Raw genomic sequence first — 72,089 nt, 5'->3', positions numbered from 1 at the left:
CAAAACTTTTCCCTGATGGGGGCGTAGAGTCCATCCCTACCGTGGAGAATGCCAACGGATTTATAATAGGATGCTTGTCTGAAGACTCTGACTCATTTTCTTGCTCCCATGAGCGGGAAAGGGCATCGGCCTTGCGATTCTGAGAGCCCGGACAGAACTGGAGTTTAAAGTCGAACCTGGAAAAGAAAAGTGCCCATCTGGCCTGACGAGGGTTGAGACATTGTGCGCCTTTTAGATATAGAAGGTTCTTGTGGTCTGTAAGGATGGTGATTGAATGAGAAGCTCCCTCCAACAGATATCTCCACTCCTCTAGAGCGAGCTTGATGGCTAGCAACTCCTGGTCGCCAATGGCATAGTTGCGCTCCGCTGGGGAGAACTTCCGTGAGAAGAAACTGCAAGGATGTAAATGACCATCTTTAGCCCTCTGAGATAACACCGCTCCTACTCCAACGGAGGAGGCATCCACCTCTAAGATGAAAGGAGAGTCGATGTCAGGCTGTTTCAGGACAGGTGCAGAGATGAACCTCTGTTTTAAAAGATGAAAAGCTTGCATGGCTTCTTCAGACCACTTGGACGGGTTAGCACCCTTCTTGGTGAAAGCAGTAATAGGCGCCACAATGGTGGAAAAGTCTCGTATAAACTTTCGGTAATAATTGGCGAACCCTAAGAACCTCTGGACCCCTTTGAGGGTTAAGGGTACCGGCCAATTCTGGATTGCTTGTAGTTTCTCAGGATCCATCTCTAGTCCGGAACCGGACACAATGTACCCTAGAAACGGAATGGACTTGACTTCAAAGACGCATTTCTCTAATTTGCAGTAGAGATGATTGACACGGAGACGGGACAGAACCTCCTTTACCCAGAAACGATGTTCCTCTAAATCGTTGGCAAAAATGAGGATATCATCTAGATAGACCACGACATGACGGTATAGAATGTCTCTGAAGATCTCATTGACGAAATGCTGGAAGACAGCTGGAGCATTGCTCAATCCGAAGGGCATGACGAGGTACTCATAATGTCCGTCACGGGTGTTAAATGCGGTCTTCCACTCGTCACCCTCACGGATCCGGATGAGATTGTATGCACCTCTCAGGTCCAGCTTTGTAAAGATGGTAGCTCCGCTAACTCTGTCAAAGAGCTCAGTAATCAGGGGTAAAGGATAGCGGTTCTTGATGGTAATGTCGTTCAAACCTCTGTAGTCGATGCACGGCCGCAGACCACCATCTTTCTTCTTTACAAAAAAGAAGCCTGCGCCGGCTGGAGAAGAAGAAGGTCGAATGAACCCCTTTGCTAGGTTCTCTTTAATGTATTCCTCCATAGAATGTGTCTCGGGGAGAGACAACGGATAAGTTCGGCCTCGAGGTGGAACCTTCCCTGGAACGAGATCAATCGGGCAGTCCCATTCTCTATGAGGAGGAAGGATATCAGCAGAAGCTTTACTGAACACATCCGTGAAATCTTGATATGGAGGAGGTGGAACATCAGACGACCTGGGGGAGGAAGAACAGACAGGCAACACTTTAAACAAACATGTCTTAGTACAGGAGGAACCCCATGCCAGGATTTGCGTAGTCGTCCAATCAATTGTAGGATTGTGAAGACGGAGCCATGGAAGGCCCAGGACCACAGGATGTGTGGCTCTTGGAATCACTAAAAATGAAATAAGTTCGGAATGAAGAACTCCCACTCTCAGACGAACTGGTAGAGTCCTTAGAGAAATAACTGTATCAAAAATTTTACTGCCATCCACAGCAGTTAAGGAAAAGGACGAAGGAAGTCTCTCGGTGGGTAGAGACCACCGTTTAACATAGGCTTCAGTAATAAAGTTCCCAGCTGCTCCGGAATCCAGGAGGGCAATGACGTTCTGATAACGTTGAGCAACTTGAAGCGAGACTGGGAGGTTACAATCTTGAGGAGATGGAGAGGAGATCATTACTCCTAGCCGGCCCTCTCCTTGGCGAGCTAGGATTTGGAGTTTCCCGGACGTTTGGGACAGGCATTAATGGTGTGAGACGGAGCTGCACAATACAGACAGAGAAACTCGGAGAGACGTCTTCGGCGCTCAGCAGGAGTTAAACGGGAACGGCCAATTTGCATGGGTTCATCTGTAGTTGGTGACAGTTGGCGAGGAGGAGGAGTAGAAGATTTTGGAGCAGATGATCTTCCACGCTCAGTTGCTCTCTCTCTGAAACGTAAGTCAACTTTCGTACAAAGTGAGATTAGCTCATCTAACTTGGAGGGTAAGTCTCTGGTAGCTAACTCATCTTTAATACGCTCGGATAAACCATGCCAGAATGCAGCATACAGGGCCTCGTCGTTCCATGCCAGTTCAGATGCCAGGATCTGGAACTGTATAAGATATTGTCCTACAGTACGTGATTCCTGGCGTAAACGGAGAATCTCAGACGAAGCTGAAGTTACCCTGCCTGGCTCGTCGAAGATGCGCCTGAATGTTGACACAAATGCAGTGTAAGAAGATAGCAGGGTGTCGGACCTCTCCCATAACAGTGATGCCCAATCAAGGGCTGAGCCACTGAGAAGAGAAATAATGTAGGCAATTTTTGTACGGTCACTGGGAAAATTGCCAGGTTGTAGCTCAAACTGAATCTCACACTGGTTGAGAAATCCCCTGCAGAATCTTGGAGATCCGTCAAATTTTGCTGGCGTTGGAAGATGAAGACGTGGAGCAGAAATGGGTAAGGTGGGTGGGGTTATAGCTGGAGTCACTGTGGTTGACGCACCAGACGCGCCTGATCCACGGAGAGTTGTCTGAATCCCATCCAGCCGAGTAGAGAGATCCTGGAGACAGCGGATGATGTGGCCCTGTGCAGCCTCCTGATGTTCTAGTCGGGCTGCCAGTTCTTGCATCGGCCTGGCCGCTTGATCCTGGTCTCCGGCTGGATTCATTAGGTCAGTGCTTACTGTCACAACTGAGGGCCTGAGCTGACGGGAGGCAGCCTCAGTTGTAGGGGCTGAGATGTACCGGAACCTGGGAGGTTGTATCAGACCCCTGGACATGTAAGTAACATGAACAATAACTGCCCGAAGGCGTGACCACGACAACTTAGATAAAAGTCAATGATGTTTATTATGACAACTCCGCATCACAGCAGCAATAAAAGAAAACGTAAAAGTCAGCAAAGAATAAATACAGTTCCTGAGTACTACAGCATGGCAGGAGCCACAGGGCACTGGTAGTGTGAGATAGTTCTTATGATCTTCTAGATGGAAAGTCCTTACCAGGCCCGGCTGTAGCAATGGAGATAACCCAGGATTGTACCAGCTGGTGTTCCAGGAAGAGCTGGGTTGCTGAAGGTAAAACAGCTGCTGTGGATACTGGCTGGAACCAGACTGTTGTTAGCACGGAGTGGATACTGGCTGGAACCAGTTAAATAATAAATGAACTTTGGGAGCGATGAAATGTGAACTGAAATGTAGAACTTGAGAGCGGAGAAATAATAATTCCGGTGGAGAGTGGTAAAGTGTAGAAAGAACACCGGCCCTTTAAGGGAAGCTGTACTCTGCTGGAAGCTGAGGCTGGAAGCAGGTAGTGTTGTAGCTGGAAACAGATGAATCCACAATGGATTGGAGAGTCAGGCTACACCGCAGGTGGAATGCTGGTGCGGGTCTCTATGGTGGAAGTCTTGAGACAGGAGCTGGAACCTGGAAGACAATCATAGAAGAGAGACAAACAGGAACTAGGTTTGACAACCAAAGCACTGACGTCTTCCTTGCTCAGGTACAGCTTACTTATACCTGCAGCAAGGAAGGGGTTGGCTAGGCAATTATGCAAATCAACAACACAGACAGCAGATTGGTGGAAATGATCAGATGACAGAATCCAAGATGGCTGCGCCCATGCAGACACTTGGAGGGAAGTTTGGTTTGTAATCCATGTGGTCTGGGAAACAGTAATGGCGGCGCCGGCCACCGGAGACAGGAGACGCCAGGCTGATAGATGCACATTTAACCACGCGGGCACAGCGGAGGCCGCGGCTGATGAAAAGACCACTCTGCATGTGGAAACTTAGGAACAGCGGAATCCGGTCCTGGAACGCTGAGCCCGCCTTAGGAGGCATCTGAAGGGTAAGTAATGGCGTCCAGATACCCGGATCGTGACACACATCACCATCAGAAGCCTCATCGTCAACTTCCTCCACAGTGCCAGATACACCCATATCCTCCTCATCCTGGTGTACTTCTACAGTGACATCGTCAATCTCAATATAAGCAGCTGGACTGTCGGTGCTCCTCCCAGCACCACGGACAGTGCCAGTACCCCTGTATTTTCACAACACCCCTGTAATTTTACAGCATACAAGACAAGGCCAGTGTTCATTTATTTTCACTGCACGCTTGTATTTTACAGCATACAGGGCAAGTGTACTTTTATTTTAACAACAGTACCCCTGACATTTTACAGCATACAGGGCCAGCGTAATATTTAAACAGCAGCAACCCTGTATTTTTACAGCAAACAGGACCATTGTGCTTTTATTTTAACAACTGCACCCCTGAATTTTTACAGCATACAGGGCCAGTGTAATATTATTTTAACAGCAGCACCCCTGTATCTTAACAGCAAACAGGACCAGTGTGCTTTTATTTAAACAACTGTACCCCTTAAATTTTTACAGCATACAGGACCAGTGTAATATTTGAACAGCAGCACCCCTGTATTTTTGCAGCACACAGGACCAGTGTGCTTTTATTTTAACAACTGCATCCCTGAATTTTTACAGCATACAGGGCCAGTGTAATATTTAAACAGCAGCACCCCTGTATTTTTACAGCATACAGGACCAGCGTGCTTTTATTTTAACAACTGCACCCCTGGATTTTTACAGCATACAGGGCCAGTGTAATATTTAAACAGCAGCACCCCTGTATTTTTACAGCATACAGGACCAGTGTACTTTTATTTTAACAGCAGCACCCCTGTATTTTTACATCATACAGGACCAGTGTACATTGATTTTCACTGCACCCCTGAATTATTACAGTATACAAGACAGGGCCAGTGTACATTGATTTTACTGCACCCCAGAATTTTTGCCTCATACAAGACAGGGCCAGTGTACATTAATTTTACTGCACCACAGAATTATTACAGCATACAAGACAGGGCCAGTGTACATCTATGTTACTGCACCCCAGAATGCTGCAGCATACAAGACAGGGCCAGTGTACACGTATTTTACTGCACTCCAGAATTATTACAGCATACAAGACAAGGCCAGTGTACATTTATTTTAACCACAGCACCCCTGAATTTTTACAGCATACAAGACAGGGCCAGTGTACATGTATTTTAACAACAGCACCCCTACATTTTTGCCGCATACAAGACAGGGCAATGTGTACATTTATTTTAACAACAGCACCCATGAATTTTTGCAGCATACAAGACAGGGCCAGTGTACACGTATTTTACTGCACTCCAGAATTATTACAGCATACAAGACAAGGCCAGTGTACATTTATTTTAACCACAGCACCCCTGAATTTTTACAGCATACAAGACAGGGCCAGTGTACATGTATTTTAACAACAGCACCCCTACATTTTTGCCGCATACAAGACAGGGCAATGTGTACATTTATTTTAACAACAGCACCCATGAATTTTTGCAGCATACAAGACAGGGCCAGTGTACATTTATTTTAACAACAGCACTCCTAAATTTTTACAGTATACAAGACAGGGCCAGTGTACATTTATTTTACTGCACCCCAGAATTTTTACAGCATACAGGGCCAGCACCCCTGTATTTTCACTGCATGCAGGAGGACAGTGCCCCTGCCCCCTGTACAACACAGTGACAGACAGGACAGCAACAACACCCACGTACAGCTACAGCACCAATAACAGCACATGAAACACCAGTGATAGACAGGACAGCACCCCTAACATTACAGTGACAAGACAGCACCCCTAGAGAGCACACGCTTACCCCACCTGACTCCAGCACCCACAGAGAGAGACAGAGGTCTATCTCCCTCACTCTCCAAGTCCGGAGTGAAAATGGCGGTCACATGCGGCTCCTTATATGGAATCCAAAACCCACGAGAACTCGACAGCGGGATGGTGACGTCTTGCCTCGTTCTGGTTTCCGAGTCTGGTGGGAAGTTCCGAGCCGGACTCGGATCTGGGCTCAGAACGGGATGTTCGGGGGAAGGGTTCGGTTTACTGTGAACTGAACCCGCTCATCTCTAAAAATAATGTGCTCTATATTACCTCTTGCTGTTTTTTTTTAAGTAGTTGTGAGAAAATGTCCGTGTGAATGGTTAAACGTTCATGTTACATGTTTAAATAATTGTATAGTCACATAGCTACACACTCAACACTACACAATGGTTACACAATTACAAACTTACACTTTAGCATAGCATACCCTCCAACATTTTTCACGCACAAATCGGGTCAAATTCGAAAAGGGGGCGTGGCCACGTGTAAAGGGGCGTGGTCACATGTAAAGGGGGCTTTCAATGGAAGTTTGAAGAGCCAAAAATCGGTACAGGCCATAAAAAAAGGTACTGTACCTGCCAAAAAGGTACAACTGGTGGGTATGGCATAGTTGTATTTTTATGCTGCAGATCCTAAGTAGTTACCTATTCACTCAGTTACGTAATTACATGACATTATTAATTGTAATTTAGGGTCTAATTCAGACCTGATCACTGCAGCGGCAGTGAGCGCAGGCTGAAGCCTTGTGCTGTGTGCAGTGGCATCTCACTTGTGCGATCGATTGCCTCTGCTTGATTGGGCAGTGACTGGCAGGTGACCTGATGTTCAGATGGAGAAACTGCATGTGCCATAGGGCAAATACAAGTTTCAATGGTGCACCTGCGGTGTTACAGGTTGCAGTGGCGTCAAAGGATCCTGTCGACCTAATGCATGTCGATCATATGGGGTTGACCTAATAACTATCTGTCTAATTACTGTAGATCTTCTCTGCCACACCCTTTCACACCCCTGCCAACAATACCATCTATAGGGTCTGCCAATAATACTGCCGTTTATTTCATTATACATTAATCTCTTGACTTTGCTGGTGTTCCATTCCTTTCACTGAAGTTTTTTTCACTTATGAATTTAATAATCGTACAGTATCTGGTTCACTTTTTCTACAGGCAGACTGGTGTCACCATAGGTGCCGATTTATGATTTTGCTAATGGGTGCTTGGCGGTAGCAGGAATGAACGAGCAGCCGCGACAGTGACTAATGCCCATTACACATTATGCAACACACAGTAATGCCCATTACACATTATGCAACACACAGTAATGCCCATTACACATTATGCAACACACAGTAATGCCCATTACACATTATGCAACACACAGTAATGCCCATTACACATTATGCAACACACAGTAATGCCCATTACACATTATGCAACACACAGTAATGCCCATTACACATTATGCAACACACAGTAATGCCCATTACACATTATGCAACACACAGTAATGCCCATTACACATTATGCAACACACAGTTATGCCCATTACACATTATGCAACACACAGTAATGCTCATTACACATTATGCAACACACAGTAATGCCCATTACACATTATGCAACACACAGTAATGCCCATTACACATTATGCAACACACAGTAATGCCCATTACACATTATGCAACACACAGTAATGCCCGTTACACATTATGCAACAAACAGTAATGCCCGTTACACATTATGCAACACACCGTAATGCCCGTTACACATTATACCACACACCATAATGCCCATTACACATTATGCAACACACAGAAATGCCCGTTACACATTATGCAACACACAGTAATGCCCGTTACACATTATGCAACACACAGTAATGCCCATTACACATTATGCAACACACCGTAATGCCCATTACACATTATGCAACACACAGTAATGCCCATTACACATTATGCAACACACAGTAATGCCCATTACACATTATGCAACACACAGTAATGCCCATTACACATTATGCAACACACAGTAATGCCCATTACACATTATGCAACACACAGTAATGCCCATTACACATTATGCAACACACAGTAATGCCCATTACACATTATGCAACACACAGTAATGCCCATTACACATTATGCAACACACAGTAATGCCCATTACACATTATGCAACACACAGTAATGCCCATTACACATTATGCAACACACAGTAATGCCCATTACACATTATGCAACACACTGTAATGTCAATTACATATTATGCCACACACAGTTATGGCCCTGACACCATTTTATGCCCCACACACAATAATGCCCCTTACAAATGATGCCACACTGTAAGGCTCCTAATTACTTTTAAATTACCTGCCTGTTGTCAGGGGTTTCATACTCTGGGTTTCATGCTCGCTGGGGGCTCCTGCACATTGCCAGTGGTCTCCAGCACGTTGCTAGGGGTTTAATGCGCATTGTCAGGGGTCTCTGGTGCATTGCCAGGGGTTTCATGTGCGTTGCCAGCGGCTTAATGCTTATTTCCAGGGGTCTACTGCACATTGCCAGCAAAGTATGGGAGGGTGGGTGCGGGCGGGCGGGCGGGCATCACTAAGTATACTGTGCTGCTAGTATGCTGCTAGCCCAGGGGCAAACACAGGATTTTCCTGGGGGGGTTTCTGTACATGATTGTTAGGAGTAAATGCAGATTTTGTAGGGGAGTGCCGGTGGCGGAGTTTCATACACGTTACATACATGTACACACTCAAACTCTCACATATATGTACACACACACATACAAACACACACAAAGACACACATATAACACACACATAAACCTCCTACTGGCTGAGGGGTTTCACTCCCTCATGACAATGAACAATTCTAAACAACTTAACAATAGAATAACGACACGGACACATGTATTTTGGCAGAAAGTTGTTAGCTATTTATTATTAATCTAAATAACTAGAGAAAACCTGTAATAAAATGAAATTAATATGAATATTAATAAAAAGAGTATGGTGGCCAGAAAAAAGAACGGCTGAAATCCAAACACAAAAAAACCCAATCTAATTAAATCTAAATCACTCCAAATCCCAAAACATAGGTATCCAGTCAACCTTCATCTTGACTACCCACCCTGAAGGGTGATGACGCTGCCCCCTGAAGGGTGGTCCAGCAGATATAACAGTCAACGAAGGAAAGTGCACCTAAACAGCACCAAACCGACTAAAAAACTGTGACTAACAACTCCAACACGAGAACCTGCCGCTCTTTTCCGCCAACAAATAGCTAACGAGAACATCAACCGCCAACAAACTTAAGCCAAAACACCCAAACCATAGTAAAACTAAAAAAGGGGCGGGAGGGTGGGAAGGCAAATTGAAAGAGATAAGGTACCACACAGAACCAGCCCAATACAACCACTGACACCACCTCTCACTTTCCCTGATTGGCTGTAGACAATCATACCATCCTGATCCACCCCCAGCCCATGAGGTTTAACTCTCTCCATTCCAACAATGTCATTCTGTTCTCCTAAACCTCCTACTGGCTGAGGGGTTTCACTCCCTCATGACAATGATCAATTCATCTTGACTACCCACCCTGAAGGGTGATGACGCTGCCCCCTGAAGGGTGGTCCAGCAGATATAACAGTCATCGAGGAGAGTGCACCTAAACAGCACCAAACCGACTAAAAAACTGTGACTAACAACTCCAACACGAGAACCTGCCTCTCTTTTCCGCCAACAGCGAAAGGCTCTTCTTAAAGAGGCTTCGCACCGCCACCATACCCACAACCCAAATGATCCAAAACAGAAAACAGATCCTCCAGGAAAAACACCAATCCTTCCTGCGACAAGTGCACACCATCGGCCCGAAAAAGGTAATCATAACGATACCTGATCCTATCATGGCGAACCACCGCACCACCGTGAGCCAGGGGAACACAGAGAAAACTCAGCTGGAGGTGAAACTTAAATAGCCTGCCAAGGGACTTTCAATTGGAGTCCAATTAGCCGAATTAGAATAGAATAAACCGAATTCAGTCCGTCAGGTCAGGCAAAAAAGTGAAAAATAACTCCAGACCCCTACTGCCAGCAGCGGCGAGTAGCTAATCCCTGAGTAGGATGGACAGGGGATAACACACGAACATACTTGACGTTAACGTACTTAACAATTGAACAATCAAATCGCAAACAGTTGCAATACCAAAAAACCTATAACACCGGGCGAATATAACGCTTGTAGCTGGAAGACTTCCAACGGCCCAACGATTGGATCTCCCTGACAGACAAAACTGGCTGACCCGGCCGACGTAGCCGCTCCGATCCGAAACGAATGCGTACCGAAAGCTGCGGGTGAAAGGCCGATGCCGGACAAACAGCGACTCAACATCCACCGAAACTGGTATCTCGTCAAAGGCAACCCGTCATAATGCAGCAACCAGGACCCCTTCAATGAGGGCCGAACTGACGCATAGCGGGCCGCCAGAAACACCGGGCAAATGCGATCATCCAAAGACGAGACCAAAGTAACCCATCGCCCTCTACCTAATTGATCCGTCTTAGAGCGACGCAGTCTACACAGCAAGGACCTCTCACCCACAACCACATCCTCCCGAAGCATGGTCGAATCTTTCCACTTCGACGGCGCCACCAACTCTGAAATGCGAAAAGCCCCATGATACGCCATGGAAAAAGCTTATTCGAATAACAAAGCCTCAAAACTTGAAGAAGCAACGTCGGCAACCGCTCCAATAACCGCTGGCAAAAGGGCCGCATCAATCGAGCGTCTCCTATCAGGCGGCGTCGGCGCCAACCGCGCCCAACCTTTCAGAGCCTTCGCAAGGAGGAAACTCTTGGTAACGTCAGGGAGACCCTTGAGCTTAGCGAAAAATGAAATCCCCGCCAGGTACCGTGACACGACCGCTCTAGACCTACCAGTGACGAAGAGTTGCCAAATAAAAGAAAGCATCAGCCGATGCCCACTCTTACCTTCATGCCCACGTCCGCGAGCAAACTCTTCCCATTCACTCCAAGCCTGACTGTAAGCCTTGAGCGTACTCGGTGCTAATGACTGCATCGCTATCCCTCCAGGCCGGACCGATCACCTGCCAAACATAATCGGGACAGCGTATCCCAAGAGCATCAGCCTCAGGTGCCAAAACTCGAAATCTCTCCCACTGCCCCCGTGACAAAGCGTCGACAATTCCATTATCCTCCCCGGGAACATGCAGCGCGCAAAACCAAACATTCCAACGCAAACAAGCCAACACAAGCTGCGCAAGTACCCTCAATACCACGATCAACTTCGCCCTCTGATTGTTAATCGCATGCACCACGCCCAGATTATCGCATCTGAACAAAATGCTGCGATCAGCCAGACGCTCTCCCCACACCTCCAAAGCCACCATAATTGGGAAAAGCTCGAGCAGCAACAGATCCTTAGTGAGACCCTTACTGCTCCATTCTTCAGGCCAAGAAGCCATGCACCAAGACCCGTCGAGGTAGCACCCAAACCCAGAGGAACCTGCCGCGTTGATAAAAAGCTGTACATCAGCATTGCGGAAAACCGGGGTCAACCATATCCGCACCCCATTGAAATCCTCCAAGAAAGCGGCCCAAACAGCCAAATCTCTTTTAATCTCGGAAGACAATCGAATGAAATGATGCGGCCTGGAACACCCCGCCGTTGCCCTTTCCAACTTTCGGCAAAAAACCCTGCCCATCGGGATGACCCGACAAGCAAAGTTCAAAAGGCCCAACAAAGATTGAGCCTGCCGAAGCGTGACCTTTCGCAATGCCAAGAACTGCCCGATAACTTCCCGCAGCTTGGCCACCTTGGCCCGAGGAAGGCGACACGAACCTGCCCCCATATCAATTTCGATACCCAAAAATGATAAGCAAGAAACGGGATCTTCAGTCTTATCTTCAACCACTGGCACTCCGAAATGATAAAAAAGCGATTTGATGCTAAATAACAGCTCACTGCAACGATCGGACTCCGCAGGCCCTACACACAAGAAGTCATCAAGGTAGTGCACCACCCCGTGACCCCCCGTGGAAGACTCCACGCACCAATGCAAAAAGGTGCTGAACTTTTCGAAATATGAGCAAGAGACGGAACATCCCATTGGCAAACACTTGTCAATAAAATACTCCGACCCGATACGAAAACCCATAAAACGAAATGAGTCAGGATGTAAAGGAAGCAACCTACAAGCCGACTCCACATCAATCTTAGCCATCAGGGCACCCGAACCGTAAGCCCGCACAATACCAAGAGCCTCATCGAACGACTGGTAAACCACCGAATATTGCTCAGGAGGTATCCCATCGTTGACGGATGACCCCGATGGGTAAGACAGATGCTTAATGAGCCTAAAGGAACCCGGAGTCTTCTTAGGTACCACCCCCACTGGAGAAATAACCAGATCCTCCAGGGGGGGGCAGCGCAAACGGACCCGCCATTCTGCCCAGACGAACCTCTTTTTCAACTTTCTCACGTAAAACTAACGGAAAAGCGCGAGCTGACTGAAGATTCCTTGAGGCCCGTACTCGCACCTCGCCCGCAACCGGCAAGCGGAAACCAAACTGAAAACCTTTAAACAAAAACTCTGCGGCCTCCTGATCTGGATACCATCTAAGCCACTTAGCCATAGTATCCAACCTGACTGGCGTCGAAGCCCTACTGAGCACCCCCGCCGCCGGCGGGTTTTCCTGCTCCTGCCTTTCCTGACCTTGGTGCCTGTTGATTCCCTCAAACAGTTCGAGGCCGGATGAAATCCACTACAACGCAAGCATAAGTGTCGAAAACGACACTTGCGACCTAACGAGCATGCCGAATTATTGGGGGTAATTCCAAGTTGATCGCAGCAAGATCTTTGTTAGCAGTTGGGCAAAACCATGTGCACTGCAGGGGAGGCAGATATAACATGTGCAGAGAGAGATAGATTTGGATGTGGTGAGTTCAATCTGCAATCTAAAGTGCAGTGTAAAAATAAAGCATCCAGTATTTATCCTGCACAGAAACAAAATAACCCACCCAAATCTAACTCTCTCTGCAAATGTTATATCTGCCCCCCCCTGCAGGGCACATGGTTTTGCCCAATTGCTAAAAAATTTCCTGCTGCGATCAACTTGGAATTACCCCCATTATACGCAAAGCATTTCCCTCTTGCTTGCGACTGGCCAAAACCTCGACCTGCCGCCCCCGACTTCCGCCCAGCCGCAGCCTCCGAACCGGCCCCCTGTGCAGAAGGGCCAGCCTGCTGAACATCATCCCCTGTACCCCGGGGCTCCTTCGAATCTTGCGTAGCCCGAGTGACGTCCAGCCACACTTCAACGTCCTTACACCCGAAATCAATTATCTGCAAACAGTCCTGTGTGCGCCGAAACTTCTCGTCATATATACGCCATTCCGATCTCTTGGACGTTCGCTGCATGTCGTGAATAAGGTGTATGTCCCGAATGATGTTCATATGCTCATCCGGTCTATCCTCTAAATAACAGGCGGCAAACACGCAAAAAACAGCCAGCCAGTTATCATATGACCGAAATGCGTCGGTCCCAACTCCTCCCTTAGCTCTAGCCGCCTTAAATTCCTTTTTTTGCATCCTCCATCAGCACAAAAACATCTACATACTCACCCTTACTGATCTTCCTTCGGCAGCTATCACGCAGGCCCCTCAACACCGCCATATAATCGCAGCGCACTACTCCTGGCAGGTTGCGCCGCTTCTTAGCCCAGCGTTCGCTCTCACTCAGCCGCTTGCGCCTCTTCCAACGCTCGCGCTGTACGGCCGCTTTTTCGCTCTTGTCGCGCTACTGGCGTCTGACGCGCTTAAAGACAAGGATGAAGAAACGGAAGTACTGTCAGAAACAGTATAGCAGGAGGAGGCCGAGGATAAATCCTCCCCCTCACCAATAGAAGGAATCGACACCTCACCTGACGCCTCAGAATGCGCTAACTCATTCGCCAACGTCAAAGTCCTCGTCGTCTTCACCATCTGCGTCACCATGTCCATCTGAAAAAGAAGACACCACATGGGCCGAAGCCGAGGCCCCAGAAGCAAGCGACCTGGCAGGATCAACGGCATCCCGCATCACACGCCTGCGCAAAACACCCGCTTGCTGACCGCCCCACTGCGCCGCGGCCTCCCCAAAATCCTGACAGGCACGCACAATCCGCCCCGCCGACGAACCCGACGGAACGGCCGAAGCTCCACCGCTGCGCAGCGCGGTGGAACTCCCGGCAACATCAGTCAACAGCGCCCCCTTGATCCTCCGAAAGATTCCGGCCCCTGCCCGAACAAGCCCTACACTCCGCATACTGCTCACCCTGCCTCCCACCCTGCTGCCTGAGGGGCAGCGCAGAGGACCCCCCATCAATAACATTAGGGACCCGCGCAGGGGGTCTGCGGCCCCTTTCCCTAATCCTAGCTCCGCCCACTGAACACTCCAATCCCCCTGCAGCATGACCACCGCCGCTCGAATGACCCCACCCCCCGCTAAGGCTCCTGGAAGGGGGGGAGGAGAATTGATGGCGGGAGTTTACAGGTGTCTGCTCCCTGAAGCTCCCCCCAGCAGGAGGTAAAAATTGCCTATTGTGCAGGGAACGTGCGTCCCCGCGCGCTCCTGCACTCAGCGCCCCCCCCGCTGTTCCCGGCCGTGAGCAGTCTCCGGCTCAGTGGGAAGCGGCAGGGGAGAGTTACAGACTGCAGGCGCCGCTGCGCGCTCCCGTGCGCCTGCAGACACTACCCCCAGGCGGCGCGCACCAGCCCGGCGCGAGGGAGCGCGCCCGCGCACTCGCACACCGTGGACAACGGGGGAGGAAGCCGCAGCTCGAGGCTCAGCCGCAGCACCTCCCCGCCCGCTGGCTGCCCGCCGCCCGCCCCGCCGCCCACGCCTGGCAACCAACTCCGGCACCGGCCGCGGCGGCAGGGCAGAAACAGCATCATCACCCATCGCTGCGCGCACTCCGGCCGAAACAGCCCGCGAGTGGGCAGCAGCGACTTCGGGCTCCATGGAAACCCCGCCGCTGCCGTCCTCTGAACGGTAACGGGCGGGGGTCCAGGGGGAACGGTGGGGACGAGAGGCGGTGGCCATCATAGGGCTAATAAATGAGAGCAACTAAAGTAATAACAAGGTGGGAGGGGAGAGGGGGAGTAAGCAGGATGCTATAACCCACAACTAAAAGATGTAAACAGACAACTACACTGCCTGGGAGCACACTAATCTCTTCAACACCCCAAAGACACTCACCGGCCTGAAGGCAAATTGAAAGAGACAAGGTACCACATAGAACCAGCCCAATACAACCACTGACACCACCTCTCACTTCCCCTGATTGGCTGTAGACAATCATACCATCCTGATCCACCCCCAGCCCAGGAGGTTTAACTCTCTCCATTCCAACATTGTCATTCTGTTCTCCCACAGCACAGACACACCTACATATACACACACATGGAGCACATACATACATACATACATACATACATACATACATACACACACACACACATACAGTATAAGCACACTTACATAAGTGATGCGCTGACGGTATGCCCCATGCTGGTGCTGTAGCCAGGTGAGGTGTGCTACCGCAGGGCTTGCCTTGCAGGAGCTCACAACAAACATTTGCACTCCCCTCCCCCCCTGTGTGCACTAAGCCCCTGCAGCCGCCGCAGTGGATTGAGACGAGCTGGGGGCTGCGGAAGGGCTTCCGTATAGTGCAGTGTAAAAAAAATCTTAAAATGCCCACCGCCGGGGAGACAAGCGCTAGAGGTCAAATGTGACCTCTAATGTCAGTCTCCTCCTTGGCGGCGTCCATTTTTGGTGGGTCTTTTTACACTGCACTGTACGGAAGCCCTTCTGCAGCCTCCAGCACATCTCAATCCATCGGCAATATTATAATGTTCAACAAATCAAACCATATACCTGGATATGTGTCGGGTGCACGTTATGAAACTAGCGTCCTGCAAAAGTATTTCTCCTCTACCTGTGCAGGATTTTTGGCAAAGGGTCACTACATGAGCAATTAACGTTAGGCGATGTCACTCCGCAATGGCAAAGGAGAATAGCAGGAATGTTCCTTTTCCGGGAATATGCAAATAAGGAGAAGTGGCAGAATAGCATGAAATAACACGCTGTACAATGGACCCTTGGATAGCAACGTAAATGTTGGTGTACAAATGCACAATGTATATTATTATTATTATTATTATTATCATCCATTATTTATATGGCGCCACAAGGGTTCCGCAGCACCCAATTACAGAGTACATAAACAAATAATCCAGCAGGAAAACAGCAACTTACAGTTGACAATATAGGACAAGTACAGGGTAAATAAACATAGCTACATCAGCAGATGAGACTGGAATAAGTATCAGGTGGCAGAAGACTGCTGGATTTGGTGCAGCTGAAGATGATCATTAAAGTAAGAAAAAGGATAAGTACATGAGGGAAGAGGGCCCTGCTCGTGAGAGCTTACATTCTAAAGGGGAGGGTAGACAGACAGGGGTGAGACAGATGGGGTACATAGAGAGCGTGGAACAGAGGTTTAGGATGAGATTTGGCTGGGTTTGGTGAAGAAGTGGGTCTTGAGAGCCCGTTTGAAGTGTTGTAGAGAGGTGGAGAGTCTGAGGGGGAGAGGTAGGGAATTCCAGAGAAGTGGTGCAGCACGTGAAAAATCTTGGAGGTAGGAGTGGGAGGAAGTAATCCGTAGGCAGGAGAGTCGACGTGCATTAGCAGAGCGAAGAGGACGGGTGGGAGTGTAAAGGGTATCTCCCTTTAGGTCAGAGATGTAGATGGGAGAGGAGTGGGTGAGGGCTTTGTAAGCAAGTGTGAGAAGCTTGAAATGGATTCTGAAAGGGAAGGGGAGCCAGTGAAGGTCTAGTAAGAGAGGAGAGGTGGACGTAATGCGTTTGGTGAGGAAGATGAGCCGGGCAGCAGCATTGAGTATAGATTGGAGTGGAGAGAGGTATTTGTCAGGAATGCCAGTACAATACAGTAATCCAGTCTGGAGATGACTAGTGAGTGGATAAGAGTCTTAGTAGTTTAGCATCCCGGGGCAGAAAGGGTCTGATCCTGGAAATATTTTTTAGATGAAAACGGCAGGTTTGTGAGAGGTGCTGAATGTGTGATTTGAAGGAGAGGGAGGTGTCAAGGATTACTCCAAGACAGCGCACTTGGGGGCTAGAGGAGATAGTAGTGCCATCAATAGATAATGAGATTGTAGGAGGTGAGGTTATGCGGGAGGGAGGGAAGATGATCAGCTCGGTCTTAGACATGTTAAGTTTAAGAAAGCACAGTTGGAGATACGAGTGAAGAGAGCAGGGGAGAGGTCTGTAGAGGAAAGATAGATTTGAGTGTCATCAGCATAGAGATGATATTGGAAACAAAAAGAACTAATGAGCTTACCTAGTGAGGATGTATAGAAAGAGAAGAGGAGAGGACCAAGGAAAGAACCTTGGGGTACCGCCACAGTTAGTGGAAGTGAGGGGGAGGTAGAGTCATAAGAGGAGACAGAGAATGAACGGTCAGAAAGGTAGGAGGACAGCCAAGAAAGGGCAGTGTCACGCAGACCAATGGAGTGAAGGATTTGCAGTAGGAGAGGATGGTCCACAGTGTCAAAAGCAGCAGAGAGATCCAGTAGAATAAGTAGAGAGTAGTGTCCCTTAGATTTAGCAGCATGGAGGTCATTGCATACTTTTGTAAGGGCAGTTTCAGTGGAGTGGAGAGGATGGAAGCCAGACTGGAATGGGTCAAGCAGTGAGTGTGAGGAAAGAAAGGAAGTAAGGCGGTTGTAGACAATACGCTCAAGGAGTTTGGAGGTAAAAGGGAGGAGAGAGATGGGTCGGTAGTTGGAGAGAGTGTTTGGATCAAGGGTAGGTTTTTTAAGAATAGGAGAGATGAGTGCATGCTTGAAGGCAGAGGGGACAGTGCCTGATGAGAGGGAGAGATTGAGAAGGTGGGAAAGATGGGAACAAGCAGAAGGAGAGAGGTAGCGGAGGAGGCGGGAGGGGATAGGGTCAAGTGGGGAGGTGGTGAGGGGACAGGAACGAATGAGAGCCATGACTTCCTCTCCAGATGCATGGGAGAAAGATGTCAGAGTTGGTGCGAGGGATGGGAAGGGTTGGTAAGGGATGGGAGAAGGCTGGTTACTGATGGTCTGGTGTGATGTGATGTCCTGACGTATGGAGTCAATTTTGGATGTGAAGTAAGTGGCAAAGTCAAGAGCAGAGAGTGAGGAAGGGAGACGAGGTGGAGGTGGGCAGAGGAGTGAGTTGAGAGTGGTAAAGAGGCGCCGGGGGTTGGAAGACTGGGAGGAAATGAGGTTCTTGAAGTATGACTGTTTAGCAAGAGAAAGGGCAGCACTGAAGGATGAGAGCATAAGTTTGAAATGGAGAAAGCCTGCCTTAGAGCGTGATTTCCTCCAGTGTCGCTCAGCAGTACGTGAGCAGTTTTGCAGATATCTGGTGCATTTGGTGTGCCAGGATTGAGGTGTTAATTTGCGAGGGTGAATAGTGGTTGGTGGAGCAACAGAGTCAAGAGCAGAAGTAAGGGATGCATTGTATGTGGAAGTGGCTTGTTCAGGGCATGAGAGAGAGAGAATAGGAGAGAGAAGTGAGTCAAACAAGGAGGAAAGGAATGTGGTGTCAATAGCTTCAATGTTATGCTTAGTGATGGTAGCCTTAGGAGGTAGAGATGGGGAAGTCGAGAGAGATAGGTTAAAGGAGAGCAAGTGGTGGTCAGAGAAGGGAAATGGGGAGTTGGAAAAATCAGAAATATCACAGCGGTGAGTTAAGACCAGATCCAGTGAGCTCCCATTCACATGGGAGGGTGAGGAGGTCCACTGGGAGAGACCAAGTGAAGAGGTGAGGTTAAGGAGTTTAGAGGCAGGAGATTGTGTGGGGATGTCAATAGGGATGTTGAAATCACCTAGGATAATGGAGGGAATGTCAGAAGAGAGGAAGTGAGGAAGCCAGGAAGCAAAGTTGTCGATGAATTTGGAAGCAGTGGCAGGGGGGCGGTAAATGACAGCTACTCTAAGATGTACTGGTTGGAAGAGGCGTATAGTATGGACCTCAAATGTAGAGAATGTAAAGGATGGTTCTGGTGGTATGAGTTGGTAGGAGTAACTAGAAGGTAAAAGGACCCCAACACCACCCCCATGGCGACCCCCAGGTCGGGGTGTGTGTGTGAATGTGAGGCCCCCAGCAGAGAGAGCAGCAGGAGAAGTAGTGTCAGAGGGCGTAATCCAAGTTTCAGTAATGGCTAGTAGGTGGAGGGAGTTGGAAATGAAAAGGTCATGAGTGGGGACCAGTTTGTTACAAACAGATCTGGCATTCCAGAGGGCACAGGATAGGGGGTATGAGTTTGTGGGAGAGATGTGAATGAGATTATCAGGGTTGCTGTAGCGATGAGGTGAGATTAACTTTGAGGGCAGGGATGATGAGAGAGTGGTAATGATGCGGGTGCCTGAGCTAGGAGGGGAAACTGCAGGAGGTGGGCAGGGAGGGAGGTCAGTGTGATGTGGATGGGGGTGTGGGGAGGTGACGTGGAAGGGAGAGAGGGAGCAGGGCTGAGTTGTGGGGTAGAAGGAACATGGGGCAGAGGTGAATGAAAGTGAGGTAACAGGAAAGGAGGGGGAAGGAAACAGAGGAATGGAGGGGAGACAGAGGAGGAGGTGTAGCAGACTAGGGTGGAAGGATAAAGATACATTATTAGGTAGACACTGAGTGATGTGGGGAGTATAAGTAAGCCTTGACATAGTGTTAAGTAGGTAAGTAGGTTGAGGGAAAGTGGAAGTAGGAGAGGAGACTGTAAGGGAATCAGAGCAGAAGAATTGCAGAAATGCAGGCGAAAAAAGTAGAGATGAGCGCTAGAGATGAGCGCCGGAAATTTTTCGGGTTTTGTGTTTTGGTTTTGGGTTCGGTTCCGCGGCCGTGTTTTGGGTTCGACCGCGTTTTGGCAAAACCTCACCGAATTTTTTTTGTCGGATTCGGGTGTGTTTTGGATTCGGGTGTTTTTTTAAAAAAACCCTAAAAAACAGCTTAAATCATAGAATTTGGGGGTAATTTTGATCCCAAAGTATTATTAACCTCAAAAAACATAATTTACACTCATTTTCAGCCTATTCTGAACACATCACACCTCACAATATTATTTTTAGTCCTAAAATTTGCACCGAGGTCGCTGTGTGAGTAAGATAAGCGACCCTAGTGGCCGACACAAACACCGGGCCCATCTAGGAGTGGCACTGCAGTGTCACGCAGGATGGCCCTTCCAAAAAACCCTCCCCAAACAGCACATGACGCAAAGAAAAAAAGAGGCGCAATGAGGTAGCTGACTGTGTGAGTAAGATTAGCGACCCTAGTGGCCGACACAAACACCGGGCACATCTAGGAGTGGCACTGCAGTGTCACGCAGGATGTCCCTTCCAAAAAACCCTCCCCAAACAGCACATGACGCAAAGAAAAAAAGAGGCGCAATGAGGTAGCTGTGTGAGTAAGATTAGCGACCCTAGTGGCCGACACAAACACCGGGCCCATCTAGGAGTGGCACTGCAGTGTCACGCAGGATGTCCCTTCCAAAAAACCCTCCCCAATCAGCACATGATGCAAAGAAAAAGAAAAGAAAAAAGAGGTGCAAGATGGAATTATCCTTGGGCCCTCCCACCCACCCTTATGTTGTATAAACAAAACAGGACATGCACACTTTAACCAACCCATCATTTCAGTGACAGGGTCTGCCACACGACTGTGACTGATATGACGGGTTGGTTTGGACCCCCCCCAAAAAAGAAGCAATTAATCTCTCCTTGCACAAACTGGCTCTACAGAGGCAAGATGTCCACCTCATCTTCACCCTCCGATATATCACCGTGTACATCCCCCTCCTCACAGATTATCAATTCGTCCCCACTGGAATCCACCATCTCAGCTCCCTGTGTACTTTGTGGAGGCAATTGCTGCTGGTCAATGTCTCCGCGGAGGAATTGATTATAATTCATTTTAATGAACATCATCTTCTCCACATTTTCTGGATGTAACCTCGTACGCCGATTGCTGACAAGGTGAGCGGCGGCACTAAACACTCTTTCGGAGTACACACTTGTGGGAGGGCAACTTAGGTAGAATAAAGCCAGTTTGTGCAAGGGCCTCCAAATTGCCTCTTTTTCCTGCCAGTATAAGTACGGACTGTGTGACGTGCCTACTTGGATGCGGTCACTCATATAATCCTCCACCATTCTATCAATGTTGAGAGAATCATATGCAGTGACAGTAGACGACATGTCCGTAATCGTTGTCAGGTCCTTCAGTCCGGACCAGATGTCAGCATCAGCAGTCGCTCCAGACTGCCCTGCATCACCGCCAGCGGGTGGGCTCGGAATTCTGAGCCTTTTCCTCGCACCCCCAGTTGCGGGAGAATGTGAAGGAGGAGATGTTGACAGGTCGCGTTCCGCTTGACTTGACAATTTTGTCACCAGCAGGTCTTTCAACCCCAGCAGACCTGTGTCTGCCGGAAAGAGAGATCCAAGGTAGGCTTTAAATCTAGGATCGAGCACGGTGGCCAAAATGTAGTGCTCTGATTTCAACAGATTGACCACCCGTGAATCCTTGTTAAGCGAATTAAGGGCTGCATCCACAAGTCCCACATGCCTAGCGGAATCGCTCCGTGTTAGCTCCTTCTTCAATGCCTCCAGCTTCTTCTGCAAAAGCCTGATGAGGGGAATGACCTGACTCAGGCTGGCAGTGTCTGAACTGACTTCACGTGTGGCAAGTTCAAAGGGCATCAGAACCTTGCACAACGTTGAAATCATTCTCCACTGCACTTGAGACAGGTGCATTCCATCTCCTATATCGTGCTCAATTGTATAGGCTTGAATGGCCTTTTGCTGCTCCTCCAACCTCTGAAGCATATAGAGGGTTGAATTCCACCTCGTTACCACTTCTTGCTTCAGATGATGGCAGGGCAGGTTCAGTAGTTTTTGGTGGTGCTCCAGTCTTCTGTACGTGGTGCCTGTACGCCGAAAGTGTCCCGCAATTTTTCTGGCCACCGACAGCATCTCTTGCACGCCCCTGTCGTTTTTTAAAAAATTCTGCACCACCAAATTCAAGGTATGTGCAAAACATGGGACGTGCTGGAATTTGCCCATATTTAATGCACACACAATATTGCTGGCGTTGTCCGATGCCACAAATCCACAGGAGAGTCCAATTGGGGTAAGCCATTCCGCGATGATCTTCCTCAGTTGCCGTAAGAGGTTTTCAGCTGTGTGCGTATTCTGGAAAGCGGTGATACAAAGCGTAGCCTGCCTAGGAAAGAGTTGGCGTTTGCGAGATGCTGCTACTGGTGCCGCCGCTGCTGTTCTTGCGGCGGGAGTCCATACATCTACCCAGTGGGCTGTCACAGTCATATAGTCCTGACCCTGCCCTGCTCCACTTGTCCACATGTCCGTGGTTAAGTGGACATTGGGTACAACTGCATTTTTTAGGACACTGGTGAGTCTTTTTCTGACGTCCGTGTACATTCTCGGTATCGCCTGCCTAGAGAAGTGGAACCTAGATGGTATTTGGTAACGGGGGCACACTGCCTCAATAAATTGTCTAGTTCCCTGTGAACTAACGGCGGATACCGGACGCACGTCTAACACCAACATAGTTGTCAAGGACTCAGTTATCCGCTTTGCAGTAGGATGACTGCTGTGATATTTCATCTTCCTCGCAAAGGACTGTTGAACAGTCAATTGCTTACTGGAAGTAGTACAAGTGGGCTTACGACTTCCCCTCTGGGATGACCATCGACTCCCAGCGGCAACAACAGCAGCGCCAGCAGCAGTAGGCGTTACACGCAAGGATGCATCGGAGGAATCCCAGGCAGGAGAGGACTCGTCAGACTTGCCAGTGACATGGCCTGCAGGACTATTGGCATTCCTGGGGAAGGAGGAAATTGACACTGAGGGAGTTGGTGGGGTGGTTTGCGTGAGCTTGGTTACAAGAGGAAGGGATTTACTGGTCAGTGGACTGCTTCCGCTGTCACCCAAAGTTTTTGAACTTGTCACTGACTTATTATGAATGCGCTGCAGGTGACGTATAAGGGAGGATGTTCCGAGGTGGTTAACGTCCTTACCCCTACTTATTACAGCTTGACAAAGGGAACACACGGCTTGACACCTGTTGTCCGCATTTCTGGTGAAATACCTCCACACCGAAGAGCTGATTTTTTTGGTATTTTCACCTGGCATGTCAACGGCCATATTCCTCCCACGGACAACAGGTGTCTCCCCGGGTGCCTGACTTAAACAAACCACCTCACCATCAGAATCCTCCTGGTCAATTTCCTCCCCAGCGCCAGCAACACCCATATCCTCCTCATCCTGGTGTACTTCAACACTGACATCTTCAATCTGACTATCAGGAACTGGACTGCGGGTGCTCCTTCCAGCACTTGCAGGGGGCATGCAAATAGTGGAAGGCGCATGCTCTTCACGTCCAGTGTTGGGAAGGTCAGGCATCGCAAACGACACAATTGGACTCTCCTTGTGGATTTGGGATTTCAAAGAACGCACAGTTCTTTGCGGTGCTTTTGCCAGCTTGAGTCTTTTCAGTTTTCTAGCGAGAGGCTGAGTGCTTCCATCCTCATGTGAAGCTGAACCACTAGCCATGAACATAGGCCAGGGCCTCAGCCGTTCCTTGCCACTCCGTGTGGTAAATGGCATATTGGCAAGTTTACGCTTCTCCTCCGACAATTTTATTTTAGGTTTTGGAGTCCTTTTTTTTCTGATATTTGGTGTTTTGGATTTGACATGCTCTGTACTATGACATTGGGCATCGGCCTTGGCAGACGACGTTGCTGGCATTTCATCGTCTCGGCCATGACTAGTGGCAGCAGCTTCAGCACGAGGTGGAAGTGGATCTTGATCTTTCCCTAATTTTGGAACCTCAACTTTTTTGTTCTCCATATTTTATAGGCAGAACTAAAAGGCACCTCAGGTAAACAATGGAGATGGATGGATTGGATACTAGTATACAATTATGGACGGACTGCCACGGTTAGGTGGTATAAAAAAACCACGGTTAGGTGGTATATATTATAATAATAATACAATTATGGATGGACGGACTGCCTGCCGACTGCCGACACAGAGGTAGCCACAGCCGTGAACTACCGCACTGTACACTGGTTGATAAAGAGATAGTAGTATACTCGTAACAACTAGTATGACACTATGACGACGGTATAAAGAATGAAAAAAAAACCACGGTTAGGTGGTATATATTATAATAATAATACAATTATGGATGGACGGACTGCCTGCCGACTGCCGACACAGAGGTAGCCACAGCCGTGAACTACCGCACTGTACACTGGTTGATAAAGAGATAGTAGTATACTCGTAACAACTAGTATGACACTATGACGACGGTATAAAGAATGAAAAAAAAACCACGGTTAGGTGGTATATATTATAATAATAATACAATTATGGATGGACGGACTGCCTGCCGACTGCCGACACAGAGGTAGCCACAGCCGTGAACTACCGCACTGTACACTGGTTGATAAAGAGATAGTAGTATACTCGTAACAACTAGTATGACACTATGACGACGGTATAAAGAATGAAAAAAAAACCACGGTTAGGTGGTATATATTATAATAATAATACAATTATGGATGGACGGACTGCCTGCCGACTGCCGACACAGAGGTAGCCACAGCCGTGAACTACCGCACTGTACACTGGTTGATAAAGAGATAGTAGTATACTCGTAACAACTAGTATGACACTATGACGACGGTATAAAGAATGCAAAAAAAACCACAGTTAGGTGGTATATATTATAATAATAATACAATTATGGATGGACGGACTGCCTGCCGACTGCCGACACAGAGGTAGCCACAGCCGTGAACTACCGCACTGTACACTGGTTGATAAAGAGATAGTAGTATACTCGTAACAACTAGTATGACACTATGACGGTATAAAGAATGAAAAAAAAAACCACGGTTAGGTGGTATATATTATAATAATAATACAATTATGGATGGACGGACTGCCTGCCGACTGCCGACACAGAGGTAGCCACAGCCGTGAACTACCGCACTGTACACTGGTTGATAAAGAGATAGTAGTATACTCGTAACAATTAGGATGACACTATGACGGTATAAAGAATGAAAAAAAAACCACGGTTAGGTGGTAGGTATATAATAATAAATAATACAATTCTGGTCGGACGGACTGCCTGCCGTGTGCCGACACAGAGGTAGCCACAGCCGTGAACTACCGCACTGTACACTGGTTGATAAAGAGATAGTAGTATACTCGTAACAATTAGGATGACACTATGACGGTATAAAGAATGAAAAAAAAACCACGGTTAGGTGGTAGGTATATAATAATAAATAATACAATTCTGGTCGGACGGACTGCCTGCCGTGTGCCGACACAGAGGTAGCCACAGCCGTGAACTACCGCACTGTACACTGGTTGATAAAGAGATAGTAGTATACTCGTAACAATTAGGATGACACTATGACGGTATAAAGAATGAAAAAAAAACCACGGTTAGGTGGTAGGTATATAATAATAAATAATACAATTCTGGTCGGACGGACTGCCTGCCGTGTGCCGACACAGAGGTAGCCACAGCCGTGAACTACCGCACTGTACACTGGTTGATAAAGAGATAGTAGTATACTCGTAACAATTAGGATGACACTATGACGGTATAAAGAATGAAAAAAAAAACCACGGTTAGGTGGTAGGTATATAATAATAAATAATACAATTCTGGTCGGACGGACTGCCTGCCGTGTGCCGACACAGAGGTAGCCACAGCCGTGAACTACCGCACTGTACTGTGTCTGCTGCTAATATAGACTGGTTGATATTTAAAGAGATATTAGTAGTATACAACAATACTATACTGGTGGTCAGGCACTGGTCACCACTCCTGCAGCAAAAGTGTGCACTGTTAATTAATATAATTGTACTCCTGGCTCCTGCTAACAACCTGCAGTGCTCCCCAGTCTCCCCCACAATTAATTATAAGCTTTTAATTTATACATTGATGACTGTGCAGCACACTGGGCTGAGCTGAGTGCACACAGACTGAGTCACACTGTGTGACTGACTGTGCTGTGTATCGTTTTTTTTTTCAGGCAGAGAACGGATATAGCAGAGAGAAGTGAACGGATATATTATATTAAATAAAAGTTAACTAGCAACTGCACTGGTCACTGACTGTGGTAAACTAACTCTGTCTGCGACTCTGCACAATCTCTCTCTATCTAATCTATCTATCTCTATTCTAATGGAGAGGACGCCAGACACGTCCTCTCCCTATCAATCTCAATGCACGAGTGAAAATGGCGGCGACGCGCGGCTCCTTATATAGAATCCGAGTCTCGCGATAGAATCCGAGCCTCGCGAGAATCCGACAGCGTCATGATGACGTTCGGGCGCGCTCGGGTTAACCGAGCAAGGCGGGAAGATCCGAGTCGCTCGGACCCGTGGAAAAAAAAGTGAAGTTCGTGCGGGTTCGGATTCAAAGAAACCGAACCCGCTCATCTCTAATGAGCGCCTGAAATTTTTCGGGTTTTGTGTTTTGGTTTTGGGTTCGGTTCCGCGGCCGTGTTTTGGGTTCGAACGCGTTTTGGCAAAACCTCACCGAATTTTTTTTGTCGGATTCGGGTGTGTTTTGGATTCGGGTGTTTTTTTCCAAAAACACTAAAAAACAGCTTAAATCATAGAATTTGGGGGTCATTTTGATCCCAAAGTATTATTAACCTCAAAAACCATAATTTACACTCATTTTCAGTCTATTCTGAATACCTCACACCTCACAATATTATTTTTAGTCCTAAAATTTGCACCGAGGTCGCTGTGTGAGTAAGATAAGCGACCCTAGTGGCCGACACAAACACCGGGCCCATCTAGGAGTGGCACTGCAGTGTCACGCAGGATGTCCCTTCCAAAAAACCCTCCCCAAACAGCACATGACGCAAAGAAAAAAAGAGGCGCAATGAGGTAGCTGTGTGAGTAAGATTAGCGACCCTAGTGGCCGACACAAACACCGGGCCCATCTAGGAGTGGCACTGCAGTGTCACGCAGGATGGCCCTTCCAAAAAACCCTCCCCAAACAGCACATGACGCAAAGAAAAAAAGAGGCGCAATGAGGTAGCTGTGTGAGTAAGATTAGCGACCCTAGTGGCCGACACAGAGGTAGCCACAGCCGTGAACTACCGCACTGTACTGTGTCTGCTGCTAATATATAGACTGGTTGATAAAGAGATAGTATACTCGTAACTAGTATGTATGTATAAAGAAAGAAAAAAAACCACGGTTAGGTGGTATATACAATTATGGACGGGCTGCCGAGTGCCGACACAGAGGTAGCCACAGCCGTGAACTACCGCACTGTACTGTGTCTGCTGCTAATATATAGACTGGTTGATAAAGAGATAGTATACTCGTAACTAGTATGTATGTATAAAGAAAGAAAAAAAAACCACGGTTAGGTGGTATATACAATTATGGACGGGCTGCCGAGTGCCGACACAGAGGTAGCCACAGCCGTGAACTACCGCACTGTACTGTGTCTGCTGCTAATATATAGACTGGTTGATAAAGAGATAGTATACTCGTAACTAGTATGTATGTATAAAGAAAGAAAAAAAAACCACGGTTAGGTGGTATATACAATTATGGACGGGCTGCCGAGTGCCGACACAGAGGTAGCCACAGCCGTGAACTACCGCACTGTACTGTGTCTGCTGCTAATATATAGACTGGTTGATAAAGAGATAGTATACTCGTAACTAGTATGTATGTATAAAGAAAGGAAAAAAAACCACGGTTAGGTGGTATATACAATTATGGACGGGCTGCCGAGTGCCGACACAGAGGTAGCCACAGCCGTGAACTACCGCACTGTACTGTGTCTGCTGCTAATATATAGACTGGTTGATAAAGAGATAGTATACTCGTAACTAGTATGTATGTATAAAGAAAGAAAAAAAAACCACGGTTAGGTGGTATATACAATTATGGACGGGCTGCCGAGTGCCGACACAGAGGTAGCCACAGCCGTGAACTACCGCACTGTACTGTGTCTGCTGCTAATATATAGACTGGTTGATAAAGAGATAGTATACTCGTAACTAGTATGTATGTATAAAGAAAGAAAAAAAAACCACGGTTAGGTGGTATATACAATTATGGACGGGCTGCCGAGTGCCGACACAGAGGTAGCCACAGCCGTGAACTACCGCACTGTACTGTGTCTGCTGCTAATATATAGACTGGTTGATAAAGAGATAGTATACTCGTAACTAGTATGTATGTATAAAGAAAGAAAAAAAAACCACGGTTAGGTGGTATATACAATTATGGACGGGCTGCCGAGTGCCGACACAGAGGTAGCCACAGCCGTGAACTACCGCACTGTACTGTGTCTGCTGCTAATATATAGACTGGTTGATAAAGAGATAGTATACTCGTAACTAGTATGTATGTATAAAGAAAGAAAAAAAAACCACGGTTAGGTGGTATATACAATTATGGACGGGCTGCCGAGTGCCGACACAGAGGTAGCCACAGCCGTGAACTACCGCACTGTACTGTGTCTGCTGCTAATATATAGACTGGTTGATAAAGAGATAGTATACTCGTAACTAGTATGTATGTATAAAGAAAGAAAAAAAAACCACGGTTAGGTCACTGGTATATACAATTATGGACGGGCTGCCGAGTGCCGACACAGAGGTAGCCACAGCCGTGAACTACCGCACTGTACTGTGTCTGCTGCTAATATAGACTGGTTGATAAAGAGATAGTATACTACTAATATTATATACTGGTGGTCAGGTCACTGGTCACTAGTCACACTGGCAGTGGCACTCCTGCAGCAAAAGTGTGCACTGTTTAATTTTAATATAATATTATGTACTCCTGGCTCCTGCTATAACCTATAACTGGCACTGCAGTAGTGCTCCCCAGTCTCCCCCACAATTATAAGCTGTGTGAGCTGAGCAGTCAGACAGATATATAATATATATAGATGATGCAGCACACTGGCCTGAGCCTGAGCAGTGCACACAGATATGGTATGTATGTGACTGAGTCACTGTGTGCTGTGTATCGCTTTTTTCAGGCAGAGAACGGATTATAAATAAAAGTGGTGGTCACTGGTCACTATCAGCAAAACTCTGCACTGTAACACTACTGAGTACTCCTAATGCTCCCCAAAATTAGTAAATCAAGTGTCTAAACGGAGAGGACGCCAGCCACGTCCTCTCCCTATCAATCTCAATGCACGTGTGAAAATGGCGGCGACGCGCGGCTCCTTATATAGAATCCGAGTCTCGCGATAGAATCCGAGCCTTGCGAGAATCCGACAGCGTCATGATGACGTTCGGGCGCGCTCGGGTTAACCGAGCAAGGCGGGAAGATCCGAGTCGCTCGGACCCGTGAAAAAAAACATGAAGTTCTGGCGGGTTCGGATTCAGAGAAACCGAACCCGCTCATCTCTAGAAAAAAGCAGTGTAGGCTCAAGGGGTGTAGATTTCGTATGAAATGAGTCAAAAGCGTAGATAAAGTGGGTGCAGAAATGTATCTAGAGTATAAGAAATTAAAGAATTGTGAGAGGTTTAAGAAGCGATGGTAATTATGTTAGATGTTTTAAGTGTTTGCAGGTAAAATATTGTCTCTCACTATGGACAAAGATGGGAAGAGGATAAGTTATACCGGCTTAAGGCGTTCCCTTAAATGGATCAAGGTATGGGGCATAAGTATGGTTCCCACCATCACAGGTCCCTGTGTACTTTCTGGAGGCAATTGCTGGTAAATGTCTCCACGGAGGAATTGATTATAATTCATTTTGATGAACATCATCTTCTCCACATTTTCTGGAAGTAACCTCCTACGCCGATTGCTGACAAGGTGAGCGGCGGCACTAAACACTCTTTCCGAGTACACACTGGAGAGGGGGCAACTTAGGTAAAATAAAGCCAGTTTGTGCAAGGGCCTCCAAATTGCCTCTTTTTCCTGCCAGTATACGTACGGACTGTCTGACGTGCCTACTTGGATGCTGTCACTCATATAATCCTCCACCATTCTTTCAATGGTGACAGAATCATATGCAGTGACAGTAGACGACATGTCAGTAATCGTTGGCAGGTCCTTCAGTCCGGACCAGATGTCAGCACTCGCTCCTGACTGCCCTGCATCACCGCCAGCGGATGGTTTTGGAAATTTTATCCTTTTCCTGGCTGCTCCAGTGGCGGTAGAAAATGAAGCAGCCACCTCTTCCCGTCCAGTGTTGGGAAGGTCAGGCATCGCAACCGACACAATCAGTAGTGGATCTTGCCACGGGCAAGCAGGACTTTTGCCCGGGGCGCCGCCTTCCGGAGGGCGCCGCACCATGGCAAGATCCGCTACTGCAGTGCTGTGCACCCCGCTGTGTCCCGCTGCCGCTGCGTCCCGCTGTGAAGGGCGTCAGGGAACTAGACGCGTAGCGTCTAGTTTCCTTTTGTGGAGAGGACCTGTACTGTGCGGTGCGCGATGACGCGTCTAGTTTCCCTTCGTGGAGAGGACCTTTGCTGTGCGGTGCGCTATGACATCATCGCGCACCGCACAGCATTTCAGCGACGCTACTACTGTACAGGGGGCGTAACTGACCACGCCCCCTGTATGAAGCCACGCCCATACTACCCGCCCGGGGCGCAAAAAGGCCGAGAACCAGCCCTGGACACAATTGGACTCTCCTTGGGGATTTGTGATTTAGAAGAACGCACAGTTCTTTGCTGTGCTTTTGCCAACTAAACTCTTCATTTTTCTAGCGGGAGGATGAGTGCTTCCATCCTCATGTGAAGCTGACCCACTAGTCATGAGGAACATAGGAGAGGGCCTCAGCCGTTCCTTGCCACTCCGTGTTGTAAATGGCATATTGGCAAGTTTACGCTTCTCCTCAGACGCTTTTAATTTAGATTTTTAGGTCATTTTACTGAACTTTTGTTTTTTGGATTACCTTGACATTGATACTATGACATGGGGCATCGGCCTTTGCAGATGACGTTGATGGCATTTCATCGTCTCTGCCATGACTAGTGGTAGCAGCTTCAGCGCTAGGTGGAAGTGGTTCTTGATCTTTCCCTATTTTACCCTCCACATTTTTGTTCTCCATTTTTTAATGTGTGGAATTATATGCCAGTAAAATATCTGGAATTAGACGGCAGTAATGTCTGAAATTAGATACCACTAGATAGATACCAGATACCACTGTGACTGGAATGATGATGACCTATGCACAGTGACAGGACACTACCACAGCACCCTACAGCAGCAAGATGCAGCACAAGACACTGTACTTTTAGTCACCACAATGCAGCACTGATACTGAACACAGTATTGAGCACTGATGGGGATACTAGAACTGACACTGGGCAGCGAGAACAGTACTGGACTACTGTACTGTACTACTATATACTGGTCACCACAATGCAGCAATGATAATAATGAGCACAGATATTGAGCACTGTTCAGGAATCTAGAACTGACACGGAACAGCAAAATACAGCAATGGACTACTGTACTGTAGTACTATATACTGGTCACCACAATGCAGCACTGATACTGAGCACAGATATTGAGCACTGTTCAGGATACTAGAACTGACACTGGGCAGCGAGAACAGCACTGGACTACTGTACTGTACTACTATATACTGGTCACCACAATGCAGCAATGATAATAATGAGCACATATATTGAGCACTGTTCAGGATAATAGAACTGACACTGGGCAGCGAGAACAGCACTACTACTACTGTACTGTACTACTATATACTGGTCACAACAATGCAGCAATGATAATAATGAGCACAGATATTGAGCACTGTTCAGGATACTAGAACTGACACGGAGCAGCAAAATACAGCAATGGACTACTGTACTGTACTACTGTATACTGGTCACCGCAATGCAGCACTGATACTGAGCACTGATGAGGATACTAGAACTGACACTGGGCAGCGAGAACAGCACTGGACTACTGTACTGTACTACTATATACTGGTCACCACAATGCAGCACTGATACTGAGCACAGATATTGAGCTGATATTTAGCTGATATTGGGCTATTCAGGCAGAGAACGTAGCCACGTTCCAAACTCCTGTGTGTACACTCAGCTTCATATACCGTAGCTACCAGTGCCAAGAGGGTGAGTTATCATGGCACGACTGTGGCACACAGAGGGGTAAACACAGTGCTGCACGTATGGCGGCACGGGGGGTACTGTGTACAGGTAAGAAATTGACAGCCGGTATGCAGTACCGGCGGCCGTCTACCTGTACTTGCCGCTATTGCAGGGTAGGAGATCACAGCGCGTGCCTTTCCTGCCCCTCAGTGCTCAGTCCAGTGGCGGCGTTTAGGATTTTAATACAGCCACCGGTTCGTGAGCCAATCAGAGCTCGCAGACCGGCAGCTGCGGCTCCCGATTGGCTGCCAATCCGCAAGCTCTGATTGGCTCACGAACTGGCGCCTGTATTAAAATCCTAAACGCCGCCACTGGACTGAGCACTGAGGGGCAGGAGAGGCGCGCGCTGCGCTCTCCTCCCCTGACACACACACAGCAGCAGCAGCCAGAGCAGCACTGTGGGGGGCATGTGTGTACCTGGCACCGTGGGGGCATATGTGTATCTGGCACTGCACTATTGGGGTCATTTGTGAATCACGCCCCCATTTTCATTGGCACGCGCACACAGTAACACTAAGACATTTTTTCTGCTTGCACCACTGGGTAAATGTATTATAGCGGCAACCTAACCCTACCCCCCCATCCTAACCCTAACCCCCCTCCCACAGCCTAACCCTACCCCCCCGAGCCTAACCCTAACCCCCCTCCCACAGCCTAACCCTACCCCCCCGAGCCTAACCCTAACCTCCCTTCACACAGCCAATCCCTCACCCTGTAGCCTAACTCTAACCCTCCACCCCGCAGCCTAATTCTAATCCTCCCCCTAGTGCCTAACCTCACCTCCCACAGCCTAACCCTACCCCCGATCCTAACCCCCCTCCCACAGCCTAACCCTACCCCCCGATCCTAACCCCCCTTCCACAGCCTACCCCTACCCCCCTGATACTAACCCAAACCTCCCCTCCCACAGCCTAACCCTAACCCCCCTGATCCTAACCCTAGCCTCCCCTCCCACAGCCTAACCCTAGCCCCCTGATCCTAACCCTAACCTCCCCTCCCACAGCCTAACCCTACCCCCGATCCTAACCCTTACCCCCCTTCCACAGCCTACCCCTACCCCCCTGATCCTAACCCTAACCTCCCCTCCCACAGCCTAACCCTACCCCCCGATCCTAACCATAACCCCCCTTCCACAGCCTACCCCTACCCCCCGATCCAAACCCTAACCCCCCTCCCACAGCCTAACCCTACCCCCCGATCCTAACCCTAACCCCCCTCCCACAGCCTAACCCTACCCCCCCATCCTAACCCTAACCCCCTCCCACAGCCTAACCCTACCCCCCCAAGCCTAACCCTAACCTCCCTTCACACAGCCAATCCCTCACCCTGTAGCCTAACTCTAACCCTCCACCCTGCAGCCTAATTCTAATCCTCCCCCTAGTGCCTAACCTCCCCTCCCACAGCCTAACCCTACCCCTGATCCTAACCCCCCTCCCACAGCCTAAACCTACCCCCCGATCCTAACCCCCCTTCCACAGCCTAACCCTACCCCCCGATCCTAACCCAAACCTCCCCTCCCACAGCCTAACCCTACCCCCTGATCCTAACCCTAACCTCCCCTCCCACAGCCTAACCCTACCCCCCGATCCTAACCCTAACCCCCCTCCCACAGCCTACCCCTACCCCCCCCCCCCGATCCTAACCCTGACCCCCCTCCCCCACAGTCTAACCCTAATGTCTCCTCCCGCAGTCTAACACTAACCTCACCTCCAGCAGCCTAACCTCCCCTCCCCCTAGCCTAACCCTAACCTCCCCTCCCACAGCCTAACCCTACCCCCCCATCCTAACCTTAACCCCCTCCCACAGCCTACCCCTACCCCCCCATCCTAACCCTAACCCCCTCCCACAGCCTAACCCTACCCCCCCCATCCTAACCCTAACCCCCTCCCACAGCCTAACCCTACCCCCCCATCCTAACCCTACCCCTCTGAGCACTGTAGAAAATACACTATTGTCCTGTGCTATATGAGGTAACATATGTATAATGTATAATACAAGTGCACAGTATGGAACCTGATCCCTAAAAGAGGTGGTGGGGCCCCAGGCAGCAGGGCCTACCGGGGGTTTCCTCTGTACCCCTGTGGGCTAGTCCAACCCTGTATATATATTTACACAAGCTGAATACCCATGTTTTGCTTCCGAATTTCAAGTATTTCCGTGCATATAATTTTAATTTTTAAGGACTTTCTGATAAACTAATTAGACTTACAACAGGACATGCTCCATCTGCTGCTACCAATCTTTGTCAGGTCGCACATCCGGACGGGCCTACCCCGGATTGATGCTAACAAAAAGCTGGCACTGAGGAGAATAATCCGCCTCCGTCTCTGCCCCGTCCCGCCTCTGATGCTGCCCTGCTCAGTGCTGTAAATTCTGGTGCTGAGGAGAATAATCCGCCTCCTTCTCTGCCCCGTCCTGCCTCTGATGCTGCCCTGCTCAGTGCTGTAACTGCTGGTGCTGAGGAGAATAATCCTCCTCCTTCTCTGCCCCGTCCTGCCTCTGATGCTGCCCTGCTCAGTGCTGTAACTGCTGGTGCTGAGGAGAATAATCCGCTTCCTTCTCTGCCCCGTCCTGCCTCTGGTGCTGCCCTGCTCAGTGCTGTAACTGCTGGTGCTGAGGAGAATAATCTGCCTCCTTCTCTGCCCCGTCCCGCCTCTGATGCTGCCCTGCTCAGTGCTGTACATGCTGGTGCTGAGGAGAATAATCCACCTCCTTCTCTGCCCCGTCCCGCTCTGATGCTGCCCTGCTCAGTGCTTTACATGCTGGTGCTGAGGAGAATAATCCCCCTCCTTCTCTGCCCCGTCCTGCCTCTGATGCTGCCCTGCTCAGTGCTGTAACTGCTGGTGCTGAGGAGAATAATCTGCCTCCTTCTCTGCCCCGTCCCGCCTCTGGTGCTGCCCTGCTCAGTGCTGTAACTGCTGGTGCTGAGGAGAATAATCCGCTTCCTTCTCTGCCCCGTCCCGCCTCTGCTGCTGCCCTGCTCAGTGCTGTAAATGCTGGGACGACAGGCCAAGCTCCGCCCGCTGTATGGTAAATATGTAAGGTTTGCAGGGATAGGCTGACTCTATTCAAAAGGGCCTAGGTCTCCTTGCTTAGCTTCTCCCTCTCCTTAGGACTCCTCCTTTGAGGTACAAAAAGGTAAACATTTTTGCACAATACTTAAGGTCACTGGGAGAGCTGTCGGCGCCCTTTACACAGCAGATAAACAGCTGCTGACTATCAAGCTTTCCTTTAATGCTTTTAAGAGTCAAAATAACTGTCTCTCCTTTCCTCCTATTACTCTCTGAGAGGTTCAACAATGTTTAGTCCAAGTGACAGGATATCCTCTGATAACTGAGATACCATCCTCTCAGGGCCGTCTTAACAGCAGTGTAGGCCCCTGGGCACAGCAATGCACTGGGCCCCCTACCCATCCTCCATCGGTAGGGCTGGGGGGTGCTATCAGTGGCAGCTTTGATGTCCCGTGGGCGGTAGGGGGTGTTCTATCTTCCGCTCAGCATGTAGGACCTGGAGCAGTAATTTCTGATAATTACTCCTTTACTGCACAGATGGGGCTAAACTGTAGAAGGAGGCATTGGGCTGAATGAAGAAGCCCTGATACATGACTTCCAGGGTGTTAGGGGGTGTTTAATACGTAGGGGAGGGGTGGATAGTGGAGTGGGCTTAATATTTATCATTTTCCGGTGGGAGGGCAGCTTGCGTGACTGCAGATATCTCAAGTTCCTGAAAATATATTTCTTAACTTTGAATGGGATATAAACCTAGAGAGTCCCACCTTTCAGGAGGTTCTGGGGACTTGGGGATCAGAGTTCAGGAGCCAGAGCAATCCACCAAAGAAAATCTAAAACTGCATATTAGGCGTGTGGAGCTGGAGCAGGGACCACTGCTGGAAGGCTGATATCTCTGGTTCTGGGCATAGTACAGACAAACTGCCAGTGTCCACCAAAAGTGGAGAGTCCCAGCTTTTTGGTTATCCACTCAGAGAAACTCTAAATCAGACAGAACCGGAGATATCTTTCTGGGAATAGCAATTAACAGGCTTGGATGGGGACCCCTGCTTTCAAGTCGGATATCTCCAGTTCCCCACGGCCGATTTTCAAAAACCTGGTACCCCTGGAAAGAGGGGACCCTCAGCTATCAGCCTAGGGCCCTTACACTCCAGGGGCCCTTGGGCAAGAGCCCATTGAGCCCATACGAAAAGACGGCCCTGCATCCTCTCCTGATTGGAAATAGGTTGGTTAAGTACTTATATCTGAATCTATATATATATAAAGGGCAAATACAACTGACTCATCACAAACTTTCCTGAACCATAAGGCTGCACTTCCTTGCCAGTGGCAGTTTTAAAGCAGTCCATTAATCAAATAGGGTAGCCACACTCAGCGATGTTTGCCAATGTTAAGGGATGGCAATTAATGTGGATCCCCTATTTGAATAATGGGGTGCTCTGCAACTACCACTGCAAGGAAGTCCAGGAATAGAGAGAGCATTGTGTCCTCCTCCCCCTCCGTGACTTGGTATCACCAGCACCATGCATTCTTTATAGCCCCAGCCGGGTGGGCCATCTTAACTCTCCTCTGTGGGAGGGGGGGAATTTCTCAACTCTTTTAACCCCTTAGTGGGTGGAATTTTGAAAAATCCCTGCCTACATCACAAAAGCAAGCTGCTGTCCAAATGTCAGATGTGCACTGGAAATTTTTCGGGTTTTGTGTTTTGGTTTTGGATTCGGTTCTGCGGCCGTGTTTTGGATTCGGACGTGTTTTGGCAAAACCTCCCTGAAATTTTTTTGTTGGATTCGGGTGTTTTTTTTCAAAACCCCCTCAAAAACAGCTTAAATCATAGAATTTGGGGGTAATTTTGATCCCATAGTATTAATAACCTCAATAACCATAATTTACACTCATTTCCAGTAGAGATGAGCGGGTTCGGTTTCTCTGAATCCGAACCCGCCAGAACTTCATGTTTTTTTTCACGGGTCCGAGCGACTCGGATCTTCCCGCCTTGCTCGGTTAACCCGAGCGCGCCCGAACGTCATCATGACGCTGTCGGATTCTCGCGAGGCTCGGATTCTATCGCGAGACTCGGATTCTATATAAGGAGCCGCGCGTCGCCGCCATTTTCACACGTGCATTGAGATTGATAGGGAGAGGACGTGGCTGGCGTCCTCTCCGTTTAGACACTTGATTTACTAATTTTGGGGAGCATTAGGAGTACTCAGTAGTGTACAGTGCAGAGTTTTGCTGATAGTGACCAGTGACCACCACTTTTATTTATAATCCGTTCTCTGCCTGAAAAAAGCGATACACAGCACACAGTGACTCAGTCACATACATACCATATCTGTGTGCACTGCTCAGGCTCAGGCCAGTGTGCTGCATCATCTATATATATTATATATCTGTCTGACTGCTCAGCTCACACAGCTTATAATTGTGGGGGAGACTGGGGAGCACTACTGCAGTGCCAGTTATAGGTTATAGCAGGAGCCAGGAATACATAATATTATATTAAAATTAAACAGTGCACACTTTTGCTGCAGGAGTGCCACTGCCAGTGTGACTAGTGACCAGTGACCTGACCACCAGTATATAATATTAGTAGTATACTATCTCTTTATCAACCAGTCTATATTAGCAGCAGACACAGTACAGTGCGGTAGTTCACGGCTGTGGCTACCTCTGTGTCGGCACTCGGCAGCCCGTCCATAATTGTATATACCAGTGACCTAACCGTGGTTTTTTTTTCTTTCTTTATACATACATACTAGTTACGAGTATACTATCTCTTTATCAACCAGTCTATATATTAGCAGCAGACACAGTACAGTGCGGTAGTTCACGGCTGTGGCTACCTCTGTGTCGGCACTCGGCAGCCCGTCCATAATTGTATATACCACCTAACCGTGGTTTTTTTTTCTTTCTTTATACATACATACTAGTTACGAGTATACTATCTCTTTATCAACCAGTCTATATATTAGCAGCAGACACAGTACAGTGCGGTAGTTCACGGCTGTGGCTACCTCTGTGTCGGCACTCGGCAGCCCGTCCATAATTGTATATACCAGTGACCTAACCGTGGTTTTTTTTTCTTTCTTTATACATACATACTAGTTACGAGTATACTATCTCTTTATCAACCAGTCTATATATTAGCAGCAGACACAGTACAGTGCGGTAGTTCACGGCTGTGGCTACCTCTGTGTCGGCACTCGGCAGCCCGTCCATAATTGTATATACCACCTAACCGTGGTTTTTTTTTTTTTCTTTATACATACATACTAGTTACGAGTATACTATCTCTTTATCAACCAGTCTATATATTAGCAGCAGACACAGTACAGTGCGGTAGTTCACGGCTGTGGCTACCTCTGTGTCGGCACTCGGCAGCCCGTCCATAATTGTATATACCAGTGACCTAACCGTGGTTTTTTTTTCTTTCTTTATACATACATACTAGTTACGAGTATACTATCTCTTTATCAACCAGTCTATATATTAGCAGCAGACACAGTACAGTGCGGTAGTTCACGGCTGTGGCTACCTCTGTGTCGGCACTCGGCAGCCCGTCCATAATTGTATATACCACCTAACCGTGGTTTTTTTTTCTTTCTTTATACATACATACTAGTTACGAGTATACTATCTCTTTATCAACCAGTCTATATATTAGCAGCAGACACAGTACAGTGCGGTAGTTCACGGCTGTGGCTACCTCTGTGTCGGCACTCGGCAGCCCGTCCATAATTGTATATACCAGTGACCTAACCGTGGTTTTTTTTTCTTTCTTTATACATACATACTAGTTACGAGTATACTATCTCTTTATCAACCAGTCTATATATTAGCAGCAGACACAGTACAGTGCGGTAGTTCACGGCTGTGGCTACCTCTGTGTCGGCACTCGGCAGCCCGTCCATAATTGTATATACCACCTAACCGTGGTTTTTTTTTCTTTCTTTATACATACATACTAGTTACGAGTATACTATCTCTTTATCAACCAGTCTATATATTAGCAGCAGACACAGTACAGTGCGGTAGTTCACGGCTGTGGCTACCTCTGTGTCGGCACTCGGCAGCCCGTCCATAATTGTATATACCACCTAACCGTGGTTTTTTTTTCTTTCTTTATACATACATACTAGTTACGAGTATACTATCTCTTTATCAACCAGTCTATATATTAGCAGCAGACACAGTACAGTGCGGTAGTTCACGGCTGTGGCTACCTCTGTGTCGGCACTCGGCAGCCCGTCCATAATTGTATATACCACCTAACCGTGGTTTTTTTTTCTTTCTTTATACATACATACTAGTTACGAGTATACTATCTCTTTATCAACCAGTCTATATATTAGCAGCAGACACAGTACAGTGCGGTAGTTCACGGCTGTGGCTACCTCTGTGTCGGCACTCGGCAGCCCGTCCATAATTGTATATACCACCTAACCGTGGTTTTTTTTTCTTTCTTTATACATACATACTAGTTACGAGTATACTATCTCTTTATCAACCAGTCTATATATTAGCAGCAGACACAGTACAGTGCGGTAGTTCACGGCTGTGGCTACCTCTGTGTCGGCACTCGGCAGCCCGTCCATAATTGTATATACCACCTAACCGTGGTTTTTTTTTCTTTCTTTATACATACATACTAGTTACGAGTATACTATCTCTTTATCAACCAGTCTATATATTAGCAGCAGACACAGTACAGTGCGGTAGTTCTCGGCTGTGGCTACCTCTGTGTCGGCACTCGGCAGCCCGTCCATAATTGTATATACCGGTGACCTAACCGTGGTTTTTTTTTCTTTCTTTATACATACATACTAGTTACGAGTATACTATCTCTTTATCAACCAGTCTATATATTAGCAGCAGACACAGTACAGTGCGGTAGTTCACGGCTGTGGCTACCTCTGTGTCGGCACTCGGCAGCCCGTCCATAATTGTATATACCACCTAACCGTGTTTTTTTTTTCTTTCTTTATACATACATACTAGTTACGAGTATACTATCTCTTTATCAACCAGTCTATATATTAGCAGCAGACACAGTACAGTGCGGTAGTTCACGGCTGTGGCTACCTCTGTGTCGGCACTCGGCAGCCCGTCCATAATTGTATATACCACCTAACCGTGGTTTTTTTTTCTTTCTTTATACATACATACTAGTTACGAGTATACTATCTCTTTATCAACCAGTCTATATATTAGCAGCAGACACAGTACAGTGCGGTAGTTCACGGCTGTGGCTACCTCTGTGTCGGCACTCGGCAGCCCGTCCATAATTGTATATACCAGTGACCTAACCGTGGTTTTTTTTTCTTTCTTTATACATACATACTAGTTACGAGTATACTATCTCTTTATCAACCAGTCTATATATTAGCAGCAGACACAGTACAGTGCGGTAGTTCACGGCTGTGGCTACCTCTGTGTCGGCACTCGGCAGCCCGTCCATAATTGTATATACCACCTAACCGTGGTTTTTTTTTCTTTCTTTATACATACATACTAGTTACGACGAGTATACTATCTCTTTATCAACCAGTCTATATATTAGCAGCAGACACAGTACAGTGCGGTAGTTCACGGCTGTGGCTACCTCTGTGTCGGCACTCGGCAGCCCGTCCATAATTGTATATACCACCTAACCGTGGTTTTTTTTTCTTTCTTTATACATACATACTAGTTACGAGTATACTATCTCTTTATCAACCAGTCTATCTATTAGCAGCAGACACAGTACAGTGCGGTAGTTCACGGCTGTGGCTACCTCTGTGTCGGCACTCGGCAGCCCGTCCATAATTGTATATACCACCTAACCGTGGTTTTTTTTTCTTTCTTTATACATACATACTAGTTACGAGTATACTATCTCTTTATCAACCAGTCTATATATTAGCAGCAGACACAGTACAGTGCGGTAGTTCACGGCTGTGGCTACCTCTGTGTCGGCACTCGGCAGCCCGTCCATAATTGTATATACCACCTAACCGTGGTTTTTTTTTCTTTCTTTATACATACATACTAGTTACGAGTATACTATCTCTTTATCAACCAGTCTATATATTAGCAGCAGACACAGTACAGTGCGGTAGTTCACGGCTGTGGCTACCTCTGTGTCGGCACTCGGCAGCCCGTCCATAATTGTATACTAGTATCCAATCCATCCATCTCCATTGTTTACCTGAGGTGCCTTTTAGTTGTGCCTATTAAAATATGGAGAACAAAAATGTTGATGTTCCAAAATTAGGGAAAGATCAAGATCCACTTCCACCTCGTGCTGAAGCTGCCATCTGCCAAGGCCGATGCCCAATGGCATAGTACAGAGCATGTCAAAACCAAAACACCAAATATCAGTAAAAAAAGGACTCCAAAACCTAAAATAAAATTGTCGGAGGAGAAGCGTAAACTTGCCAATATGCCATTTACCACACGGAGTGGCAAGGAACGGCTGAGGCCCTGGCCTATGTTCATGGCTAGTGGTTCAGCTTCACATGAGGATGGAAGCACTCAGCCTCTCGCTAGAAAACTGAAAAGACTCAAGCTGGCAAAAGCACCGCAAAGAACTGTGCGTTCTTTGAAATCCCAAATCCACAAAGAGAGTCCAATTGTGTCGGTTGCGATGCCTGACCTTCCCAACACTGGACGTGAAGAGCATGCGCCTTCCACCATTTGCACGCCCCCTGCAAGTGCTGGAAGGAGCACCGGCAGTCCAGTTCCTGATAGTCAGATTGAAGATGTCAGTGTTGAAGTACACCAGGATGAGGAGGATATGGGTGTTGCTGGCGCTGGGGAGGAAATTGACCAGGAGGATTCTGATGGTGAGGTGGTTTGTTTAAGTCAGGCACCCGGGGAGACACCTGTTGTCCGTGGGAGGAATATGGCCGTTGACATGCCAGGTGAAAATACCAAAAAAATCAGCTCTTCGGTGTGGAGGTATTTCACCAGAAATGCGGACAACAGGTGTCAAGCCGTGTGTTCCCTTTGTCAAGCTGTAATAAGTAGGGGTAAGGACGTTAACCACCTCGGAACATCCTCCCTTATACGTCACCTGCAGCGCATTCATAATAAGTCAGTGACAAGTTCAAAAACTTTGGGTGACAGCGGAAGCAGTCCACTGACCAGTAAATCCCTTCCTCTTGTAACCAAGCTCACGCAAACCACCCCACCAACTCCCTCAGTGTCAATTTCCTCCTTCCCCAGGAATGCCAATAGTCCTGCAGGCCATGTCACTGGCAAGTCTGACGAGTCCTCTCCTGCCTGGGATTCCTCCGATGCATCCTTGCGTGTAACGCCTACTGCTGCTGGCGCTGCTGTTGTTGCCGCTGGGAGTCGATGGTCATCCCAGAGGGGAAGTCGTAAGCCCACTTGTACTACTTCCAGTAAGCAATTGACTGTTCAACAGTCCTTTGCGAGGAAGATGAAATATCACAGCAGTCATCCTACTGCAAAGCGGATAACTGAGTCCTTGACAACTATGTTGGTGTTAGACGTGCGTCCGGTATCCGCCGTTAGTTCACAGGGAACTAGACAATTTATTGAGGCAGTGTGCCCCCGTTACCAAATACCATCTAGGTTCCACTTCTCTAGGCAGGCGATACCGAGAATGTACACGGACGTCAGAAAAAGACTCACCAGTCTCCTAAAAAATGCAGTTGTACCCAATGTCCACTTAACCACGGACATGTGGACAAGTGGAGCAGGGCAGGGTCAGGACTATATGACTGTGACAGCCCACTGGGTAGATGTATGGACTCCCGCCGCAAGAACAGCAGCGGCGGCACCAGTAGCAGCATCTCGCAAACGCCAACTCTTTCCTAGGCAGGCTACGCTTTGTATCACCGCTTTCCAGAATACGCACACAGCTGAAAACCTCTTACGGCAACTGAGGAAGATCATCGCGGAATGGCTTACCCCAATTGGACTCTCCTGTGGATTTGTGGCATCGGACAACGCCAGCAATATTGTGTGTGCATTAAATATGGGCAAATTCCAGCACGTCCCATGTTTTGCACATACCTTGAATTTGGTGGTGCAGAATTTTTTAAAAAACGACAGGGGCGTGCAAGAGATGCTGTCGGTGGCCAGAAAAATTGCGGGACACTTTCGGCGTACAGGCACCACGTACAGAAGACTGGAGCACCACCAAAAACTACTGAACCTGCCCTGCCATCATCTGAAGCAAGAAGTGGTAACGAGGTGGAATTCAACCCTCTATATGCTTCAGAGGTTGGAGGAGCAGCAAAAGGCCATTCAAGCCTATACAATTGAGCACGATATAGGAGATGGAATGCACCTGTCTCAAGTGCAGTGGAGAATGATTTCAACGTTGTGCAAGGTTCTGATGCCCTTTGAACTTGCCACATGTGAAGTCAGTTCAGACACTGCCAGCCTGAGTCAGGTCATTCCCCTCATCAGGCTTTTGCAGAAGAAGCTGGAGGCATTGAAGAAGGAGCTAAAAGGGAGCGATTCCGCTAGGCATGTGGGACTTGTGGATGCAGCCCTTAATTCGCTTAACAAGGATTCACGGGTGGTCAATCTGTTGAAATCAGAGCACTACATTTTGGCCACCGTGCTCGATCCTAGATTTAAAGCCTACCTTGGATCTCTCTTTCCGGCAGACACAGGTCTGCTGGGGTTGAAAGACCTGCTGGTGACAAAATTGTCAAGTCAAGCGGAACGCGACCTGTCAACATCTCCTCCTTCACATTCTCCCGCAACTGGGGGTGCGAGGAAAAGGCTCAGAATTCCGAGCCCACCCGCTGGCGGTGATGCAGGGCAGTCTGGAGCGACTGCTGATGCTGACATCTGGTCCGGACTGAAGGACCTGACAACGATTACGGACATGTCGTCTACTGTCACTGCATATGATTCTCTCAACATTGATAGAATGGTGGAGGATTATATGAGTGACCGCATCCAAGTAGGCACGTCACACAGTCCGTACTTATACTGGCAGGAAAAAGAGGCAATTTGGAGGCCCTTGCACAAACTGGCTTTATTCTACCTAAGTTGCCCTCCCACAAGTGTGTACTCCGAAAGAGTGTTTAGTGCCGCCGCTCACCTTGTCAGCAATCGGCGTACGAGGTTACATCCAGAAAATGTGGAGAAGATGATGTTCATTAAAATGAATTATAATCAATTCCTCCGCGGAGACATTGACCAGCAGCAATTGCCTCCACAAAGTACACAGGGAGCTGAGATGGTGGATTCCAGTGGGGACGAATTGATAATCTGTGAGGAGGGGGATGTACACGGTGATATATCGGAGGGTGAAGATGAGGTGGACATCTTGCCTCTGTAGAGCCAGTTTGTGCAAGGAGAGATTAATTGCTTCTTTTTTGGGGGGGGTCCAAACCAACCCGTCATATCAGTCACAGTCGTGTGGCAGACCCTGTCACTGAAATGATGGGTTGGTTAAAGTGTGCATGTCCTGTTTTGTTTATACAACATAAGGGTGGGTGGGAGGGCCCAAGGACAATTCCATCTTGCACCTCTTTTTTCTTTTCTTTTTCTTTGCATCATGTGCTGATTGGGGAGGGTTTTTTGGAAGGGACATCCTGCGTGACACTGCAGTGCCACTCCTAGATGGGCCCGGTGTTTGTGTCGGCCACTAGGGTCGCTAATCTTACTCACACAGTCAGCTACCTCATTGCGCCTCTTTTTTTCTTTGCGTCATGTGCTGTTTGGGGAGGGTTTTTTGGAAGGGACATCCTGCGTGACACTGCAGTGCCACTCCTAGATGGGCCCGGTGTTTGTGTCGGCCACTAGGGTCGCTAATCTTACTCACACAGCTACCTCATTGCGCCTCTTTTTTTCTTTGCGTCATGTGCTGTTTGGGGAGGGTTTTTTGGAAGGGACATCCTGCGTGACACTGCAGTGCCACTCCTAGATGTGCCCGGTGTTTGTGTCGGCCACTAGGGTCGCTAATCTTACTCACACAGCTACCTCATTGCGCCTCTTTTTTTCTTTGCGTCATGTGCTGTTTGGGGAGGGTTTTTTGGAAGGGACATCCTGCGTGACACTGCAGTGCCACTCCTAGATGGGCCCGGTGTTTGTGTCGGCCACTAGGGTCGCTAATCTTACTCACACAGCTACCTCATTGCGCCTCTTTTTTTCTTTGCGTCATGTGCTGTTTGGGGAGGGTTTTTTGGAAGGGACATCCTGCGTGACACTGCAGTGCCACTCCTAGATGGGCCCGGTGTTTGTGTCGGCCACTAGGGTCGCTTATCTTACTCACACAGCGACCTCGGTGCAAATTTTAGGACTAAAAATAATATTGTGAGGTGTGAGGTATTCAGAATAGACTGAAAATGAGTGTAAATTATGGTTTTTGAGGTTAATAATACTTTGGGATCAAAATGACCCCCAAATTCTATGATTTAAGCTGTTTTTTAGTGTTTTTGGAAAAAAACACCCGAATCCAAAACACACCCGAATCCGACAAAAATAATTCGGTGAGGTTTTGCCAAAACGCGTTCGAACCCAAAACACGGCCGCGGAACCGAACCCAAAACCAAAACACAAAACCCGAAAAATTTCAGGCGCTCATCTCTAATTTCCAGTCTATTCTAAAACACCTCACCCCTCACAATATTATTTTTAGTCCTAAAATTTGCACCGAGGTCGCTGGATGACTAAGCTAAGCGACCCAAGTGGCCGTCACAAACACCTGGCCCATCTAGGAGTGGCACTGCAGTGTTAGACAGGATGGCACTTAAAAAAAATAGCCCCAAACATCACATGATGCAGACATAAAAAAAGAGGTGCAAGATGGAATTGTCCTTGGTCCCTCCCACCCACCCTAATGTTGTATAAATAGGACATGCACACTTTAACAAACCCATCATTTCAGTGACAGGGTCTGCCACACGACTGTGGCTGAAATGACTGGTTGGTTTGGGCCCCCACCAAAAAAGAAGCAATCAATCTCTCCTTGCACAAACTGGCTCTACAGAGGCAAGATGTCCACCTCCTCCTCATCATCCGATTCCTCATCCCTTTCATCGTGTACACCCCCCCCCCCCCTCACAGATTATTAATTCGTCCCCACTGGAATCCACCATCTCAGGTCCCTGTGTACTTTCTGGAGGCAATTGCTGGTGAATGTCTCCACGGAGGAATTGATTATAATTCATTTTGATGAACATCATCTTCTCCACATTTTCTGGAAGTAACCTCGTACGCCGATTGCAGACAAGGTGACTGGCTGCACTAAACACTCTTTCGGAGTACACACTGGAGGGGGGGCAACTTAGATAAAATAAAGCCAGTTTGTGCAAGGGCCTCCAAATTGCCTCTTTTTCCTGCCAGTATACGTACGGACTGTCTGACGTGCCTACTTGGATGCGGTCACTCATATAATCCTCCACCATTCTTTCAATGGTGACAGAATCATATGCAGTGACAGTAGACGACATGTCAGAAATCGTTGGCAGGTCCTTCAGTCCGGACCAGATGTCAGCACTCGCTCCTGACTGCCCTGCATCACCGCCAGCGGGTGGGCTCGGAATTCTTAGCCTTTTCCTCACAGCCCCAGTTGCGGGAGAATGTGAAGGAGGAGCTGTTGGCAGGTCACATTCCGCTTGACTGGACAAGTGTCTCACCAGCAGGTCTTTGAACCCCTGCAGACTTGTGTCTGCCGGAAAGAGAGATACAACGTAGGCTTTAAACCTAGGATCGAGCACGGTGGCCAAAATGTAGTGCTCTGATTTCAACAGATTGACCACCCGTGAATCCTGGTTAAGCGAATTAAGGGCTCCATCCACAAGTCCCACATGTCTAGCGGAATCGATCCGTTTTAGCTCCTCCTTCAATCTCTCCAGCTTCTTCTGCAAAAGCCTGATGAGGGGAATGACCTGACTCAGGCTGGCAGTGTCTGAACTGACTTCACGTGTGGCAAGTTCAAAGGGTTGCAGAACCTTGCACAACGTTGAAATCATTCTCCACTGCGCTTGAGACAGGTGCATTCCCCCTCCTTTGCCTATATCGTAGGTAGATGTATAGGCTTGAATGGCCTTTTGCTGCTCCTCCATCCTCTGAAGCATATAGAGGGTTGAATTCCACCTCGTTATCCCCTCTTGCTTCAGCTGATGTGGGTGCAGGTTCAGGAGTGTTTGCTGGTGCTCCAGTCTTCGGCACGCAGTGGCTGATTGCCGAAAGTGGCCCGCAATTCTTTGGGACACCGACAGCATCTCTTGCACGCCCCTGTCATTTTTAAAACAATTCTGCACCACCAAATTCAATGTATGTGCAAAACATGGGACGTGCTGGAATTTGCCCACATGTAATACACGCACAATATAGGTGGCATTGTCCGATGTCACAAATCCCCAGGAGAGTCCAATTGGGGCAATCCATTCTGCGATGATGTTCCTCAGTTTCCGAAAGAGGTTGTCAGCTGTGTGCCTCTTATGGAAAGCGGCGATACAAACCGTAGCCTGCCTAGGAACGAGTTGGCATTTGCGAGATGCTGCTACTGGTGCCGCAGCTGCTGTTCTTGCTGCGGGAGGCAATACATCTACCTAGTGGGCTGTCACAGTCATATAGTCCTGAGTCTGCCCTGCTCCACTTGTCCACATGTCCGTGGTTAAGTGGACAGTGGGTACAATTGCATTTTTTAGGACACTGGTGACTCTTTTTCTGAGGTATGTGTACATTCTCGGTATCGCCTGCCTAGAGAAATGGAACCTAGATGGTATTTGGTACCGGGGACACAGTATCTTAAGCAATTCTCTAATTCCCTGTTAATAACGGTGGATACCGGACACACGTTTAACACCAACGCAGCTGCCAAGACCTGAGTTATCCGCTTTGCAGCAGGATGACTGCTGTGATATTTCATCTTCCTCGCAAAGAACTGTTGGACAGTCAATTGCTTACTGGAAGTAGTACAAGTGGTCTTCCGACTTCCCCTCTGAGATGACGATCGACTCCCAGCAGCAACAACAGCAGCGCCAGCAGCAGTAGGCGTTACACTCAAGGATGCATCGGAGAAATCCCAGGCAGGAGAGGACTCGTCAGACTTGCCAGTGACATGGCCTGCAGGACTATTGGCTTTCCTGTCTAAGGAGGAAATTGACACTGAGGGAGTTGGTGGTGTGGTTTGCAGGAGCTTGGTTACAAGAGGAAGGGATTTAGTTGTCAGTGGACTGCTTCCGCTGTCACCCAAAGTTTTTGAACTTGCCACTGACTTCTGATGAATGTGCTCCAGGTGACGTATAAGGGAGGATGTTCCTAGGTGGTTAACGTCCTTACCCCTCCTTATTACAGCTTGACAAAGGCAACACACGGCTTGACACCTGTTGTCCGCATTTCTGTTAAAATAATTCCACACCGAAGAGGTGATTTTTTTGGTAATTTGACTAGGCATGTCAATGGCCATATTCGTCCCACGGACAACAGGTGTCTCCCCGGGTGCCTGACTTAAACAAACCACCTCCCCATCAGAATCCTCCTTGTCAATTTCCTCCTCAGCGCCAGCAACACCCATATCCTCATCCTGGTGTACTTCAACAGTGACATCTTCAATTTGACTATCAGGAACTGGACTGTGGGTGCTCCTTCCAGCAGTTGCAGGGGGCGTGCAAATGGTGGAAGGCGCCACCTCTTCCCGTCCAGTGTTGGGAAGGTCAGGCATCGCAACCGACACAATTGGACTCTCCTTGGGGATTTGTGATTTAGAAGAACATACAGTTCTTTGCTGTGCTTTTGCCAGCTTGAGTCTTTTCATTTTTCTAGCGAGAGGATGAGTGCTTCCATCCATGTGAAGCTGAACCACTAGCCATGAACATAGACCAGGGCCTCAGCCGTTCCTTGCCGCTCCGTGTCGTAAATGGCATATTGGCAAGTTTACGCTTCTCATCAGACACTTTTATTTTTGATTTTTGGGTCATTTTACTGAACTTTTGTTTTTTGGATTTTACATGCTCTCTACTATGACATTGGGCATCGGCCTTGGCAGACGACGTTGATGGCATTTCATCATCTCGGCCATGACTAGTGGCAGCAGCTTCAGCACGAGGTGGAAGTGGATCTTGATCTTTCCCTATTTTACCCTCCACATTTTTGTTCTCCATTTTTTAATGTGTGGATTTATATGCCAGTAATATATCAATAGCAATGGCCTACTGTACTGTACTATATATGTATACTGTTGGTCACCAAAATGCTGCACTGTAATACAAGAAGCTATAGAAAAGTATATATATTATTGTATATATCAGTACAGAGCGGTGTAACTGTGACCCATGTGTCCTGACAAGCAGTATAGAAGCTATAGAAAAGTATATATATTATTGTATATATCAGTACAGAGCTGTGTAACTGTGACCATGTGTCCTGACAAGCAGTATAGAAGCTATAGAAAAGTATATATATTATTGTATATATCAGTACAGAGCGGTGTAACTGTGACACATGTGTCCTGACAAGCAGTATAGAAGCTATAGAAAAGTATATATATTACTGTATATCAGTACAGAGCGGTGTAACTGTGACACATGTGTCCTGACAAGCAGTATAGAAGCTATAGAAAAGTATATATTATTACTGTATATCAGTACAGAGCGGTGTAACTGTGACCATGTGTCCTGACAAGCAGTATAGAAGCTATAGAAAAGTATATATTATTATATACTGGTGGTCCCCAGTCCCCACATTGCAGCACACTGATCAGATATTTGCAGCACACTGAGCACAGATATGGAGCGTTTTCAGGCAGATAACGTAGATATTTTCAGCACACTGAGCACAGATATTTGCAGCACACTGAGCACAGATATTTGCAGCACACTGAGCACAGATTACGGAGCTTTACAGGGAGAGAATGCAGCCACGTCCTCTCCGTTCAATCTCCAAAGCACGAGTGAAAATGGCGGCGATGCGCGGCTCCTTATATAGAATACGAATCTCGCGAGAATCCGACAGCGGGAAGATGACGTTCGGGCGCGTTCTGGTTAACCGAGCAAGGCGGGAGGATCCGAGTCTGCCTCGGACCCGTGTAAAATAGGTGAAATTTGGGGGGGTTCGGATCCCGAGGAACCGAACCCGCTCATCTCTAATATATATATATATATATATATATATATATATATAGCAAAAGGGTTTCAGGCGGCACTCAGCAGACTAGAATCAAGTATTTATGCAAGTGTCATTTATTGACCATGGGCCAACATGTTTCGGAGACAGCTCTCCGTCCTCAGGGCCAGATAAGTGTTACAGTGAACAAAAACACACATATATACCACTAGACATCAGATCCTAACACGGGCCTAATAGCACTCACCTGCTCCACAGCACGCCCGCACGCCCGCTGTCACGGTCCGCTTCCGCGTCTCTCGGCAGTGACGTCACGGTGCGCCGTGTCGCAGGGGAGCACCATGGCAACCAGAATACACAAGACCTGTATCACTGGCGCCGGCTGTAAATGAGTAGTAAAGTATATTAAAGACAGACAATATTAATGTACATACAATGTATAAAAAGGAAAAGAAATCCCATACAATACATTTAAAAACCAAGGTGGACCAGTACTAACATGCACGCTGAGGATGACCTGGATTTGACCCCAGCACTAATACCTGAAGACTAAATCTATATTAATTAACTGTATGCAATGAAATTACATCTATTTTATCAAATAATAATTCACTGTAAGATAAAAGGATAGTCCTTTTACCATCCTGTTATCTTACAGTGAATTATTGGATGACAAACTCATGCAAAATGTCCAAACTCCCTATTGCAAGTGACTGGGGGCACATCTAATGGGGCGTAACAAGTGACTGCGAGCACATCTAATGGGGCGTAACAAGTGACTGGGAGCACATCTAATGGGGCGTAACAAGTGACTGGGGGCACATCTAATGGGGCGTAACAAGTGACTGGGGGCACATCTAATGGGGCGTAACAAGTGACTGAGGGCACATCTAATGGGGCATAACATGTGACTGGGGGCATATCTAATGGGGTGTAGTATGGTATGCCGGCGGTCGGGTTCCTGGCGACCAGCATACCGGTGCCGGGAGCCCGACCGCCGGCTTACCGACAGTGTGGCGAGTGCAAATGAGCCCCTTGCGGGCTTGCTGCACTCGCCACGCTATTTTATTCTCCCTCCAGGGGGATCGTGGACCCCCACGAGGGAGAATAAGTATCGGTATGGCGGCTGTCGGGATTCCGGCGCCGGTATACTGTGCGCCGGGATCCCGACAGCCGGCATACTGAAGACCACCCCATCTAAGGGATCCGGACTGAAAGTCGACAGTAACTAGGTCGACAATGTCTAGGTTGACCACTATTGGTCGACAGTAACTAGGTCGACAGGGTGTCTAGGTCAACAGGGTCTTTAGGTCGACATGTTCTAGGTCGACAGGTCAAAAGGTCGACATGAGTTTTTCATATTTTTTTTCTTTTTTTGAACCTTTTCATACTTAACGATCCACGTGGACTACGATTGGAACGGTAATCTGTGCCGAGCGAAGCGGTAGCGGAGCGAAGGCACCATGCCCGAAGCATGGCGAGCGAACGCGGTGCACTAATTGGGGTTCCCGGTCACTCTACGAAGAAAACGACACCAAAATAACATTAAAAACTCATGTCGACCTTTTGACCTGTCGACCTAGAACATGTCGACCTAAAGACCCTGTCGACCTAGACACCCTGTCGACCTAGTTACTCTCGACCAATAGTGGTCGACCTAGACATTGTCGACCTAGTTACTGTCGACTTTCAATACCACACCCCCAATCTAATGGGGTGTAACAAGTGACTGGGGGCATATCTACTGGGGCATATGTACTGGGGGCATATCTACTAGGGGCACATTTACTGGGGGCATAATTACTGGGGGCATAACTACTGGGGGCAGGCTAATTTTTAAGTTGATCATTTTTGTACAGCCCCCGAAGGATTTTATAAATATCTAAATTGCCCTTGGTAGAAAAAGGTTCCCCACCCCTGCTATAGGGGCTGCTTCAGTAAGGCTTAGCACTGGTTTTGCCTATTATACTGACCATAAATAATTTGAATTGGTCCTGGACCACCAACCCAGGACACCACTACTAGTGTCTAGAGACAACCAAGTTTGGGAACCACTGAGGTAATAGATGTTTGTATGAAGCTCATTTAGCAATAATCCCTCTGCTGTTCCAGGACTTTAGCGCTGATTTCTTTTTTGGTCCAGTCATGTGACGCGGTTCTCAGAACTCTGCAGGTCAGTCGTTGGTCAAGTCCTAGGAAGCAGGTCAGATTCTGTACCGCAGATCACTTTTTCTTTATTGATACTGGTTTTTAAGTGAACATAGATTAAAACTGTATGATATTATCTCCACTGTAGTGGTTTAGAATGTAAGTAACATTTGTTTAGGTGGTCTCATAGCACTTGTATTTGTCTGTTTTGCACAGAAACAAAGTCTGTGTCATCGGAACCCTTACCACAGGCCAGAGTTATCCCTCCTGAGGTGTCAGTAATCCATGTGGGCTCCATATATATATATATATTTCTCTAACGTCCTAGAGGATGCTGGGGACTCCGTAAGGACCATGGGGATAGACGGGCTCCGCAGGAGACATGGGCACTTCAAGTAAGACTTTAGATCCTGGGTGTGCACTGGCTCCTCCCTCTATGCCCCTCCTCCAGACCTCAGTTTTAGACTGTGCCCAGAGGAGAATGGGTGCACTGCAAGGAGCTCTCCTGAGTTTTCTGCTTAGAAAGTATTTTTGTTAGGATTTTTTCTCTTGGGAGCACTGCTGGCAACAGGCTCCCTGCATCGAGGGACTGAGGAGAGAGGAGCAGACCTACTTAAATGTTAGGCTCTACTTCCTCGGCTACTGGACACCATTAGCTCCAGAGGGAATGAACACAGGTTCGTCCTGGGCGTTCACCCCAGAGCCGCGCCGCCGTTCTCCTACACAGAGCCAGAAGAAACGAAGACAGAAGACGTCTCAGGCGGCAGAAGCCTTCGGTGCTTCACAGAGGTAACGCACAGCACTGCAGCTGTGCGTCATTGCTCCGCTACACCTCACACACTCCGGTCACTGTAAGGGTGCAGGGCGCAGGGGGATGCGCCCTGGGCAGCAATATAAACCTCTTTTTGGCAAAAGTATAGCATATATACAGCTGGACAATGTATATATGCATGAGCCCCCGCCAATTTTACACTTTTAGCGGGACTGAAGCCCGCCGCCGAAGGGGCGGGGCTTCTCCCTCAGCACTCACCAGCGCCATGTTTTTCTCCACAGCACCGCTGAGAGGAAGCTCCCCGGACTCTCCCCTGCTTATACCACGGTAGAAGAGAGGGTTTTAAAGAAGAGGGGGGGCACATAATTCGGCGCAGATAATAATAACAGCGCTACTGGGTAAACATTAAATTGCTGTGTTTTTTCCTGGGTCATATAGCGCTGGGGTGTGTGCTGGCATACTCTCTCTCTGTCTCTCCAAAAGGGCCTTGTGGGGGAACTGTCTTCAGAAGAGCATTCCCTGAGTGTGTGGTGTGTCGGTACGTGTGTGTCGACATGTCTGAGGTAAAATGCTCTCCTAAGGAGGAGATGGAGCAAATGTGTGTGTGTGGTGTCTCCGTCGACAACGCCGACACCTGATTGGATATGTGAAATTAAGTGCTAAGGTAAATTTATTGCACAAAAGATTAGAGAACAGACAGGGAATCTACCCATGTCTGTCTCTATGTCGCAGAGACCTTCAGAGTCTCACAACGCTCACTATCCAAAATAATAGACACTGATATCGACACGGAGTCTGACTCCAGTGTCGACTACGATAATGCAAAGTACAGCCAAAACTGGCAGAAAAGTATTCAATATATGATAATTGTAATAAAAGATGTTTTGAATATCACTGATGACTCATCTGTCCCTGACACGAGGGTACACATGTTTAAGGGGAAGAAAGCTGAGGTAAATTTCCCTCCTCTCATGAAGAAAAAGGGCGGGAATCTCCAGACAAGAAACTGCAGATTCCCAAAAAGAATTCTCAGGGAGTATTCCTTCCCTACTAGGGCCAGGATACGATGGGAATCTTCCCCTGGGGTGGATTGACACGTTTACCCAAAAGGTAGTGCTGACTTAACAGCTATCCTCAGGGATCCTGCAGATAGCATGCAGTAAAAGTACTTTGAAGTCCATTTACACACATTCTGGTACACTACTCAGACCGGCGATTGTGTCGGCATGGGTTTATAGCGCTGTAGCAGCGTGGACAGATACCTTATCAGCGGAAATTGAAACCCTAGATAAGGATACCATGTTATTGACCCTAGTGTATATACATATATATATATATATATATAGCCAAGTACTGTATGGCACTCCCAGTAAGCGTGTGCAGATTGCTCCGGTGCCCTGCGTCAGCCACAGCTGCAGAGTATAGGTACAGGAAAATGCTGGCACTCTCAGAGACTTGCAAAGATGACACAGATACTGTAGTTTTAAGGTCAACGTTTCAGGGCATTGCCCTTTTATCAAGACTAACTATACAAACAAATAAACATAGATTTATACATTACCAAGAGCACCACATGTGTAGACGACCGCCGCTCACCGGGAGACCCGCTGACGTCATGGGCGCGCGCTGGCGCCGGCGACCCGGCGTCTCCAGGGGGCGTGGAAAAGAGATGTGTAACCCATCACCATGGGAACAGGTATACGGGGGCTGGAGAGGAACATAAGAAATGAAATTGCAAAAAGGACTTGACGGAGAGGCAGCAGTACTGTACAGCAAATGCGGATAAACAGTCAGCATAACAATGTAAACGTAGATGTGGCGGTCAATGCAAGTATACAAAGAAAAATAAAAATAATGATAATGCAAACTATGCAGTGAAAGCTATCAAACATGAAAGCAAGCAGTCAGCATGATAAATGTAGACGTAGATGTGGCAGTCAATGCAAGGAAAAGTAACGATTAATGCAAACTATGCAATGAGAGCTATCAGACAAAATTACTCAATTCATAGAAAACAGGTATATGACAGCATATCGTTCAGGCCAAATGGTTTAACTGTTTGAAGAGTATAGATCCAGCGGGCTTCTCTCTGTAGTAGGCGGCGACCCCGATTACCCCCTCTGGCATTATCTGGAATTCCGTCGATTATCTTATAACGAATAGAGGCAAGGGTGTGATGGAGTTCTTTGAAGTGACGGGCAACGGGTTGGTCCGACCCACGTCCCTCCAGGGCGGCCCGTATGCTGGAGCGATGTAACGCAATGCGCTCCTTGAATTATCTTATAGTCTTGCCAATGTAAAGCAGCCCACAGGGGCATTTGATGTAATAAATGACGTAACGACTGGAGCAGGTGAAGGATTGAGTAATATTAAATTTTTTGCCAGATCTGGGATGAAAAAAAGCATCGCCGGTTTCTAGGCTGCTACACGTAGTGCAGCCTAAGCACTTGTAGTTACCTGCCTTGCGCGAAAGAAAATGCATGGGCACTGTAGATTTCATCTTAGAGATGTCGTTGTGGACCACTATGTCCTTAATGTTTTTACCTCTACGAAATGAGGGTAAAATCCTAGACTTACTCAATCTTGGCAGCTGTTTATCTTCTGAAATGATGGGCCATAGACGTTTAGCCGTTTTCATGGCTGCGCTGCTAGTGGCAGAGAAGTCTTGAGGCCAAGGGATTCGGTCCTGCGGCTGGCTCTTGAAAGTAGTCTGTAAAAGTGTCGTGCGGTCCTGCAATAGTGCTCTTTCCTTCGCTTTCTTCAGGTAATGCCATTGATATCCCCTATTGAGGAATTTGCGTGACATCTGGTCAATGTGAAAGATGGCATCATGGCGGTCACTGCAGATGCGTAGAATTCTGATAAATTGAGAGTATGGTAAGCCCCACTTTAAAGCTGGCGGGTGATAGCTAGCTGCATGCAAGGAGGTGTTTCTATCTGTTGGTTTTACAAACAGAGAGGTGTGGAGTCTATGAGCCTCATCTTGTCTGATGGTGACATCCAGATAATGGATTTGCTCAAAACTGGAGGTAAAGGTAAATTTGATGGATGAGTCCAGAGTGTTGATATCTTGCATAGCCTTAATGAAGCTATCCTCCGAGTCATCCCATAATAAGAAGATGTCATCAATGTAGCGAAAATAAGCCTTAATTTTGTGTGCTACCGTAGGGTTTGACAGGAACAAATCTTGTTCGACCTCGCACATAAATAAATTGGCTAGGCTCGGAGCCACACATGACCCCATTGCGCATCCAGACATTTGTAGGTAGATGCGACCATCAAACATAAAGTAGTTACGGGTCAGGGTCAGTTCAAGTAGTTGGATGAAAAAATTGACATCAGGGCCAGTGTAGTTGATGTTACACGAAATGGCCCTCTTAATGGCCTGAAGGCCGCGTTGGTGGGGGATGTTGGTATAAAGACTGACCACATCAACTGTGCACATCAGTAATCGCTCTGGAAGTGGAGTGAGGGTAGCCAATTTAGACAAAAAGGCTGTGGTGTCCTTGAGGCAAGTGATCTGGCTTTGTACTACAGGTTGGAGGAAGTGATCCAGATACTTGGATACCATGTAGTACAGGGAATCACGAGCAGCAATTATCGGACGCCCAGGGGGGCTAACGGGATTCTTGTGGAGCTTGGGTATGGTGTATAGCACTGGCGTAGTGGGCCAATCCTGTTTCAGTGCCTCTAACACTTTGTTATCAATAATGTGCTCCAAGTTAGCTTGCTGGAGAATGTCATCCAGCTCCCTTTTATACGCCGTTGTGGGGTCATTCGATAATAGTGAATATGTGGCACCGTCCTGAAGTTGAGAATAGACTTCACTTTTGTATGCCGTGAGGTCCTGTATGACCACGCCACCGCCTTTGTTGGCGGGACGTATGACTATATCAGTATAAGTACCCAGATTCTTCAGTGCTTCGTACTCAGACTTGTTGAGATTGCCCTTAACGGGGACATGTTGCTTGTCAATATGGTCATACATGTTACTCATGTGATTGACAAAGCATTTAATATTCGGGTTATTTGATACAGGGTCAAAGGTAGACGGTTTGGACACTGGAGCCATAGGTGCAGGGGGAATGATCTCCTCACTAAAGAATTCTTTGAGGCGTACTCGTCTGCCGAATTTAAATAGGTCTACTTTGTTCTGGAAGGCGTCAGATTTATGTGTCGGGACGAAGGACAGTCCTTTGTTGAGGACTGATGTTTCCTCTGGGGTAAGGGTACGAGTGGATAAATTGAAGACTATGTCTTCTTGTTGATGGTCTTTTTTGAAGATCCTCGTCCACTGTCCACCTCGACGGGTGTAGCGCCTTTTTTGGGGGCTCGCTTTGCCCTGGTGGTGACCCCCGATGGGGGTCTTTTGGAGTTTTTTGATGAAGTTGTTGCTTCTGCACATTCCGTATCACTGGAAGATCTTGCACTGGAATTATCGGTGTCCAAATTAAACTTCTTGTGTCGTCTAAATCTTGGTCTTCTGTCAGTAGTGGGATTACGGTTGTAGGCCCACGCATAGACCTTTTGTTCTGAGTAATCTTTGTCCACTGTAACCCGTTTGGATTTTTTGAACTGAATTAGTTCTGTACGATATTTGTCAATGTCCGTCGTCAGCTTATTGACAAGATCCTGTGAGGTTGTAGATTTTAGTATATCCTGGTGAGATGCCTCAAATGTAGTAATTTTTTCTTTGGCAAGATTGAGTTCTCTGCGAGATTCCTCTATCACCAGGAGAATCAAGTCGTAAGAACACTTGTTTAGTACAGCCGCCCAGCGTCGGCAAAAATCTGGGTTGTGTCGGCCGATGGTGGGGGTATTACGTATACGGAACCCACGGGGGATTTTTTTATCCCGATAGTAATCAGAGAGTGTCACTCCGTGATAATAGAAGTCAATTTCACGTTTTTTGAGTCTATTAAGTGTCAGAAAAATTTGTTCAGTGGTTTCACTCCCACAGGAGTCTTGGAATTTATCCGAAAATAAGATGGATTCTGCGTCCGAATCAGTAAGGACGAGTGCTTCACCCACCGGTAAAGAAATGCTGCTGTATCCAGGTACTGCTTCCGTGGATGACATAACTTGTCCAGCTCCCAAGAGGTTAAAAAATGGTGAAAAAAAATGAAAAAGAAAGATCGTCTAGACTTGAAGTAACACAAATGCAGGGTGCCCAAACTGCTCCCGTCGGTGCAAAAACCGGCAGGAGAAATATAGCCAAGTACTGTATGGCACTCCCAGTAAGCGTGTGCAGATTGCTCCGGTGCCCTGCGTCAGCCACAGCTGCAGAGTATAGGTACAGGAAAATGCTGGCACTCTCAGAGACTTGCAAAGATGACACAGATACTGTAGTTTTAAGGTCAACGTTTCAGGGCATTGCCCTTTTATCAAGACTAACTATGGAGACGCTGGGTCGCCGGCGCCAGCGCGCGCCCATGACGTCAGCGGGTCTCCCGGTGAGCGGCGGTCGTCTACACATGTGGTGCTCTTGGTAATGTATAAATCTATGTTTATTTGTTTGTATAGTTAGTCTTGATAAAAGGGCAATGCCCTGAAACGTTGACCTTAAAACTACAGTATCTGTGTCATCTTTGCAAGTCTCTGAGAGTGCCAGCATTTTCCTGTACCTATACTCTGCAGCTGTGGCTGACGCAGGGCACCGGAGCAATCTGCACACGCTTACTGGGAGTGCCATACAGTACTTGGCTATATTTCTCCTGCCGGTTTTTGCACCGACGGGAGCAGTTTGGGCACCCTGCATTTGTGTTACTTCAAGTCTAGACGATCTTTCTTTTTCATTTTTTTTCACCATTTTTTAACCTCTTGGGAGCTGGACAAGTTATGTCATCCACGGAAGCAGTACCTGGATACAGCAGCATTTCTTTACCGGTGGGTGAAGCACTCGTCCTTACTGATTCGGACGCAGAATCCATCTTATTTTCGGATAAATTCCAAGACTCCTGTGGGAGTGAAACCACTGAACAAATTTTTCTGACACTTAATAGACTCAAAAAACGTGAAATTGACTTCTATTATCACGGAGTGACACTCTCTGATTACTATCGGGATAAAAAAATCCCCCGTGGGTTCCGTATACGTAATACCCCCACCATCGGCCGACACAACCCAGATTTTTGCCGACGCTGGGCGGCTGTACTAAACAAGTGTTCTTACGACTTGATTCTCCTGGTGATAGAGGAATCTCGCAGAGAACTCAATCTTGCCAAAGAAAAAATTACTACATTTGAGGCATCTCACCAGGATATACTAAAATCTACAACCTCACAGGATCTTGTCAATAAGCTGACGACGGACATTGACAAATATCGTACAGAACTAATTCAGTTCAAAAAATCCAAACGGGTTACAGTGGACAAAGATTACTCAGAACAAAAGGTCTATGCGTGGGCCTACAACCGTAATCCCACTACTGACAGAAGACCAAGATTTAGACGACACAAGAAGTTTAATTTGGACACCGATAATTCCAGTGCAAGATCTTCCAGTGATACGGAATGTGCAGAAGCAACAACTTCATCAAAAAACTCCAAAAGACCCCCATCGGGGGTCACCACCAGGGCAAAGCGAGCCCCCAAAAAAGGCGCTACACCCGTCGAGGTGGACAGTGGACGAGGATCTTCAAAAAAGACCATCAACAAGAAGACATAGTCTTCAATTTATCCACTCGTACCCTTACCCCAGAGGAAACATCAGTCCTCAACAAAGGACTGTCCTTCGTCCCGACACATAAATCTGACGCCTTCCAGAACAAAGTAGACCTATTTAAATTCGGCAGACGAGTACGCCTCAAAGAATTCTTTAGTGAGGAGATCATTCCCCCTGCACCTATGGCTCCAGTGTCCAAACCGTCTACCTTTGACCCTGTATCAAATAACCCGAATATTAAATGCTTTGTCAATCACATGAGTAACATGTATGACCATATTGACAAGCAACATGTCCCCGTTAAGGGCAATCTCAACAAGTCTGAGTACGAAGCACTGAAGAATCTGGGTACTTATACTGATATAGTCATACGTCCCGCCGACAAAGGCGGTGGCGTGGTCATACAGGACCTCACGGCATACAAAAGTGAAGTCTATTCTCAACTTCAGGACGGTGCCACATATTCACTATTATCGAATGACCCCACAACGGCGTATAAAAGGGAGCTGGATGACATTCTCCAGCAAGCTAACTTGGAGCACATTATTGATAATAAAGTGTTAGAGGCACTGAAACAGGATTGGCCCACTACGCCAGTGCTATACACCATACCCAAGCTCCACAAGAATCCCGTTAGCCCCCCTGGGCGTCCGATAATTGCTGCTCGTGATTCCCTGTACTACATGGTATCCAAGTATCTGGATCACTTCCTCCAACCTGTAGTACAAAGCCAGATCACTTGCCTCAAGGACACCACAGCCTTTTTGTCTAAATTGGCTACCCTCACTCCACTTCCAGAGCGATTACTGATGTGCACAGTTGATGTGGTCAGTCTTTATACCAACATCCCCCACCAACGCGGCCTTCAGGCCATTAAGAGGGCCATTTCGTGTAACATCAACTACACTGGCCCTGATGTCAATTTTTTCATCCAACTACTTGAACTGACCCTGACCCGTAACTACTTTATGTTTGATGGTCGCATCTACCTACAAATGTCTGGATGCGCAATGGGGTCATGTGTGGCTCCGAGCCTAGCCAATTTATTTATGTGCGAGGTCGAACAAGATTTGTTCCTGTCAAACCCTACGGTAGCACACAAAATTAAGGCTTATTTTCGCTACATTGATGACATCTTCTTATTATGGGATGACTCGGAGGATAGCTTCATTAAGGCTATGCAAGATATCAACACTCTGGACTCATCCATCAAATTTACCTTTACCTCCAGTTTTGAGCAAATCCATTATCTGGATGTCACCATCAGACAAGATGAGGCTCATAGACTCCACACCTCTCTGTTTGTAAAACCAACAGATAGAAACACCTCCTTGCATGCAGCTAGCTATCACCCGCCAGCTTTAAAGTGGGGCTTACCATACTCTCAATTTATCAGAATTCTACGCATCTGCAGTGACCGCCATGATGCCATCTTTCACATTGACCAGATGTCACGCAAATTCCTCAATAGGGGATATCAATGGCATTACCTGAAGAAAGCGAAGGAAAGAGCACTATTGCAGGACCGCACGACACTTTTACAGACTACTTTCAAGAGCCAGCCGCAGGACCGAATCCCTTGGCCTCAAGACTTCTCTGCCACTAGCAGCGCAGCCATGAAAACGGCTAAACGTCTATGGCCCATCATTTCAGAAGATAAACAGCTGCCAAGATTGAGTAAGTCTAGGATTTTACCCTCATTTCGTAGAGGTAAAAACATTAAGGACATAGTGGTCCACAACGACATCTCTAAGATGAAATCTACAGTGCCCATGCATTTTCTTTCGCGCAAGGCAGGTAACTACAAGTGCTTAGGCTGCACTACGTGTAGCAGCCTAGAAACCGGCGATGCTTTTTTTCATCCCAGATCTGGCAAAAAATTTAATATTACTCAATCCTTCACCTGCTCCAGTCGTTACGTCATTTATTACATCAAATGCCCCTGTGGGCTGCTTTACATTGGCAAGACTATAAGACAATTCAAGGAGCGCATTGCGTTACATCGCTCCAGCATACGGGCCGCCCTGGAGGGACGTGGGTCGGACCAACCCGTTGCCCGTCACTTCAAAGAACTCCATCACACCCTTGCCTCTATTCGTTATAAGATAATCGACGGAATTCCAGATAATGCCAGAGGGGGTAATCGGGGTCGCCGCCTACTACAGAGAGAAGCCCGCTGGATCTATACTCTTCAAACAGTTAAACCATTTGGCCTGAACGATATGCTGTCATATACCTGTTTTCTATGAATTGAGTAATTTTGTCTGATAGCTCTCATTGCATAGTTTGCATTAATCGTTACTTTTCCTTGCATTGACTGCCACATCTACGTCTACATTTATCATGCTGACTGCTTGCTTTCATGTTTGATAGCTTTCACTGCATAGTTTGCATTATCATTATTTTTATTTTTCTTTGTATACTTGCATTGACCGCCACATCTACGTTTACATTGTTATGCTGACTGTTTATCCGCATTTGCTGTACAGTACTGCTGCCTCTCCGTCAAGTCCTTTTTGCAATTTCATTTCTTATGTTCCTCTCCAGCCCCCGTATACCTGTTCCCATGGTGATGGGTTACACATCTCTTTTCCACGCCCCCTGGAGACGCCGGGTCGCCGGCGCCAGCGCGCGCCCATGACGTCAGCGGGTCTCCCGGTGAGCGGCGGTCGTCTACACATGTGGTGCTCTTGGTAATGTATAAATCTATGTTTATTTGTTTGTATAGTTAGTCTTGATAAAAGGGCAATGTCCTGAAACGTTGACCTTAAAACTACAGTATCTGTGTCATCTTTGCAAGTCTCTGAGAGTGCCAGCATTTTCCTGTACCTATATATATATATATATATATATATATATATATATATAAAAGATGCTGTCTTGTATATAAGACATGCCCAAGGAGACATTAGTATACTGAGTTCTAGAGTCAACGCTATGTCGATTTCTGCTAGACGTGTCCTGTGGAACATGCAATGGACAGGTGATGCCGACTAAAAGGGGCATATGGAGGTTTTACCTTACAAGGCTGAGGAATTGTGTGGAGAAGGGCTCTCTGACCTGGTCTCCACAGCTATAGCTGGTAATTCGGATCTTTTGCCTTATATTCCCTCACAGCCTAAGAAAGCACGACATTATCAAATGCCGTCTTTTCGGTCGCAGAATAACAAGAAAGTACGAGGAGCGTCCTTTCTTACCAGAGGTAAGGGCACAGGGCACAGCTAGTTCCCAGGAACAGAAGTCCTCCCCGGCCTCTACTTCATCCACCACATGACGCTGGAGCTCCGCTAAGGGAGTCCGTCCCAGTGGGAGCACATCTTCGACTCTTCAGCCACATCTGAGTTCACTCACAGGTGGATCCCGGGGCAATAAAAATTGTTTCTCAGGGTTACAAGCTGGAATTTGAAAGGTGCCTCCTCGCCGGTTTTCCTTATCGGACCTACCGGCTTCTCCCCCGGAAAGGGAGATAATATCAAATACAATTCACACATTGTATCTCCAACAGGTGGTGCTCAAGGTTCCCCTCCTGCAACAAGGAAGGGGATATTACTGAACCTTGGCTGTAGTCCAGAAACCGTACGGTTCGGGCAGACCTATTTTAAAATTCAAATCTCTGAACCTATACTGGAAAAGGTTCAAATTTAAAGTGGAATCGCTCAGAGCGATCATCGCCAGCCTGGAAGGGGGGGATTTTATGGTGTATCTAGACATTAAGGCTGCATACCTTCATGTTCCCATTTATCCAACCCATCAGGCGTACCGGTGAATTGCGATACAGTATTGTCATTACCAATTTCAGGGTAATTGGCGGAAATGATGGTGCTCCTACGCAAGCAAGGAGTCACAGTTATCCCATATTTGGACGATCTCCTAATAAGGGAGAGATCAGAAGCGCAGTTGTTAAACAGCGTGTCACTTTCGCTGAAGGTGTCACAGCAACACGGCTGGATTCTCAATATCCCGAAGTCACAGTTGGTTCCTATGACTCATCTGCCCTTCTTGGGTATGATTCTGGATACGAACCAGAAATGGGTTTACCTTCAGATAGAGAAGGCCCAGGAACTCATGACTCTGGTCAGGAACCTATTGAAACCAAGACAGGTGTCAGTGCATCACTACACTCGAGTCCTGGGAAAGACATTCCCTTCGGCAGGTTCCATGCGAGGACTTTCAAATGGGACCTACTGGACAAGTGGTCTGGGTCACATCTACAGATTCATCAGTTGATCACCCTATCCCCCAGGGCCAGGGTATCTCTCCTGTGGTGGCTGCAGAGTGCTCACCTTCTATAGGGCCGCAGGTTTGGCATTCAGGACTGGATCCTGGTGACCACGGACGCGAGCCTTCGAGGTTGGGGAGCAGTCACACAGGGAAGAAATTTCCAAGGTCTTTGGTCAAGTCAAGAGCCTTGTCTTCACATCAACATCTTGGAACTAAGGGCCATATACAACGCCCTACGTCAAGCGGAGACCTTACTTCGCGACCAACCGGTTCTGATCCAGTCAGACAACGTCACTGCAGTAGCTCATGTAAACCGCCAAGGCGGCACAAGGAGCAGAGTGGCAATGGCGGAAGCCACCAGGATTCGTCGCTGGGTGGAAAATCATATAAGCACAGTGTCAGCAGTGTTCATTCCGGGAGTGGACAACTGGGAAGCAGACTTACTCAGCAGACACGACCTACGTCCTGGAGAGTGGGGACTTCATCAGGAAGTCTTCGCACAGATTGCAATTCGGTGGGGATTGCCACAGATAGACATGATGGCGTCCCGCCTCAACAAAAAGCTGCAGAGTTATTGCGCCAGGTCAAGAGACCCTCAGGCAGTAGCGGTAGACGCCCTAGTGACACCGTGGGTGTTCCAGTCAGTCTATGTATTTCCTCCTCTTCCTCTCATACCCAAGGGTTGAGAATAATAAGAAAAAGAGGAGTGAGAACAATCCTTATTGTGCCAGATTGGCCACGAAGGACCTGGTATCCGGATCTGCAGGAAATGCTTACAGAAGATCCGTGGCCTCTTCCTCTAAGACAGGACCTGTTGCAACAGGGCCCATGTCTGTTCCAAGACTTACCGCAGCTGCGTTTGACGGCATGGCGGTTGAATGCCGGATTCTAGCAAAAAAAAAAAAAAAAGGCATTCCGGATGAGGTCATTCCTACGCTGATAAAGGCTAGGAAGGACGTGACCAGGGCCGCAACTAGGGGGGGGCTAGGGGGGCATGTGACCTGGGCGCCGGATTGGAGGGGGTGCCATCATGATCAGTTTAATTCCGCAAACACCCCTCCTAATCTGCATCGTCCATTACAGCTCGTTATGCAGCCGCAGCAGCTAGTAGAGTCTGGAGCTTGTGCTCCAGACTCTACCAGCTGCTGCGTCTGCCTAACAAGCCGAGCACAAAGCATTGCTGTGATTAAAGTGAAAATAAACTACAGCTCCCAGCAGCCCTTGCTGCGGGAGCTGTAGTTTACTTTCACTTTATTCTATGCAGTCGCCCGCCCCGGCAGAGCCAGATAGAGGGGACACAGGGAACAAGCTAACTCCCCAGCCTCCCCCCAGCTGCCTTTCATCGTCACAGCAGTGCTGAGCTGAATAAGAAGATTTACCCGAAAGGGGGCGGGGCTACACGGCACTGTACACAGTGCCAGTCCAGCCAGCAGCATGGGAGACAGAAGCTCACTGTGTAGCAGCAGAAGACCCTAAACAGTGAGTGTGACAAAGGGAAGGGGCACTGTATGTGTGTGTGTGACTACTATATATGTGTGTGACTGTACATGAGTATGTGTGTGTACATATATGTGTGCTTGTATGTATACATGTGTGACTATGTATACAGGTGTGTGACTATATGTGAGTGAATGCATGCGTGTGTGTATGTGTCCACGTATGGAACAGTATGTATGTGTACAGATGTGTAATTTTACGTATATTTATCAATATATGGGTTATCTCCTCTTTTGTTCTCTATCCGTAGCCCAAATAAATGGCCAGCTAGCCCCCCCTTCCTCTCATAAGAAGCTGTGCGGCAGCTACCAGCCCTTTGCCCTTATGCAGCAGAAAACATGCAGGTTACAGGACAGATGGCAGAGGCTACCCTATGACCACCACCCTCTGATGAGGACCAGGATACAAGTACCAATACTGATATGCACAAGTTATTTCTGTATCTGGTACGCATGTAATTTTATGTGATATGCAAAATTTAACCCTACTTACTAAGTAATTACTACGCTATACAGCGATTCCCTGTTTCCTGACTCTATCTAGATTCCGACAGAGACTTGGACTAAAAGACCAGGGGATCGACAGGCATTGTGTCAAGCCGTAATCCGGTACGCAATATTATTCTTGCGTGTGACAAAAATTGTTTTAAAGGATACTACACTATAGGCGCTCTGCTGTTTCTTCCTCTATTCGCAGATATATATATATATATATTTATATATAATTTGTGTGTCACACGTGGGGGAATGAGTCAGGGGCGCCAAATTGCTGCCTTGCCCCGGGTGCCGAAGATCCTAGTTTCGGCCCTGACCTGACATCTTAACATTATCACAGTATATGGCGAAAATATGTTTCTTGATATGAGGCCAGGAATGCTCCTACATAAGAATTCCGTCTGGGCCGTTTCCTTCACTTCCTACAAACTGGAGTGAATTTGGGCCTAAAATTAGGCTCCATTAAGGTTTAGATTTCGGCCCTATCCATTTTCTTTCAGAAAGAGCTGGCTTCTCTCCCAGAAGTTCAGACTTTTGTGAAGGGAGTGCTGCATATTCAGCCTCCTTTTGTACCTCCGGTGGAGCCTTGGGACCTTAACGTGGTGTTAAGTTCCTTAAGTCATACTGGTTTGTACCACTTAAAAAGGTGGAGTTAAAATATCTCACTTGGAAGGTTATTAGCCTTGGCTTCGGATAGGCGAGTGTCGGAATTAGCGGCTTTGTCACATAAAAGCCCCTATCTGATTTTCCATATGGATAGAGCGGAATTGCGGACCCGTCCTCAATTCCTGCCAAAAGTGGTTTCATCCTTTCATATGAACCAACCTATTGTGGTGCCTGTGGCTACGCGTGACTTGGGGGATTCCGAGTTCCTTGATGTGGTCAGGGCTTTGAAAATTTACGTAGCCAGAATGGCTAGAGTCAGAAAAACAGATGCACTGTTTATCCTGTATGCGACCAACAAGATTGGTGCCCCTGCTTCAAAGCAGACTATTGCTCGCTGGATCTGTAACACGATTCAGCAAGCGCATTCTACGGCTGGGTTGCCGTTGCCTATATCAGTCAAGGCCCATTCCACTAGGAAAGTGGGCTCGTCTTGGGCGGCTGCCCGAGGGGTCTCGGCACTACAGCTGTGCCGAGCTGCTACTTGGTCGGGTTCAAACACCTTTGCAAAGTTCTATAAGTTTGATACCCTGTCTGAGGAGGACCTCCTGTTTGTTCAATCGGTGCTGCAGAGTCATCCGCACTCTCCTGCCCGTTTGGGAGCTTTGGTATAATCCCCATGGTCCTTACGGAGTCCCCAGCATCCTCAAGGACGTTAGAGAAAATAAGATTTTAAACCTACCGGTAAATCTTTTTCTCATAGTCCGTAGAGGATGCTGGGCGCCCGTCCCAAGTGCGGACTACTTCTGCAATACTTGTATATAGTTATTGCTTGAATAAGGGTTATGTTATAGTTGCATCGGTCTTGAACTGATGCTATGTTGTTTTCATACTGTTAACTAGATAGTGTATCACAAGTTATACGGTGTGATTGGTGTGGCTGGTATGAATCTTGCCCTTGGATTAACAAAAATCCTTTCCTCGTACTGTCAGTCTCCTCTGGGCACAGTTTCTCTAACTGAGGTCTGGAGGAGGGGCATAGAGGGAGGAGCCAGTGCACACCCAGGATCTAAAGTCTTTCTTGAAGTGCCCATGTCTCCTGCGGAGCCCGTCTATCCCCATGGTCCTTACGGAGTCCCCAGCACCCTCTACGGACTACGAGAAAAAGATTTACCGGTAGGTTTAAAATCTTATTATATATATATATATATATATATATATATATATATAGTCCAGAAATTGGTCTGGCACTCCTCGTCCTCCCAAGGGATCGGCTCCGGTGCCCTCCTTAAGAGACAGCAGCTCAATGTATGATACCAATGTAAGGCGACACTCGGAGATTTTCACAAAATTAACAATGTGGTTTAATGTGGGTCGTCAACGTCTCCGAGTGCCGCCTTATATTGGTATTATATATATATATATATATGTATATATGTTCTAGTAGTAAATCAGTCGCGCCTTCAGTGTTTTAACAAATGAATATAGTGATGTTATCCTTGGATAATCAATCAAATGTGCGTACCGGAAAGCAGAGGGTCAATCACTTTATATAGGATATCTTTATGTCAGGAAACCTTGCACTCCTCCTCCTCTTTAGAGTCTAAATAGGAGGAGGAGTGCAAGGTTTCCTGACATAAAGATATCCTATATAAAGTGATTAACCCTCTGCTTTCCGGTACGCACATTTGATTGATTATCCAAGGATAACATCACTATATTCATTTGTTTAAACACTGAAGGCGCGACTGGTTTACTACTAGAACATTTTGAAAATTGGTCTATCTTGGAATTGGACTGCTTTGAAATCTGGTCGCGACACCAAATTTTGGGGGTGTTATATATATAAATTTAAATTCACGTGTTTGTATGCACTGTATTATTATTATTATTATTATTATTATTATTTTGTATGCACCTTATGTATGTAACTTATATTGGGAAATTGCTGTCTAAATTCCCGAATCAAGCAATTGGTTCACGGTGGTTAGCACTGTTTGCACCCCTTATACATATATATATATATATATATATATATATATATATATATTTATTTTATGCAATTCACAATATGAGTTTACTATCTTCTGAGTGTTAGAGAATTAATATAACTTTTTTTTCTTTTCTTTTTTTTTTGGTCAGATAATTATTATTTTTTGTATATTAATTCAAAATCTAACTGGACCCTTTTTTGTTATTTCCCCTTAGCGCACTTTCAAATTTTTATAAAGGAGAACATTTTCTGAAAGCAATTACAGAGCAAGACCATTTCCCTTACTATGTAAGCTGCAGAACTAGGTGTCCTGTAAGGGGGGTACTCAAGGAGCGATCGCTGCTTAAAATCTAAGCAATCTGACTAGATTGCTTAGATTTTAAGCATGATTGCGCCGTGTGTACCCCCCCACAGCGATAGCGATGAGCAGCCCCGCGCATCGCTATCGCTGGTGCTAGATTGGCCTGCATGCAGGCCAATCTAGCAGGTCGCTCACTTCACCCGCTGGGTGAAATGAGCGGCCTCCCGTCTCCCTCCGCACGCTCAGCACACATCGCGCTGTTCTGAGCGGTGGGAGGGATGTGTGCTGAGCGCACATCTCTCCCACATCGGCCAGTGAGTACTGGCCTTTAGTTGCTTTTCTTTGTACCCTTGAATGCCTTACTGCCATGTTTTGCTAATCGCACAGTGTAACCTATGTAGTGAGCCCAACATGGCTGCCTCGCCTGGTACTCTCTTGTGTAGGAAAAACAATACATGGTTCTGAAATCTCCTAATATTTTTGTCTTGTCAAATATGTGTAATGTCTTCACCTTTTGAGAGGATTTATTAATAAAATTATTAAAATTAATAAAATTAATAAATAAAATTAATAAAATTAATAAATGTATTAATAAAAAAGACAACTTCAATCAAAATATATTTAAAAAATAAACATATATTTTTATTTTAAGTTAAATGCTGTCTGTTTTTCTTCTTCTTCTTCTTCTTCTACTTCTTCTTCATCTTCTTTTTATTCTTCATCTTCTATTATTATTATTTCTAATGATTTACTCTGCATAATAAAATAGTGAATTTCGGACTAAGATTGGTCCGGTAATCTTACAAACTTGTCCTATAAGAGGAACAAGATGGCAGGAGCCTCATGACTCATAAAGAGTCATCCTTCAGCACTCAGGAGAGGAAAAACCCCCTTGTGGAGGAAACCTCTGGGGACCCATGGCTGAAGGACTGCCCGTCCCTCTAGGCATTAAGAGACTATGCAGAGTTTGCCCAGACCACCCGCCCACCCACTAACCTTGCCTAACCCAGTCATCCCTTCTGTCACCTCAAATGTGCTATTTTGACCTTTTACCCGGCCGCAGAAGAACGCACCTACAGTCGATGGTGAGAGAGTGAAAAAAGAGAGCAAGAGATGAGTGGGAGTGAGGGGGTTGGAGGGGGACAGTCATAGCCACCATAGCATTCATTTCTGACGCTAACAGGGATTACAACTGTACAAATGTAGCCATTCTCGTCGTGGCTACATCATATCGCGATTGCGCCTTATTAGGCGTGACCGCACCCCGTACGTCTGGACGTCTAAGACGTGTGTCCCATACGCATGAATGGGAGCGGCAAATGCCGCAGCTCAGCACAGCTAGGCACAGGTGCGCATAGCCGTGTTGAGGGTGCACGTTTACCTCAGATGTAGCCATGACCAGCGTAGCTACGTCTGTATATAGTATTGGATAAAAACAAAAGTAATGATTAAAGCACAATATAATTCTCTTACATCTCTGCACATTAATAAAAATGGATCAACCTGCAATACTGGTGTAGAGATGTGCCCTGTGGGCACATCAGTGGGGCTGTCCCTAGCTGGGGACAGCGCTGGGGCAGCTTGTCTGTCCCCAGCGCTGGGTGCGTGGCGGCGGGTGTCCGGTGCAGGGATTACCTTTTTCCCTGCGCCGGACCAGAGACTGCAGGGGCTTTTGAATCTTGGCGCCCTCCGGGAGCCAATCGCGGCTCCCGGAGCGGCAGCCAATCAGAGGGGGAAGCGGCGAGCCAATCGCCGCTCGCCGCGTCATAGGCCCCGCCCCTGGCGTCTGACGACAGACGCCGGGCGGGAGCCGAAGAGACCGCGCGCGCGGAAGAGCGCGAAGAAAGAAGACGGGCGGGAGAAGAAGAAAGAAGACGCCGCGCGGAGGAGCCAGAAGAAGTCGTCGCGGTCGGAGTTCGGGTGGCCGCGGAAGAGGCCTGAAGACGTCCGGCGGCAGGAGGATGTCCAGCGGCGGCTGGATGCGGCGCGACGACGGCGGCGCCGCTGGCCAGGACGGGCCAGCGGCCGAAGATTAAAGAAGAGCGCCGGAGGGGTCACTAGGGGTGGGAAGCAAAGGGCTGCCGAAGCTCCCCCCTGGTGCCTCTCCCAGCGGGTCAGGTAGGCCCTTCTCAGGTGCCCCTGTACCCGCCCCTCCCTAGACCACCGGGTGTTCGGGCATTAGGCCCGTGGGCAGAGTCAGGCCCTCTCGGCCTGTGGGCATTCAGTCGGGCCCTCTCGGCCCGTGGGCACATAGTCGGGCCCTCCTGGCCCGTGGCCAAGTAGGGACACATTAAGGTGACCCTGGGCACAAGGCCCAGGTCACCCAACGGGCAGCGAGTTAGGCGGGCGCTAGGCCCGTGGGCGAAATCAGGCCTCCGGCCTGTGTGCAGTTAGGGGGCGCTAGGCCCAGTGAATTAGAGCCCCCGGGGTGAATACAGGTGGCCCTGGGCGCTAGGCCCAGGCCACCCCGAAGTATTTAGGAAGGCAGATCTGAGGCCCACCTAAGGGAAGGCACAGGAGGTGGGTAGGCCGTGCGGTGCCCACCCCCTTCCAGCGGCAGGTAGGGATTTAAGGGGACAACACCGTGTGATATTGCATTCCGATATTGTGATGTATGTTGTTACCGTGCAGGGCAAAGTGTCTGTGTTTGCATAGTTTTGTTGCACCACACCCACAGAGCTAGTTTGAGGGCTCTGCTGTTGTATTTAGTATAGGGTGTGACACTAGGGTAGAGTTAGGCCCTGCACGGCTGTTTCTCTTTGCCTCCTTACAGGGACCTGTAAGTGGAGAAGATCGGAGTGCAAGACTTGTGACGGTGAGTAGCATCCGTGTACGTTTGTCCCTTGTTTGTCCCCGAGCGCCGGAGTCGGGATTGCTCACGGACGTGAGAATCCTTTTCATCACACTACGTGCGAAAGCGCGAGTGTGTGAAATCTGGGTGGCTGAGGCTTTGTGCCGGTGATGACCATTCACCCAACCGGTGAAGGTCGCGGCCACCCCTGGGGTATCCCCTGTTCCAGTGGAAGAAGGGTCGATACCCCCTTTAATGTAAACCATTCTCTCCTCAGCTCAGTCGTCGGTCAGCTCCGAGAGGGAA

This window comes from Pseudophryne corroboree, chromosome 5 (genome assembly GCF_028390025.1).
Source record: "Pseudophryne corroboree isolate aPseCor3 chromosome 5, aPseCor3.hap2, whole genome shotgun sequence".
Classification (NCBI taxonomy): Eukaryota; Metazoa; Chordata; class Amphibia; order Anura; family Myobatrachidae; genus Pseudophryne; species Pseudophryne corroboree.
The sequence above is the reverse complement of the archived record's forward strand: the minus strand, read 5'-3'. Positions refer to the sequence as shown.